Source organism: Diadema antillarum, unplaced genomic scaffold, assembly GCF_040938485.1.
Source record: "Diadema antillarum isolate AM-2024a unplaced genomic scaffold, OU_Dant_1.0 seq00001064_RagTag, whole genome shotgun sequence".
NCBI classification, from domain to species: Eukaryota; Metazoa; Echinodermata; class Echinoidea; order Diadematoida; family Diadematidae; genus Diadema; species Diadema antillarum.
Genome location: NW_027271890.1, coordinates 375,645 through 447,733, shown reverse-complemented (window position 1 = coordinate 447,733; position 72,089 = coordinate 375,645). Strand labels below are relative to the sequence as shown.

General features: G+C 37.7%; 3 protein-coding genes across 3 annotated transcripts; all 3 read left to right on the top strand.

Annotated features, from left to right (window-relative positions):
• The first annotated feature begins 30,838 nt into the window (after nucleotides 1–30,838).
• LOC139743276 (placenta-specific gene 8 protein-like) lies at nucleotides 30,839–36,665 on the top strand. The gene is made up of 3 exons (XM_071653770.1): nucleotides 30,839–30,935; nucleotides 32,126–32,265; nucleotides 34,930–36,665. The coding sequence occupies exons 1-3, from the start codon at nucleotides 30,839–30,841 to the stop codon at nucleotides 35,041–35,043; spliced, it is 351 nt and encodes a 116-aa protein (XP_071509871.1). The 3' UTR covers nucleotides 35,044–36,665.
• Nucleotides 36,666–39,384: 2,719 nt separating this feature from the next.
• LOC139743274 (uncharacterized) lies at nucleotides 39,385–45,753 on the top strand. The gene is made up of 5 exons (XM_071653769.1): nucleotides 39,385–39,582; nucleotides 42,470–42,646; nucleotides 43,409–43,502; nucleotides 44,788–44,924; nucleotides 45,646–45,753. Exons 2-5 carry the CDS (start codon nucleotides 42,506–42,508, stop codon nucleotides 45,751–45,753), a joined length of 480 nt encoding a protein of 159 aa, XP_071509870.1. The 5' UTR covers nucleotides 39,385–39,582; nucleotides 42,470–42,505.
• Nucleotides 45,754–49,825: 4,072 nt separating this feature from the next.
• LOC139743280 (cornifelin homolog) lies at nucleotides 49,826–66,825 on the top strand. The gene is made up of 5 exons (XM_071653773.1): nucleotides 49,826–49,949; nucleotides 54,363–54,485; nucleotides 60,067–60,160; nucleotides 60,852–60,988; nucleotides 66,168–66,825. Exons 2-5 carry the CDS (start codon nucleotides 54,384–54,386, stop codon nucleotides 66,273–66,275), a joined length of 441 nt encoding a protein of 146 aa, XP_071509874.1. The 5' UTR covers nucleotides 49,826–49,949; nucleotides 54,363–54,383; the 3' UTR covers nucleotides 66,276–66,825.
• Nucleotides 66,826–72,089: the final 5,264 nt, after the last annotated feature.

The window sequence follows — 72,089 nt, the reverse complement described above, 5'->3', positions numbered from 1 at the left end:
CAATGATAGTTGATTTGTTTTTTCAAGTTTTTTTATTTTCATAATTTACATTTCCTTTTGTATCTTAGATATTCGTCCTGGAATGGTAATGCCAATGCCATCATCTTTTTTTTTCTTATTACTAATTTAAAGCTCTTACAATTACCTTTCAAAAGAAATTACTGATGTGGTCTATTTATGTCATATTTCAATTTGATAAGGACGATGACCATCCAACACATTACAATACGAAGTAATAGCTACCACAATATGGAGAATACAAGGATTTAAGACAGTTAAAAATTAATGCAAAATTGATGCATGCCATCACTGTTTTCCTGCTTTTACAAAGGAAAATTACGTAATTTGCTATTTCAACTTGTTTGATAATCTTGAATGCCGCTACACTCTCTCCGTTATCAGGGTAGACACGAAAAGCAACCTTTTCACATAAAATAAATACTTACCCATTACGACTTAAAGACTTCTGTCATCTGTTGTCGAGGGACCGAAAACCTTGAAAAGATGATTGCAAAAAGATAAAAGAGCAGTTAATAGGCTACATCTATGCTTTTACGTTTTCGTCCTGCATCTCGACGGACGATTTGCCCAAATTCGACATTTTTTTTTTCACCAAATAGACGCAGCAGTGCAGTCAGTAAAGGTGTCGTAGAAAAAAGAAAAATATTAGCGTTGCTTTCGTTTAACTTCTTCATTGCCTTTGTGACTGCGTATATTTGACACGCTATGAGACATTGTAATGGGCAAATGATACAGTATCTGTCACTGTAATGTGTGTGTGTGTGTGTCTCTCTCTCTCTCTCTCTCTCTCTCTCTCTCTCTCTCTCTCTCAGATTCTCAAGGTTTCGCCCTTCTATCTGCTTCTGGAAAAGATTGCTCGATAATACACAGGCCTACATTGACTGAATGAATAATAGATGAATAGTCGCGCGCATAATCAAGGACAAAGTTATTTTTCAAAATCTCATCAAATTTACGAAATATGATGATTCCGAAGAGGGCGTTACCGAATATTTGCATTCAATCGTATAAAGTACAGCTTATTATTTCAAGCGGCCGACACGAATAAATGCTAAATTTTAATGCCATAATCAAGCGAATCCTGAATTTTTTTGAGCCACCTCCAACGATGTGATTGGAACCGTGGTGTTTTGTCTTGATTTGACTATTTGTCACATGATTTTTGAAGAATTGTCATCGTCACAGCTGAGGTTCTAGTAAGCAATTATGCAAATATATACATGTACAGTCAAATCTGCCGTAGAGGTCACCTGTCTGTAGCCGAACCCTGTCGCATACCCTCACTAAAAACAATTCCCCGGCGAGAAAAGCAACGTTAAAGGACAAGTTCACCTTCATGGACATGTGGCGGGTACAGTAAATGCAGCAATTTCAGTAGAACACATCAGTGATAGTTTGAGGAAAATCAGACAATGTGTTCAAAAGTTATGAATTTTTGAAGTTTCTACTCAGTCAAGGCTGGATGAGAAGACTACTATAGCTTGTGATGTCACATGTGTACAACGATATAAAGAAAGAATAAAGAAAATTCAACATATTTACACTTTTCTGGCATATAACAAAAGAACACTTGACTTTTCTCTTTCAGAAGGCAGGGGGAATAATATTACCCTTAACATTTATGTCGGTAAAAAGTCGAAGAAATTTGCACTTTATTCAAAAATTGAAATTTTGTGAAATTTTCTTTCTATTTTCTTTATATCGTTGTACGCATATGACATAATACACTGTAGTAGTCTTCTCATCCAGCAGTGACTGCGCAAATACCTTAAAAATGCATAACTTTTGAACGGATTGTCCGATTTCCCCCAAACTTTCACACAATCAACATGTATATGAAGGTGGACTTGTCCTTTAACCCTAACTTACCTGGGCTAATTAGCGAGTTTAAATTCCTGGGGGGGGGGGGGGGGGCATTATGCCCCCCTTCAGATCTCGGCCGTTGATCTCGCGATCGCCGCAAAATTTTGCAGGAACATAAAGCCGGATGTAATATACAAGACAGTTCAGTTGAATTTTCCAAAAATGTGCATTTACTATTTTAAATTAATTAATATACAAATATATGCAAAAACCTCATTTTCGTCTGTAATTGGCTTATAAAAGCTTATGTAATGCTGATTTTTGGTGTAAATATTCCTAGTGACATTCCTCACATTTGTGCGTAAAAGAAATCCACTATCAAAATCATTTTCTTATGTTTTTTATTGTTTTATAGATTTTTTATGTATTTCTCTGTTTTTTCGAACTTTTGTTTTGTTGTTTTTTCCAGCAGAATTTGTCATACACATTTTTTGAAGCATAATTATGCTAAAATAAATTGATTTCAGCCATTGAAATTAAAAATATGAATCTTTAAATGAATTAATTGAAAAAACACAATTTATATTGACTTTGTACATAAAATCACGTTTTTGCGCAATTTTTGGGTTGACGAAAATGTTTTGAAGGGGCGTGGCTTTTGAACGGTATGCCTGGGCGCGAAAAATTTGGTCTCAAAAGGTGCTCAAGACTTGAAAGTAAAAAGTCAGCGAGCGGCGCGGTCAAAAAAGTTTTGCCCACCCGAATGGTCGCGGAACCTGTGTATAGCGGTCACGTGTCAACTACTTTTTTTGTCTCTCTTTGATGGCTTCTATAGACAGGTTTGACTATGGTATGGTCCTATATTATGATAATGAAATTTCTTAACGCAAGGCATGAGTGTCTTCTCCTACAGTGCTTTTGACATTACTGTTGCAATGGGATCCAGTGCATGCTTAGGTATTGCGGGGTAGTCGAAACATATCTACCTAGTACAAGGTGTACTATAAAATTATGATGTTAAGAGATGTTAACCTTGACGTTAAGGTAATTGTATTACCCCTCCCCCCCCCCTCCCCCCCCCCCCCCCCCAAAAAAAAGGGGGGGGGGGAGACGGAGTGGATAAGTAAGGAAAGGAAGCGCTTCCGGACCAACTGTCACGGCTGTATTGTTTATCAGCCTGCTCGGCGGATATTGTGCGCGTCGTCCACGATCGAATGAGTTGCGGATATCATACGAAACAGCTTTGATCCAAGGCTAAACTCTTGTTCCGCGAGACTCGAGCGACGGTCAGGGCCATCCCGATCATCCAACAATAGGCGGGCTGTGTGGGCGGAGGATCGCGTGCCTGGGAATCGCTGGCTGACTTTGTAAGGTGCGACCCTATCAAGTCTGCGAATAATGTAGGTTCATATTGGCAAGTCATTTTGACATTTGCCTTTGAGATTTGTAAGATACAATACAATTGAAATGTCGGGTGGGGGTGTAAAACAAAGTAGGAAAAAATTCTTTACGAATGAGAGTACCAGAAACTAAGTGCCTTAATGAATAAACAAAGCAATACATATGTTGATAGATGCAAACGTAGATCAAGAAAAAGATGAATAAATGAATGAATTAATGAAGAAAACATGAATGAATAAGTATAAGGATATGGAAATAAAAAGCAAATACCTATAGAAGCAATTATTCGCATGTACAGGATACCGTCTAAAAGAGCGCAGATACATTTTGCCATTTATGCACCACATTGAATAAACCGATAATGTCCCCTCTCCGGGAAAATTATGCACTTCATGCAAAACTCCTACCAACTGTAGCCAATATAGGCCTACAGCACATATTTATGTCGCCAAAATTCAAATGCAGATTCGTAGAGGGTTTAGAACTCTTTTATTTTTATCTGAGTCAAGAGACCACCCCTAACAAAACAAACACAACAACAACAGCCACAACCACCACCACTACTGAAAACATAACCAACACCACCAACACAATCACCACCACCAACACCAGCACTTCCACCAACACCATCACCACCATCGTCAACAACTTCGCCACCAACAACACCACTACCACTACATCAACACCACCAACACCACCCACAACCACTAACACCATTACCACCAGCAACACCGTCACCACTACCAACACCATGACCATGCACCAACACCAACACCACCAACACCAACATCAACACCATCAACACCACCAACACAAACACAGACACCACCACAGGACACCACCATGAACGACAACACCACCACCACCATCACCACACAATTGCCATCATCATTACCACCGCCACCACCACCACAACAACAACCGAACTGGAAACCAACAATCAGGGACAGCATGATTCCAATGGAACTGACTGGAGGAAGGCTGGATACGATGAGTCGGATCGCATTTAGCTAATTGCCCAGTCTTTGCCCAGCCCAGGCCAGGCGAGAAGTCTCTAATTGTCAAAGCACTCAGTTAATCCGTTTCCTACGAGGACGTGTGGCTTACTGGCACATTTAAAGGCATTATTTACTATTTGCAGATGAAACAAAAACCCAGCTTTAGTGCTTCAAATTAGCTCTAAAATGTGAGTTAGGGATAGAAAAAAACCAATGAAAAAAATTTGAATCAGTATAATCAATGTTTAGTATTGTTAAATATACATAATGTGAACAATAGATAAAAATGTTTCTAGACTAAACCGTCTACAGTTATGGTTTAGCGGGAAAAAATAGTGATATTTCCTTATATTTTAAGATTTATCACAAAATTTCTATATGGCAGGATGTTTTGTGAGACAACTGACCCACACATATGCATCAAATGTGATATCTTAAACATTTTTCATATCACTACTCCCAAAGGTGAACAGGACCTTTAAAGTGAATTTTCATAATCTCGTAAGGAGAGGGTTAAGAGAGAATAGGACGGAGACAGCCGCGTTGAAAAACTGTATATCAAAATTACCAATTTCGTTTATTGCAATTTTATTTTATTGAGGGGTGGTTCAGTGGTTCAGGTAGACAGGCCCATATGTAGAGGTAATGGTGCTGGCACGCTTTTTGCTCATGGGGATGGGGGGGGGGCTTGATATTTCGGACACAATCAACATTTAGGTGGCTCAATGATTATACAGATTGTCACCCAATCCCAACTGAACTGTGGCATCATAAGGAGACGGATACAGCTTAGAAGAAATGATCCCGTTGTTGTAACCATCGATCACTTCAGGAATAGCGACAAACGTGTTTATACGTTGATAATAAAGCGTCAGTATATTGTCAATTCCCCTCTTTTCACCCGGTATTTGTTTCTTCTTCTTCTTTTTCTTTTTCTTCTTCTTCTTTTCCTTCTTCTTCTTCTTCTTCTTCTTCTTCTCTTTCTCTTCTTCTTCTACTCTTCCTCTTTCTCTCTGTCTGTTTGGAATGTTCGCGAGGCACTCTAACATTTATTCATACTTCCTTCTTTCCCGCACCCATGTTGAAGGCGACTTTAGAACCCACTTATTGGCATTCCTAATTCTCAGATAGCAATGCATCGGTTCTTTGACATTTCTATCAAAATATGCTGACTCTCGTTCTGCTCTCTTAAAGGACAAGTTCACCTTCATATACATGTGGATTGAGTGAAGGCAACAATGTTAGTAGAACACATCAGTGAAAGTTTGGGGAAAATCCGACAATCCGTTCAAAAGTCATGAATTTTTAAAATATCTGTACAATCACTGCTGGAGGAGAAGACTACTACAGTGTATGATGTCACATGCGTGCAACGATATAAGGAAAATAAAAAGAGAATTTCACAAAACTTGACTTTTTGAATAAAGTGCACATTTCCTCGACTTGTTACTGACTTATGTTAGGGGTAATATTATTCCCCCTGACTTCCGAAAGAGAGAAGTCGAGGGTTCTGTTATTATGTGAGAAAAATGAGAATATCTTGAATTTTCTTTATACTTTCTTTATATAGTTGTACTCATATGACATCACAAGCTATAGTAGTCTTCTCATCCAGCCGTGACTGAGCAGATACTTCAAAAATTCATAACTTTTGAACGGATTGTCCGATTTTCCTCAAACTCTCATTGATGTGTTCTACTAATATTGCTGCATTCACTCAACTCTCATGTCTATGAAGGTGAACTTGTCCTTTAAGTGAGAATGGTAAAGGTTCTTTCAGTGCGTTCCAGATAATATTTCAAGAGGGCCTCCGTGTTTCTATTTCCACTGTGCGATGAAATGTCAGAGATTCACTAAGTGTAGAAAAGAAGAAAAAAAAAAGCAAAACAAAACAACAACAACAACAACAAAACAACAACAAAACGGCATAAATGCACTTTTAGATTCATTCAATACTCGTCGAAGCCACCTACTTTAATCTCCACACACTACATGTCCCTTCGCCAGCCCACACGTGGCTATGGGGAAAGCTTTCTAATGATCATCTGGATGATATGATGACTTCATTCGGGTTTTTTTTATCAATTAATTTGAAAACTTTGATTGTAATGTGTTTTGTGGGAATCTTGGGGGACATACATTGCCTACGTGTTCGTTTGAAAATTCTCGGCTTTACTCTAATATACATCGGCATCGGTGTCGGTAAAGATGATTCGCCATATACCTAGATTTTAGAGACACAAGTATTGTTAAATCATATGATATATAATGACCGTCTTATCCCTATACGTAAGAGTTGCTGTGTTTGACAGGTAGTCGAAGGTCATTTGAATTCCATTTAAGTTGTAGGCTACAATGCGCACAAACTCTTCCTAATTTAAAGTTTCCTTTAACGTCCGCAATGGTCGTCATGTATGTTTTCCTATTCTGTGCTGATTTTGGCTTTGCCTCTTTTGTTTTCAAGTAACCGATAATTTTGAATCAGTCGTCCAAGTAAATACGCGGGGGTATAAAATGAACCACATTTTAAGTAGCGGCGAACGAGCTTAAATCACACAGCAGGGATATAAAAAGGTTATTAGTGAATACTCGCGTAGACAGTTATGCATCCATGTACTCTGGCTTTAATTAGTGGTAATGTTGTTCCACTATCAGGCCTACTAGCCTATGTCAGTTGCCTATTGGTAGCCATGTTTGCATAGCTTTCAATGCCATTCTATTATAACGCGGGGATTGAACGAGCTCGAGTAATGAATGAATTAATCGATGCACACTGCTGCCCTCGGGTTTTCTCGTTGGAAGTATAATTGTTCCACTTTGCTCTTCATACAGTCATACGGCGGATTTGTGCTGAGGGTCTCGGGTATAATGTTATGCAGAAGGTCACTCTGATATGTTATGTGTGCCTGCGTCCTTTTCCTCTTGTTATTATTTTTTTAAACATTCTCTTTTCACCCATGTAGCTCGTTAACATGTGTCTTTGAGGTTTGTCATTGAGGACTGCCTCTGCAGGTCTGATTTTTCGAGATTTGTCGCTTTAGGAGAACCATATAAAGCAAATGTATATAAAGAGAGCTGAAAAAGTAAAGAGAAGTACACATTCCATCGACTGACATTGTTGATATGTAAAGGGTAATGTTAATTCGCTCTGCCTTCCGAAACAAGTCTGTCGAGTGTAATTTCATTGTGTTTGAAAACGGAAATGTGTTGAGAATTCTGTACATACATGTAAGTAGACTTTCCTTTGACTGTTATTCCAGAATGCTTGAAAAAAAATGGAAATATTACTGTGTTGAGAATTCCTTTTATATCTTAGTTATTCATCACCACATTTAGTACGGTCTGCTATGTCGAAATATTGGATCCCGTGAGATTTTCGTGCCAAAATTGATTTTTTTAGCTAACTTGGTCAATTTTGGGGTGCTGAATCCAAAAAACTTTGGTTCCATTTTTTTCGACCACGTCTTCAGCCGCCATTTTGAATTTCAAAATGGCCGCCATAGCAAACTGTATTTTGACCTAGTTCTGATAATGTGAGCATCATAAAAGGTTCAAATTTGATGCACAAAGCATGTTTATGATGTCAGACATTCTGATACACCATTTCCTGATATTTTCGTTGTTTAAATACAATTTGAGGGCTGCCATCTTGAAATTCAAAATGGCCACCATAGCTAAACGTATTTTTACCTGTATCTCAGGTTGTAAGCATATGTAAGGCATGAATTTGGGGCAAAAAGCATGCTTATGATGCCAGACATGCGAATGTATATATTCTTGTTTTAAATGATGGATCATTTTGATTGGCGGCCATCTTGAAATTCAAAATGGCCACCATAGCAAATGTAATTGGGCCTATATCTCATATCGTATACAATGTGTAAGGTTCTAACTTGGGGCAAAGAACGTGCATATGCTATTATACTTTCTGAAACATCTTTTCCTGCAATGATGGTTCATTTTGATATTAGAGGTGGCCATCTTGAAATTCAAAATGGCCGCCATACCAGAATGTATATTTGACCCATATTTTAAGTTGTAAACAATACAGAAACTTCACATTTCCAGCACAAACCGGGCTCACGGTGTTGAACATTCAGATGCACTTTGATCCCCCCCTAAAATTGCAGATCATTTTTGAGGCTGCCATTTTATCATTCAAAATGGCTGCTTTTCAGCTTATATCTGTGGCTACAAGCATAATTATATACAGTCTGTACTAGTGGATTATTCGCATTGGCTGCCACCCTTGAAATTCAAAATGGATTTCGACCCATAATTGGTGCTGTAAGGTCTTTACCCTGCAAACTCAAGCAAGCTGGAGCACTTTAATGTAGGACCTATGTGTAGGTCAATCATTTCAATAAATAGTATTGTTATTGCGTATAAGGCGTGACTGCTTCCTGTAGGTACACTGCCCCGTTGAAATGCAAAATGGCTGTCATGGGAAACATTCCTTTTAGAGCATTGCATTTGGGTAAAGCTTGTAAATGGGAAATCATGTGATTATGGTGTCAAAGCAAATGACTTTCAAAAGTGCCCCAATATCTGTGTCTGAGTGCCCCCATTTAGACGATTTGGTTATAGAGTTTAAATAAACAATATTAGCCGTCTAGGCCCTGACTAGAAAAATTATCGGAAATTTACTTAGTTTATGTCTTCCAGGCTCATTGCCTGCATGCGTTTTTGAAGTCACAGCACTTGTATAGGGCTGTACACGGGGGAGAATTGGTTCTAAATTCTTCCAGAAACAATAACTTTTGTATGTCTTGCCATATGAACAGGGTAATGAATTCTGTGGCTACCGTTGGTGTAGGAAGCTGAAAGCATTTAATTGCACATTTTATATATATCCGCTGGAAATAATTACAATGTGCCATATCATATTCCCCTGTAAGTAGAGGCACAAATTAGGATGTGAAGGTTTATGAGGTTTGTTCTCTGGATGTGTTGTATCAAGACTCTACGAGAACAACAAAGCGGGAGATTGTCCAGGTTGAAGTCATCCACGCCCCAACTTCTGGAAGGCATGGGCTGTGTCATTGCACATTCTGGATGATTCAAGGCCTAGAGAATTCTTGATCTATCTGCTCTTTGAGACATCCTCAAATTTTCAACTTCAGCCTGCGCCATGAAAGGCATGACCAAGCAGACCTTTGTTTATCACAATTTGCAGAACATAATATCTCAACAATGTCAATTGTACTTTATCATTTCCTTTTCCAGTGATGGAGCAGAAAACATGCGATGCAGAATTAAAAGTAAAGCAAAGATCCATTAGGAGAATGAAAATGTCAGTGCCTATACGTAATAATCATCAATATCTCTGAAATTCTCTGTTGCTTTTGAAATAGCATCTATATGCAATGGAATGAGGATATCTGCGTCCTCGTTGTGACAGGTTACAGCTCCCATGGCATCTTTGACGAACCTTTTGTTTCTTTTTTCCCCCGTTCTGTGGAAGTTGGAATTGACTGATCAGTATTTCAACTTTCAGGCTGATTATTTGACTCAGTTTTGTGGGTTTCTAAGGCATGGATATGAAAAATGAACCTTTGTTGGTGAGAATGAGGAGAATACAGTGTACCATAAAATTGTGAGATGAAGAGTGATTGAGGAATTACTTAGAACAGCAGAACTTACAACTTCCGATAATTCCTATCGTCCAGTAATGACTGAATAATGATAGGTCTACAAGAAAGTTGTACCGGTAGAAGTGTTATAAGATAGTAGTGGTCCTTTTAAGCTGAATGACTTTTGATCCAATCTTACACGGTGTATTTCAATCGTAAGAGCTGAATGTGTGACCTTTCTCATATTATCCCAGACAGATTCTTTGTTTTTTTATTATTAAGTTATATCAGATACAAATTCTTTGCACAGAACGTGAATAACTTCCCTTTACATCTCTTTCTAGAATATCCTCCTTGAATGTTTTCGATACCTGATAGCCAAACACCTAATTCATCAGTTTCAATGCAGCGACAGTTTTTGAGATTACCCTCGTGTGATGGTGTTCTAAATTGTTGGGGAATTCTGATGCATCCAAAGTGCCAAAGAACTGAGCTATTATTGCTCCTTTGTAGTTTTCGAGTCATTACAGCAGTAAGCATCTTGGAAGTCTTGATAATTGAGGATGACCCACACAAGGATAATCAGGAAAAACCTACTCGTTGGCATTCCTTATTCATTCTGTGTTGTTCCAGAAATACATCCAGCAATTATGAGCTCCCTGATGAGTTGTTTCATTTTGTAGTCAACAAACAAGCTTGTGAATGGGATGTCTGGTAGGGTGACCATAGCATTTCTTGCCATTGCGAGACTTTTCCTTGTTTGTCGTCATTCTCTCGAAGCAGCATCAAGTTTTTGAAGATCACCTTTAATCGTATCAATGCTTGCTTTTATACAAATATTCAATAACTAGGATTAAATATAACTATTAACGAGGTTCCACGACACCAAATAATGTCTTATCTGAGAGGCAAAAACAAATCACATGTACGCGAACCACATACCCGCTTGGTTATTATGCGACGTGGGATGTAACGCTTACACGCTCTCCCAAACTTATGGGAAGTGGTTTGGGACCCCTTCCTCCCCCGACAGTTTTTTTTTTTGCTCCTCAGGATGGCTTGATGACGTCATTGGAACTTTGTCCTTACAGTCTTAATTTATGGCAGCCATTTTGAATTAAGAGATGGCTGTCGTTCTGCGTGACCTGAAAATGAATTTGGTCTAACTAGGACATTTTTGGCAAATTCATCTACAGCGCTTACCACAGTATCATATGTTTTTCTATGGCCACCATCTTGAATTTCAAGATGGTGGTCTATCTAATGATCCACAATAGAAAACAGCTGTACTGGAAGGTTGGACACCACAAGTATGTGCATTACTATAAAATTTGATGCTCCTACAATAATTGTAACATGAGATATAGGCACAAAAAAACCCCACTATGGCGGCCATTTTGAATTTCAAGATGGCAACCATTAAATTGTATTAAAACAATCCACAATATCAGAAAATATTATCAGAAAAAAAATATATCAGAGTGTCTGACATCACAACCATGCATTTTGCACCAAATTTGAAGCTTCTACAATGCTCACTGTTTGAGAGATGGTTCAAAATACAGTTTGCTATGGCGGCCATTTTGAAATTCAAGATGGCAGCCTACAAATTGTATCAGAACAATCCACAATATCAGAAAAAGGTATACCAGAGTGTTTGACATCACAACCATGCATTATGCACCAAATCTGAAGCTTCTACAGTGCTCACTTAATGAGATATGGATAAAAATACAGTTTGCTATGGCGGCCATTTTGAAATTCAAAATGGCGGCTGAAGACGTTGTCAGAAAAAATGGAACCAAAGTTTTTTGGATTCAGCACCCCCAAATTGACAAAGTTAGCCAAAAAAATCAATTTTGGCACAAAAATCTCACGGGATTACATAGTAGCCTCTACTAATTGTAATACTTGCAGTTTTCCCAATCAGTGATGTCGGTACAAAACTTTAAAAAGTTATCATTTTTGAGCGGAATTTTTGATTTTCCTAAAACGTCACTGATTTGTACAATTGCTATATCTGCATTCATTATAAATCCCGTCTGATTTGGGTCCAGTTCTCCTCCTCATGGTCTGTTAGTCAAGGAAAGGTTTGATTGACAGGAATGTCTTTAAATGTAGGTGGTAATAAGGTTTCGGTTGAGATGGGGTTTTAGGTTTCCAGCGTTTTTGTGATATAATGAAAAACCACTTAGGAAATATCTATGAAAGATTTATCTATCTATCTGTCTATCTATCTATCTATCTATCTATCTATCTATCCATCTATCTAACTATCTATCCGATCTATCCGTCTATCCATTGAAATCTACATCTATCTATCTATCTATCCATCTATCTAACTATCTATCCGATCTATCCGTCTATCCATTGAAATCTACATTTATCTATCTATCTATCAATCTATCTATCGTTCTATCTATCTATCTATCTATCTATCTATCTATCTATCAATCTATCGTTCTATTTATCTATCTATTAATCAATATATCTATCTATCTATCTATCTATCCATCTATCTAACTATCTATCCGATCTATCCGTCTATCCATTGAAATCTACATCTATCTATCTATCTATCCATCTATCTATCTATCTATCTATCTATCTGTCTATCTATCTATTAATCAATATATCTATCTATCTATCTATCTATCCATCTATCTAACTATCTATCCGATCTATCCGTCTATCCATTGAAATCTACATCTATCTATCTATCTATCCATCTATCTATCTATCTATCTATCTATCTATCTATCTATCTATCTGTCTATCTATCTATCTATCTGTCTATCTATCTATCTATTGCAATCCATATGTATTCTGTCTGTCTATCCATAAGTATCCCTACATGCAATTCGACTTATCTTTCAATCGTTTCTCATCCTGTTTCTTTCATGCTTCCGCTCTGTTTCTTAATATCCCTGGAGTAACAGATGATTTGACTCCTCCCCCCCCCCCCCCGAAAAAAAAAGAGAAGCCGGAACACCTGACATAGGATTTTCGGCATGACATATTTTGCATAGTCTCTCTCTTCGTGTAACAGTCTATCAGTCTTTAGTTCTCTCTCTCTGCTCTTTCTCTTTCTCTCTCTCTCTCTCTCTCTCTCTCTCTCTCTCTCACGTTATACTGTCATATTCATTTGTTGCACATTAAAGGGTTATTATTAGTTTCGGTTGAGATGGGGGATTCAGAGTTTGATTTTTTTTGCATGATAATTAGAAACCACTATTGATATGGTAAATAGCATACAATTCGAAAGAAATTCAAGGTTTGTTTGTTTATTTTTTGATGAAAATTGGTTTTGGAATAAATGAGATATATATATACATATATATATATAAAACTAAAACAAAGTGTTTCCAATAGAAGGTGGCTCCCTTTTGTTTTTGGATACCTAAGTCATTTAATTCGAAACCAATTTTCATCAAATAGATTTTGACTTCCTCTAGAATCATATTGTCTGTCATTTTTTATGAGAGGTTTCTCAATATCTCACAAAATAGTTGGAAACCTGAAGCCCCATCTCAACCAAAACTATATCATCCCTTTAACTTTGATTTTAGTTACTGTATTGTCCTGCCCACGGTATTGACAATCCAAGATTTGCTCGATGTGAACAGAGATATGTAGAATCATGTTCACGGAACATTACTTTACGACAAAAGTACGACAATACAAGAACGTGTGAAATTTCACATGATCGTCTGAGCTCAGAATGGATGTTCCATGGCGCGCTCTGTGCTTTGTTTGTTTTGGACAATACAGCGCAATGTGCTGGGACCAACGCTTGTTCTTGTGATCACGTGGTCTGCATACCCGAGAATAAATGGGGCAGACCCTCATGGATTCGAATCCCACCAAACAAACCACGACACTTTTGTGCTAAGAACCGGGAACATACCCACACCCCCGTTATTCTTGCAGGATGTATAAAAATGTGTCTCTTTTTGAATAGGTGTCACGCTGCGCACCACCAGCTCCTATTAAAGTGTCATGCATGTACGAAAAAAGAAATACTAGAAACGAGCAACTTGATATGCCTATCAACAAAGCTAATTAGTAAGCTCTAAATTTTGTTATTTTGTCTGCCACTCTTACCCTATATGCAGAGTTCTGTGAACATTTTGATAATATATTTTATATGTTTGCGAGGGCGTCTGCCATACATGTCGTAGTTAGGCACTGCTTATGGTAGTTGTCTCCTCTATCATTTTCTCCTCTCTTACTTAATATGATTAATGTATGCAATTTTAAAATACTTTGGGATTGTGAATCACGATAGTCAATAGGCCTAATGTGAAGGAATAGACCACTGCTTTTGTCATCAATTTGTACATTGTACAGTTGACGTATATTTGACTCAACTCACTTTTACTTCTCTACCCTTTTTGTTTCCACTGGTTTGCAAACTTTGCATTTTATAACGTATAAACTCACCTTATTTCTATTCAGCTCAGTGTTACTTTTCTACCCTTTCTCGGGTTTTCTCACCCCCTCCCCCACAGGTCGTCAAACTCTTGCATTTTATAATGTATGTTTGAAATATTGTTTGAGTGATTGTGTATTTCAGTTGGAAAAATAAAAAAAAAAGAGAGAAATAAGCTCAATTCAACTGAACTCAACTCAGTTCAGCTCAGTGTTACATTTCTACCCTTTTCTCGTGTTTTCTTTTTTTTCAACTGGTTGTCAAACTTTAGCATTTTATAATGTATGTTTAGACATATTGTTTCGGAGCTAGCGTATTTCAGTAGGAAAATGAAATGAACATGATGGAAATACCCTCATTTCAACTGAACTGAACATAACTCAACTGAACTCAGTTTTCTCGACGAAGTGGTACTTTCCCATGCTTTCACGTGTTTGTTTTTTTTTTCACAGGTTGGCAAAACTCTTGCATTTTATAATGAATGTTTGACATGATTTTTATCATTTGTGTATATCAATTGAAAAAATGAAATGAAATGAAATGAAAAAAGAAGAATAAATAGGCTCAACTCAACGGAACTCTACTCAGCTCAACTCATCTCAACTCAACTGAGCTCATCTCAACTGAACTCAGTGTTACTTTACTACCCTTTGTAGCATTTTCTTTCTTTCCACAGGTTGTCACACTTTTGCACTTTATAATGTATTTTGACATACTTTTTCATTGATTGTGAATTTTATGTGGAAAAATCAAATTTTCAAAGTTGAAATATTAAAGCTCAACTGAACTGAACATGATTCAACTCGACTCAACTCAACTCAACTCAGCTCAACTCAACTCAATATTACCTTTCTACCTTTTTTTTTTAACCAGACCTCTCTATCCATTGGCTGTCACAAGGCTTGACGTCTCCTGTCCGATTATCAAATATCGCTGATCGATACCGAGAACCATAATGACATCCGCCGGAAAATACGGTGAGTATCGATCAAGACGATACTTATATCGATGACATTCATTCCAATCTGTCGTGGCTAGTAATCTGAGCAATTTGTCAGGATGATCCCAACGGTGAAGAATTACATAGATATACAAACATTTAACACTTTTTTAATACGTTCCTAGTAAAGGACCCCTGAAATCGGCTGTGTCTCAAAGCAGAGGTAGAGCTACTTCTAATGATGTTGCGATTCTTGAGCAAGAAATAACAGGATTATAAAAAGTGATAACAAGTTAGATGTTGATGAGACAGAGTTCTTTTAAAAATAACTTATATCCCTTAAGAAAAAAAAAACATTCGGTTGAGGGGGAAAACAATCTGGATCTTGCTTTGCCGTCTGAAACCATGAGTTTGGACATAATTAGATTGAGACAACATTTCTCCTGGCATAATTACGGAAGCTGAGTCGGAATGTCGACATTCACTTTTTGGGAAGTCGACTTGGCAAGATAGCCTATCTCGCCATGTCGACATGAACGTTCATAATTCGTCGTGGTGGGTTACATAATTATCTTGACATCTCGCCGTAATAAGAATACTAAGTTGACTTGATAAAATGTCGTCAGGTCGGATGACCCTTAGAACCTTCTGGGGTAATCAACACACTGGATCTGTATTCTACGTGCTGTTATACTTTTCCAGTGCGCTATTGTGAGTTAATTACCATGGGAACTTTAGATGAAAGGCTTGCTACAGCAATGCGTCAATAACATGAATGAGGGACGCAGTCACGCGGAAGATAGTTATTGACCATGTCTCTGTGTAGTGGAATATATTTGGGTCAAGGATTTTCGTTTTGACCATCAAGCCTGTCAATGCATTTGTGCCGGCAATATGATGACAAAACTTTAAAGAACTTTAAAAAAAATGACTTAATTGGTCTCGGCAATTATTCATTAGAATATCTCTCTTTGTCTCTTTCTGTATTATGTTATATGATATGTGTTTATTTCTATGTATACATACATAAGCATATATAAACCCTTCATATATATGTATATATATATATATATATATATATATATTATATGAAGAGTTTGTTTGCAAAAACCGATAAGTCTATTTTTGAAGATTTTGAAGTAAGATCTCTGTCATAAAGTACAAAACAATACCTTTTAAATGATATATTGGTCACTACATATAAAGGTACATTTTTGAAGTTATGGTCAAAAGAAGCAAACATTTTCTTATTATTCTCTTTATTTTTCTTGACCTTTAATCGCAAATATCTCCATTTGGCAAATATAGGCTTCTCGGTTTTTGCAAACAAACTCTTCATATTTATAACACTCTATCTGACCCCCACCCCTCCAAAGAAAACAAGAGAAAAATTTACCCGCAGAGTTATTAGAGGTTTTTACCCGGCTTTGACCCGTTACTACTATTTGTTGACCTATCTGTATAAGGGATAGAATATCATCTGCATATTTAGGAGGAAAACAGTCCAAATCAAGCATCAGAGTTATGTTTAAAGAAGCTCATAAACTCCTTTTGCAAAAAGGTGTAGTTAAGCCATTCTAGAATTTCCATGATTGGCCGACGTTAGTGACTTCGTGCATTACACACTGTAATATAGGTAGTGATCCACCAATCAGAAATGCTCTTTAATGCATGAGCAAGATGCTCATGAATAATTCATTTCGAAGCCACGTTAGTTGAACTATTCGAGCAAATCCACTGGTGGACGTTATACTGATTTCACTATTATCTGCTGACCAACCAATCAGCAAGGCTCAGTTCAAAAGAAGCTTGTGCATAATTCATTGACTACCGTATTCTAGTAAGTCCATCTGTCAAAGTTACTGACTGCAGTTCTTAAAGGGTGTGTACAGTTCTGGTTGAGATAAGGATCTAGCTTTTAACGTTTTGCGAGATATTCACAAACCACTCTATGAGATCTCAAAGAGCTTGCATGCAATTCTAAGGGGTATAGATATCCAAAAACAAGGTGAAAAAAAGAGATCCTGAAAAAAGGCGTGGCCTGTCGCCGTTTATTATCATTACTTTTTTTTTGATATCTCAGCCATTTGAAAACTAATTTTCATCAAATAAACGTTGGATCCTTCTCAAAATTACATACTCTTTCATATTTTTACAAGAGGTTCCACATTATCTCAATTAGAAGTATTCAAAACACGAATCCCTACCTCAACCAGTACTGTACAGTCCCTTTAAAGCTGAATTTTTCAGAAGCTGTCTATACAGTGTGTGAGGGTTACGCTTTTTACAGGATGATTGATAATAATCACATTCCCACATCTAACAAGGCCATCAACATGGTGAAACCATCGTTCTGACTCGTGTAACTTCGGCTTGCAGAGAGACTAGCTCTGCGATTGTCATCGTGTTTAGCGCAGCGTGACCATTGAAAACTGGCTAAGCCGCCGTTTGGAAAGAGCGTGCTCGACGGGCCCTGAACAGGGGAGCCACAATGATATGACAATGCATCACCGTTATCAAAAATCATTTGAGTTCCATTCAAGGTCGTTTGACAAATAGACCCGTTGATCTTTAGGCGACAAGTCAGACAGACTTGATACAGTTGCCATCATGACGAAATAATAGCTTTATGTACTCACTGCGAGATAGGCATAACATCGAATTCTTTAAAAAAAAGTAGAAACGACTTGTGAAACAGAAAGAAGAAGAGAAAGAAGAAGAAGAAAAAAAAACTGCTCTAAACCGAGTAATGACAACGCCACTTGTAGCGATTCTTGCCTCATCCAGTTTAATATGGTGGGATTTTATTGATATATACGTATATTATTGTTAATATACATACCACCAGTCCTGAGTGTGGGTGAAGCGCAATGTCACACTTTTTGTTTGTAATTAGAACGTAATTGTATAGATTTAATGTACCTTTTCTGCATCATGAATATACACAAAGCAGGTTGTTAAAACGCACGGAATTATACTGTCGCAGGGAAATAAGAATGCATGTATCAAATGTAAAATGTATCAAAAAAACAAAACAACCCAACAACCTAACTTTTTTCTTCTATTAGATCTCGTCTGCCAAGCACTATGATCATGATCATGCATGGTCAGTGCAATATTGCCCGATTTGTCACTACGAATAAAGCGAGTGTCCCCTCTATAAAATAGTCGATTTGAATACTCAATCATAATATAGAGCAGTAGGATTGCACACACACACACACACACACACACACAAACACACACACACACACACACACACACACACATACACACAAATACATACACACATACGCGTCTTTGCTGGAAACATGTGACCTGTTTTACCCATAAGAATTTTACCACATAACCGAGGACCTGTGTGTGAGTAGGAAGGACTCTCGTCAACCGAGGACTCATTCGTATAGGCCTATTACCATCCAACCGAGGACTTATTACAATATAACACACGCTAATCGAGGACCTACAAACATGTATCCCTACATGCAAAAGCAGACCGTTTGGAATGGTCTGCGTACCGATCGAGGACGTCCTCGGTTCTCTGAAGGGCTTTTTACACTTGTGTTTCTTAACCCCGGACTTTCTCTGACCCAGGACTATCGTTAGTCCCGTACCAATTTTTTCAGCTCTTTACACTCGCTAATTAGTCCCGTACTATCTCTTGTCCGGAGCTAAGGAGAAAACTGACGTTTTTACACTCGTATTTCTTAGCCCCGGACTTTCCAAACCACATGAATATTCATAATTACGTTGTGTACTGTACACGTACACGCACGCACCGGCAGCACTTGATTACCTCGTTTCTGATTGGTCAGTGAGGGTCGGACTTCGTCTCAGTCGCTTAGCCCAGGATTATTTTTTCGTTCTGTTTACACTCACTTGCTTGGCACCGCAATTGCGGTGCTAACCCCTGCTAATTTGCAGGGCCAGATAGTACCGTACTATCGGTGGGGCTAGCCCACTTTGGCAAAAACGAGTGTAAACAGAAAGTGGGCTAAGGATAGTCCCGTACCAACGGTGGGGCTAAGGCCCCCCCCCCCCCCCCCTTAGCCCCACCGTTGGTCCGGGGCTAAGCAAAAATTTACAAGTGTAAAAAGCCCTTTAAGGGCTTTTTACACTTGTGTTTCTTAACCCCGGACTTTCTCTGACCCAGGACTATCGTTAGTCCCGTACCAATTTTTTCAGCTTTTTACACTCGCCAATTAGTCCCGTATACTATCTCTTGTCCGGGGCTAAGGAGAAAACTGACCTTTTTACACTCGTATTTCTTAGCCCCGGACTTTCCAAACCACATGAATATTCACAATTACGCTGTGTACTGTACACGTACACGCACGCACCGGCAGCACTTGATTACCTCGTTTCTGATTGGTCAGTGAGGGTCGGACTTCGTCTCCGTCGCTTAGCCCAGGATTATTTTTTCGTTCTGTTTACACTCACTTGCTTGGCACCGCAATTGCGGTGCTAACCCCTGCTATTTTGCAGGGCCAGATAGTACCGTACTATCGGTGGGGCTAGCCCACTTTGGCAAAAACGAGTGTAAACAGAAAGTGGGCTAAGGATAGTCCCGTACCAACGGTGGGGCTAAGGCCCCCCCTTAGCCCCACCGTTGGTCCGGGGCTAAGCAAAAATTTACAAGTGTAAAAAGCCCTTTAGTGTCCTCGGTTTGATTGTAATGTTTGTATGTGTGTCCTCGTTTTACACCATGGGTAAGTGCATACACACACACACACACACACGCACGCACACATGCACAAACACAAACAAATTAACGAGGAAAACAAAGAAAACTACAAAACAATAACATACGATACACAGTTTCTGTGATTCCCACGTAGTATAAAGATATACCGATGGTGATGAAACTTACGAGCACTCATTTTGATTCAGTGTTAATTATATGTATATATATATATATATATATATATATATACTTGTGAAAAACTAAAATACCCGAAAGAGTTTGAATATAAGATAATATCACATTCTGTTTAAAGGGACTCATCCTGTCATTGAAACCGTCTTACGGTTTTGATATTAGTTTGTTTTTTATTCATTGCTTTTTCGAGAAAGGTAATAAATTTGAAAAAAAAATAGAATATAGAAGTGTTAATCGACACATCGAATACTCAGCAGATGCCTACTATTCGATGAATTTGAAAGGGAAAGTGCCTTGTTGGAACATCATTCCTCCTTAAGAAAAAAAGGTTTGAAAAACAAAAAGATGCAGTTCTGATAAAAGGTAGGCCTATGCAGACTTGGAAGACGAAAGGCAGAGGACTGTTACTAGTTGAAAGTAGGTTTGAAAAGACAAGGTGAGAATCTAGGAAACCCAAGAACGTAACTCTGGACAGGCAAAGAAAATCACATTTGTAAGTAAGTTTGCAAACCAAGTTGCATGGTAAGATAAAGGTTAATCATTACATACATCACAGCCTTTTACAAAACTGAGAGATTATGTGTGTCTGCCGCGAAAAAAAAGAGTAACATGAATTCCTTCTACAGCAATGGCAATGGATTTGCCAACTGCGTGGAGTCAGACACTTTATTGTTTGATTGGGACATCATTTACGTGTTTACATTGCTTATCCTGTGCGAATTTGATGCAGCGGTGGTAAATGTAAAGATATTACAGTTGCATGACTCACTGCCCGGCTCACTTGGCAAGATACAGTTGAATTGCAAACATAATTGAAGTGCCCCTGTGTTGCTTGTGAGGTACTTCGTTACAGGCCTACTAGCAGCAATTTCCAACGATTTTAGTTCATTGATCCGAATCCGCTCAACAAAGGCAAAGAACTTCGTCTTTAGCGTTCCCTCTCCCCTCTCCCTTTCTGTTTAGAAATATGATCGGCGTGGACATATTATTTTTCTCTGCAATCAAGATGGCGCGTTCTCTGCTCTCTTTCTATCTCTCTCAGACGTTCAAACAAACACGCATGCGCGCACATTCACTTGATATTCTTTCGCAGCTACTCTCTCTCTCTCTCTCTCTCTCTCTCAGCGTAATATGCTTTTTATTTGAATTTCACCCCTTAAGTGCTCGCCTATACACGTTGTCTTTCCATTTATTAATCAAAGGGATGTTTTTACGACGCCAGTTGGCTGCCGTTGCCCCTAGCAACGGCGGGCCCCTTGAATATGAGGGGGCTGGAAGCAGCAGCTGTGATGTAGCTGTGATGTAGCTGTGATGAGGGCGTCCTACCGAAGTAATGATGAAGCTGACAGAAGTTAAAGGGATGGTTGAATGAAATGGGGCTTCAGGTTCCCAACTTTTTTTTTTTTTAGATACTGAGGAAACTCATGCGAAATAGTATAGAGCATAAAAATTCTAGGAGAAATTCAAAGGTTATTTAATGAAAATTGGTTTAGAAATGTCTAAGATATCCACAAAGAGGTCGTAATAAAAAGTGGAACACACCTTTTATTAGGACAACTTTGTTTTACTTTGCCGTGAACATCTTAGCCTTTTCATCAAATAAACTTTGGATGCCTCTTAGAAGTGTATACTCTGTCATGAGTGGATTTTAACTATCTCACAAAATATTGAAATCTCAATCCCCGTCTCAACCAAACGATTCCATATCCCTTTAACATGATATCTGAATGTGGTATATTGGCAATATCATTGCCTATAAGGAATAAGTACGTAAGACTTTGATTCAGAAAGAGAGACCATAATCTCGTGTCAGGCAACAGTGTCAGAGCATGGACCTATTACACACTTGGACTATATAGTAACGAAGGTCTTTCTTTGATCCATCATCACCGCCGCCACCTGATTATGTGCATCTTAATCAGTACATTCAGGTGCTTGGATAATGACGATTGTGCAATCGTGCATCGTCAATAACAAAAGAAACATTTCTCTCATTGCGGTCTTATTTTGCGGAGGTGCCTTTTCAGACTCATCTGCCTTTGAATAAACATCGATGAAAGGGATCAGCAAACCCAAAAACATGACAGTTTTCCTGTTACAAAATTGATAATTACTGAAGTGGACACTTGTGGACAAGCATGTATACATGGCTTAATGATAGGACATACACGCAGTGTCATCCACGGTTCCTGTCCATGTTTACCCCGGAACATTGTTCGAAAAACGGTGAAAATTAGATTACAAATCACAAACAACCTGCCAAAATAATTGCTTTTTTTTGTAAAGTATGCACATTTCGTAAATGAAATTACTTGAGCGATAATTTCGCAATCCTGCGCATGCGTTTTTCTTGATTTAGGAGAATTACCATCTTCTGCGCATGTAATTTTTATATTCTCCAAAGCGCCGTCTTGTTTTTATCCGGGCTGCCTGTCGGCGGTGATGATGAGATCAAAGCAGGAAAGCATGTTTAAAATGCTTTTGTGACGCCTTTAACATAAACAGGTGCATGAATTAATTAAGCCGCGATAAATGTCCATGTGTAGTAGGTCCATGGTCAGAGTAACACCAAAATACTTGGGGGGGGGGGGGGAGGAATCCCCTTTTGTATCCGGCCAAACCTATAGGAAGGCGTTTGTTTGTTTTCTTTGTTTGCCTACGTATTCTTCAATCTTTTGTTCAAACCCCGTTATGATTTTAAAATTGAGAAATGGATATATATCCCCCTCTTACTAAAGTTTGAAAATAATAATCACATTAAAAGAAAATACCATCATTGTCAAGGAATTGATATTTGATTCCGATATTGCTTATGTTTATGATATCATTTTAAAGTTGTATCAATGATATGTCTTGTTAAGATGTCCTATACATCATATTACGAATAACTAGATGTTGATTTGGTAACCATAGATGCTACATAGTAAAGGTCTCATTACTTCGAATACTACCTAATGAATACATAATTTTTGTCAAACAAGACGATGTTGCGTTATATTGACTGAAACATTTCTATCATAATACTGCACCCAGTGGCGTATCTAGGGGAAACGGCGCCCGGGGCAAGCGCGAAAATTGCGCCCCTAATTTCTAAAAAAGTGTTCAACCCCAACCCCATCCCGGTAGGGACTTTAAACAAAATCTACATGATATGCTTTTTTCAAGCACTTAAAAGGTGTCTTTTGAGGGTGATTGAAATGTAGCGAATTTTGATAAATTTTGGCGAGCGAGTGCAACGAGCGAGCCGAAAATTTTTGTATTTCAGCTTACAAAACATGGAATTCTTGCCATTTTTTTGCTTATCAAATCTTACAATTCTAATCAAGATATAGTGACGGCCTTATAGATAACGATTTATACCAACAAACTGAGGACTTAAAAAAAAGATACTCTAAATTAGTGCGCGCGAGTGAGCCGAAATTTGTATATTTCTGCGTCATCATCACGTTTTGTTCTTATATCTCTCTTCTTTATATATATATACAAACATTTTGGCGAGCGAGCGCAGCGAGCGAGCCGAAAATTTTTGTATTTCAGCTTACAAAACATGGAATTCTTGTCATTTTTTGCTTATTAAATCTTACAATTCTAATCAAGATATAGTGACGGCCTTATAGATAACGATTTATACCAACAAACTGAAGACTTTAAAAAAATACTCTAAATTAGTGCGCGCGAGTGAGCCGAAATTTGTATATTTCTGCGTCATCATCACGTTTTGTTCTTATCTCTCTTTATATATATATATATATATATATATATATATATATATATAAAGTTTGGCGAGCGAGCGCTGCGAGTGAGCCGAGAATTTTTGTATTTCAGCTTACAAAACATGGAATTCTTGTCATTTTTTGCTTATTAAATCTTACAATTCTAATCAAGATATAGTGACGACCTTATATAGATAACGATTTATACCAACAAACTGAAGCCGAAATTTGTATATTTCCGCGTCATCATTACGTTTTGTTCTTATCTTTTTTTATTTTTTTTGCGCCCCCCCCCCGTATGTTCGAAACCGTTGGTGTCCTCTTTTGATCCAATCGGCGATCGCCTTCAGAACGAAAGAAATTGCAGCCGCTGCTCAATGAACATTTTTCCTGCTAAATATTAAATGACATATGTGAACACAATAGACATTGTCATTTTGTCCGCGTCATCGTCACGTTTTGTTCTTATCTTCTTCTTCCTTTTTTTGATAAATTTTGGCGAATGAGCGCAGCGAGCGAGCCGAAAATTTTTTATGTTTCAGCTTACTAAACATGGAACTCTTGTCATTTTTTGCTTATTAAATCTTACAATTCTAATCAAGATATAGTGACGGCCTTATAGATAACGATTTATACCACCAAACTCTCACCTCACCTGCCCCATGGCGGTTGCCGTTGGGGCGCTACAGATGACCTAGCAACCAGTCCTTTCCATCCTTCCCTGTCCTTCGCATGAGTGACCGCTTCACTCAGCTTCAGTCCTGTCCATTCTGTGATGTTGTCTTCCCATCTCTTTTTCTGTCTTCCTCTCTTCCTTCCTCCTCTGACTGTTCCCTGGAGTACTGTCTTGACAAGCCCATCTCTTCTTGTTACGTGGCCGAACCATTTTAGTTTGCGTCTCTTGATGGTGGTGAGAAGATCTTCATACGGACCAATGGCTTGCCTTATTCTGTTTTTGACTTCCTCATTGGTTATGTGATCTTTGTAAGAGATGCCAAGCAGTCTTCTGAAGCATCTCATTTCTGAGGCCTGAATCCTCTTCTCTAATTCTGCTGTAAGAGTCCATGTTTCCCAAGCATACAGAAAAACTGAGTGTACAAGGGAACGCAAGAGTCTTATTTTTGAGCTGAGCTTGATTGTCTTGTCCTTCCAAATGATGTTCAATTTAGCAAGTGTTGCAGCTGTCATTGCAATTCTGGCTAATACTTCAGGTTTGGACCCCTCATCTGAAACTATTGCTCCAAGGTATTTGAAGTTCTTCACGGTTTCAAGCTTTTCTCCATTGGCAGTGATGTCAGTTTGGATTCCATTGATATTATTTGTCATCAGTTTTGTTTTGTTTGCATTGATTTCCATGCCGTAAGCTGTGGAGGATCTGTCTAGTTGCCTGACCAGGTTCTCCAGTTCTTGTTCCGAGCCTGCGAGTCCATCTATATCATCGGCAAAACGCAGGTTTGTGATTGTTCTGCCACCAATGCTGACTGTTCCTTGATGGTCTTCAAGTGCGTCTGCCATGATTCTTTCAAGGAAAACATTGAAGAGTGTCGGCGATAGCAAACATCCTTGTCTCACTCCAACTGTGGTTCGGAACCAGTCTCCAATGTCTCCATTGAGGCAAACTGCACTGCTGGCCTTATCATAGAGGTTCTGTATGACGCGGATGAGGTTTGCGTTGATGTTGTAGTGGTTCATGGTCGCCCAGAGTGCCGCATGCCACACTCTGTCAAATGCTTTCTTGAAGTCTACGAATACGTGGTAGAGTTCCTGTTGGTGTTGCAGGTATCTCTCGCACAGAATCCTGAGGTTAAAGATCTGCTCAGTTGTGCTGCGTCCAGCCCTGAATCCTGCCTGCTCTTCAGCTATGATTGCTTCAGCCTGAGGTCTTAACCTGTTCAATATGATCCTGATCATCACTTTGCTAGGATGGCATATAAGGCTGATGGTGCGGTAGTTGTTGCACTGTTTTAGGTTGCCTTTCTTGGGTAGGGTGATCACTAGAGATTGGGTCCATTGTGTTGGCCACTCTCCTGTCTCCCAGATCTTCTGGCAGATTGCATGTAGTGCAACGATCATGGCCTCACCCCCTGCTTGCACTAGTTCTCCTGGGATGTTGTCAATGCCTGCTGATTTCCCTTTCTTAAGGGACTTCACTGCTTCCTCCACCTCTTCTCTGAGGATGGGGAAGCTGTCTGTGTCTGTTGCCAGAGGGGTGTTGAGCTTCTCTGTGTCTCCTGTTGCGTGGTATGAGTATAGGTCTGCGGCATACTCTGTCCACCTGTTCAAGATGTCTTTGGGTTCCGTCAGACATTTCCCGTTTTTGTCAAGAATGGTGTTTGGCCGTCCTTGTTTGCTGCTGGTGAGGTCTTTCACTACTTGGTAGGCCTTCTTGGTGTTGTTTGCTTTGAGGTTCTGTTCAATGTCGTTGCACTGATCAGTAATCCAGTCTTCCTTTGCCTTGAGCATGCTCTTCTTGACCCGCTTGTCTGCTTGCCTGTACTTGTCAGCTCCCTCATCACTAACATATTTGGACTGTTTGAGGTCTCTTCTTTCGTCACACAGCTTGAGTAAGTCTGGTGTGACCCAAGGCTTCCTGGTGGTTCGTTTCTTGCCGAGAACTTCACTGGCCGTTTCAGTCACTGCGGTGTTGAATGTGTCAATGAACGTGTCAGCATCTGTGCCATTTGCGTCAAGTAGCAGGAGTGGGGCAAATTTTCCTCCAATCTTGGCCTCAAAGACCTTTGCCACGTCTGGGTCTTTTAATTTCTCTAGATCAAACTTAATTCTGGTGTGGTCATGTTTCTTCTTCATATTTTTGAGGCGTAGGCGGAAGGACGTCATGACGAGCTCATGGTCGCTGCTGATGTCCGCTCCGGGGAAGCTGCGTGTCCTGGCGATGTTTACTGATGAGTAGAAGCGTCGTTTCACTAGGATGTAGTCTATCTGGTGGTGGGATCCATTTGGGCTGTGCCAGGTCCACCGCCTAGATGCTTTGTGGGGGTGAAATGTGTTGGTCACTTTGAGGTCGTTAAGCGTTGCAAATTCAAGTAGTCTCAAGCCTCTGTCATTGGTCTTTGTGTTGCAGTAGGGCCCGCATGTGCCTTTCCAGTCTTTCTGTGCATCTTCTCCAATCTTTGCATTCCAGTCCCCTTGGACAATTAGAATGTCTTTCTTTGGTGTTTCATCAATAACTTCTTGTGCTTGATGGTAAAAATCTTCTATTTCTTCATCAGAGTGTGTTGTGGTTGGCGCGTAGGCTTGCACGATTGTGATGTTGAAGGGTGAAGCCCGTAGACGTATGGTGATGAGTCTGCTGGAAATTGGTCTGCATCCCATCACTGCGCTTGCTGTGTATTTGTGCACAAGGAATCCCACGCCTCCTTCGTGTCTGTCATCTCTTCCACTGAAGTAAAGCTTGTGGCCTTCGTGGGTTGTTGTTTCTCCCATGCCTTTCCATCTCATCTCAAATATCCCTAACACATTCCAGTTGTATCTGTTCATGGTGTGGGTAAGTTCTTCAAGCTTGCCAGGAGTATTCAATGTCCTAACATTCCATGTGCCGATGACTATGTTACTGCGTCTAACACTGATCTTATCTTTGGTGTTATCTACGGTAAAATCTTTGGTGAAATCTTTGGTGGCACCAGTAGCATAATTTCCACTTCCGTCCTGATACCTCAACGTTGTGGCGGTCCTTGGTGATCCGGGCGACGACCGAGCCGGCATGAAATTTGTTCTGTTTGTATTCATCATGTAGCGAAACTCAGGCAAAGCCGCCTGGCGGAGCCCGTCCCTCTCCAGGCCTGGCCACGGCCGATTTCCCCCAACTCGGAGGCTCGCCCTGGCCATGGGCACTTAGCCGTTGAAGTTCTTCTGAACCCCTTCCGTCCTGGCCGGTGATCTACTTCTAGAAGATCTTTCGCCCAGTGGTGCAGTGACAACACTACCCCCTCACGTGGTTTAGCCCGCCAGCTGAGGCGGTGTGCCGGGGTGTGACGCTTGGAGTCAGCACGTGAGAGATTTAGGAGTTGGATGAGGACCAGCGATGCCCGTCCTCCTAGCCAGGTAGTAGCAGCTGCCTAGGTGAAAAAGTACTTGAAAAAGTACTCTAAATTAGTACGAGCGAGTGAGCCGAAATGTGTATATTTCCACGTCATCATTGCGTTTTGTTCTTATCTTGTTTGATTTGGGGGTTTTTTTGCGCCCCCCCCCCCCGTATGTTCGAAACCGTTGGCGCCTTTTGATCCAATTGGCGATCGCTTCAGAACGAAAGAAATTGCAGCCGCTGCTCAATGAAACATTTTGCCTGCTAAATATTAAATGACATGTGGGAACACAATAGACATTGTCATTTTGTCCGCGTCATTATCAAGTTTTGTTCTCACCTTCTTTTTTATATATATTTGGCGAGCGAGCGCAGCGAGCACGCCGAAAATGTTTGTATATCAGCTTACGGAACATGGAATTCTTGTGTGAACACAATAAACATTGTCATTTTGTCCGCGTCATCATCATGTTTTGTTTTCATCTTGTTTGATTTGGTTTTCTGCCCCCCCCCCCACCATTCTCCCTCCCCCCCCCCCCTTCCGGGCGAGTTTTTTTTTTCTTCTTCTTCTTCTTCTTCTCCTTCTTCTTCTTTTTTTTTTCCTTCTTCTTCGTTTTTTTCTTTTTTTTTCTTCTTTTCTTCGCTTTTTTTTTCGTTTTTTGCGCCCCCAAGAAGTGGCGCCTGGGGCACGTGCCCCCCTTGCCCCCCCTAGATACGCCACTGACTGCACCTATTATACACATAATTTTTGTCAAACAAGATGATGTTGCGTTTTATTGACTTACACAATGGAGTTTGCACCCGTTGATATCGGTCGGTGTATTAAACTTTCTTTTGGGCTCGTTTTTGCGAGGTCGAATTAGTCGAGGTTGACATTAGTTGGTATCACACCTTCGCCATAGTTCCCCAGAGGTAGTGGGTTAAATCATCGTAATCTTCATCCTTTCTGTGGCAGGGAAGTAAGACAGTGTGCATCAAAACGTTATGGGGTTTTCTGTTACAATCACTAGGCCCTGCTCACAGCACATAAAGGGTTGCAGATTCTACCAAACAAGTACATAACATACATAATAGTGCACAGTCATAAATATTTGACCTTCCTAAAAACCGATTCAAATTGAAGTAGCACTTTACCACCCGATCTTCGCAATAATGAATGCATCTGTGCATAGCGAACTAACAAGACGCTTGGTGGCTCACAGATCAAACAGAGATAAAGATAGACCGTAAAATAGGCACATCGGCAGAAATCAAATTGACATCCTGGAACAAGATGGCAGTATCCCTGCGACTAGTTGCAGTAATGAATTTCACCAAACGATAAAACGTGTTCGTGCGTGTATACCCATGCACTATCAGTGATTAATACTAGTCCTGATAGTATTCCAACCAGCGGTATTGTAGCTGACTGAACATTGCTACAGCCTCACAATATTCAACATATCTTCTGTGAAAAGAGCTGGGAAAGTCAAGGACATCAGCAACAGCGTTGATAACCCAGCATTTTTATTGTCTATATTGAGCCAATAATATTTATTCAGCAGGGTGTCAGCATGATGAGACTATATATACGCATGCTTCGCAATTCATTATATAATATGAGAACGTTACAGATATTTATTTTATTTTCTTTGAAATTAGCCGATATTTTGTGGCCTTGGATGGTGACATGAACGTCTGTCTCGTTCTTTGTGTCACGTGTGACATTTTTTGGTACATATTATCGAATTATTGTTATTCTGAACTTACGACATGATCTATGTCAAATGTATGTATCTCTTATATATAATTTATGTTCATGGGTAATGTGTAATGTGCAATGCAAGTCTGTATAACCGGAACGATTTGAAGTTGTATGCTATAGCTAATGACTGCATTTTTCTTTCCTTTTTTTTTCAGTTCCTGTTAAGGTGTGACTGTAATTCGTTCTTTGACATTTTTTTTTCTGTGTGCTCTTTTGTCATTATTAAATTGGTGCTCATGCTTGTGGAAAAAAAAATGTAAACGAAACCAATTTAATTCAATTCAATTCAATTCAAACACAGAGAAACACTCACACAAAGATACCTATAAAGGGGGTAATTGTGTGTATGTGTGTGTGTGTGTGTGTGTGTGTGCGTGTGTATGTTTGCGTGGGTGTATACTAAAGCCATGTGTAATGTACAGCTAAATATCATTATACAGCTTAATATCTTATGATCTTTCACTTCTTCCTTTTGGTATTAATTCAGAAAAGTGTGAGTCTACCGAAGTGGTGATCACGCAGCCAGCTACTACTGTGATTCAGGTAACCATGGGTATATAATTCTCTGCATTTATGTAATTCTATGCATCCACTGTTATTATACATTAAAAGATGCTAAAGGGATGGTAGAGTTTCGGCTGAAATGAGTTTTCAGGTTTCCCCCGCTTTTTTTTAATGATGATTTTTTGATGAGCTGAGATATCCAAAAAAACAAAGTAAAACAAAGCAATCCAAATAAAAGGTGGGTAACACCTTCCCTTAGGATCGCCTTGGTTGGATATCTCGACCATTTCAAAACCGATTTTCATCAAATAAGCTTTAAATTCCTCTTGGAATTGCATGCTCTTTCATATTTCATAAGAGGTGTTCCATTATCTAGCAAAAAAGTTGGAAACCTGAAGCCGAAACTATACCATCCCTTTAAGGATATTGACAAAATCCATACCAAAGTACGTTTGCGTATGTGATATTTTCTGTTCTAAAACACAGACTTCAACGCCATATTCACATTTGCGGAGATCCAATAAGCTAAATATACGGATCCTTAAAAAGCAATCTTAAACAATTTTCATATAATGTTGATAAGAATTAGAATAACGAACAAATGACAACAATATGATACTACTGAAGATAATACAAAATTTGATAATGATGATAATGATAGAGATCATAATAATGCTAATAATAACAATCCTGATTACAATTAGAACAATGACATGAAAAATAGCCCTAATAATGATGTTTATAATAAAGATAATAACAGTATTATTATCGATCATATTGTCTCAAACATGCAGGTCACTTCGACCAACAATCCTTTGTACCCGCGCGGTACTCCCAGGGAATGGAGCAGCACACTTTGTTCTTGCTTTGACGATGTTCCCATCTGTAAGTTCACTCCCTTCTTCTCTTCTCCTTCCGCTCCTCCTGCCCTCCACATTATTGTCCGTTTCCCCTGGCATTGTAGTTATCAATGACGCTTGTTATTCCGAAGGTTTGTTATTCTGAAACCTACAAAGTCCGTATAACTTGTTTGTTAGTCCGAATATGAAACAGAGTTCCTTTAATAATCCCAACATTTGTGACATTATTCCGAAGGTTTACTGTAATTCAAAAGGTTCGATCATTTGGAAATGATATAAGGTTCCTTATTCTGAAGGTTCGTATCCGAAAATGAAAAAGATTCGTTATTACGAAGGTCCTTGATCCGAACCCTAAAACAAGGTCCGTAAGTACGCACCGTCTGTACATTTTCGGATTAACGAAGCTTATTTCATTTTCGGAACCTTAAACTACGTTGGGTTAACGAACTTTCATCAAAACAAACAAAACCTTCGGAATAATGCTACAATATTATGTTTGGACTAAGGAAGCCTATTTCTTTTTTTCGTTCTTACGAACATCTAGGTTGTTTGGAATGTATGACGTTTCAGAATATCGAACCTTGAAAATAACAAATCTAATTTCATTTTCGAGTTAATGAACCTTCAAAATAACAGACCTTTGGAATAATTCCACAAATGTTCGGATTAACAAACCCTATTTCATTTTCAGATTAACGAACATCTAGGAATAGGGCATCTATGTGTGTGTGTGTGTGTGTGTGTTTGGGATTAACGAAGCTTCGAAATAAGGAACCTTATCTCATTTTGAGATTAACGAACCGTTGAAATAATGAATCTTCGGAATAATGCCACAAAATGTTCGGACTAAGAAACCCTATTTCACTTTCGGACTACCGTACATCTATGTGGTATGGAATTTATGTGTTTCGGATTAACAAACTTTCAGAATAAGGTAACTTATTTCATTTTCGGATTGATGGACCAACCTTCAAAATAATAAACCTTCGGAATAATGGCACAAATGTTTGGAATAAAGCACCCTATTTCATTATCGGATTAACGAACATCCAGGTATACTGAATTTGTGCGTGTCGGAATAACGAACTTTATTTAATTCATTTTTGGATTAGCGAATATTCGGAATAACGAACGCCACCGGAAGTAAATGCCAACCGACGAATCTCGTTCTTTTTCTCCGTCGGATTGTCTGTTTGTGTTTTCTCTGCCTATCAGGTCTGTGTGGGTTGTTCCTCGCTCCCTGTCATCAGTGTTACATAGCCACGGAGATGAACGAATCTTGCTGTGTACCCTGCTGTGTACCCGGCTCTATGATTGCCATGCGCACACAGGTCCGCGGCCGGCACAATATTCAGGTACGTACACCATTTGTAGAGTTTGAATGCAACAACAGTTACGGTATACGCCATGGACATCTTTGAAGGTTTCCATGGCGGTAGAATGTTTAGTCGTTAGTTTAGTAGTTCTTGCCATTTTCAAGAGAAAAGCAGTAAGAATATGCTTACCGAAATGTCGATAATAGGAATCCACTTTCGGCGTCACATACGTACTGAAAGAATGCACCGTGAAGTTTTCTAATACAGAAAGATACACGCCATTTAACAAAGTTTCTAAATAGAGTCATCATGTAATAAAAAAAAAATCTTTTCTATTCTACTGCACGTGTTACACAAAAGGAAGATACTTTCCAATGTATCATACACACTTCAATTATCTTGGTTTTCAAGCGACTTCAATCACAAATCAACTTGATAAAAACTAGGTATATCGGATTTCGCATTTGAATTTTGTATTAGATCCCTCCCAACAAATCTGTCTTGAAATGCTAATGTAATAACGTTGTACACGAACATGTTGCCAAAAGCACTATAAAGAGCTAATTACGTTCCCATTACATCCTAATATATGCGTTAGCATAACTGTTTGTTTTCGTTTAAGAGTGTACTTCAGTATTTGACTTAGATTACACAGATACAGACAATGCCATTTTCAGACAAACATATTTGTTAAACAATGTATAAATCACTGTTAAAACAGGTAAACAGAAGAGCAGATGAACTCTCTAAAAAAGAAAGAGTGAAAATGTTCACTCTTGAAGGAGTGAATTACAGAAAAGAGTGAATTTTGAGTGAAATTGAGTGAAATTTGAGTGAAAATATCTATTTTCACTCATTTTGGAGTGACCTCAGGGATCACTCGAAAATCTTGGAGTGATCCCTGAGGTCACTTCAAAATGAGTGAAAATGAACATTTTCACTCCAAAATCACTCTAATTTCACTTGAAACTCACTCTTTTCTGTTATTCACTTCTTCAAGAGTGAACATTTTCACTCTTTCTTTTTTAGAGAGAAAAGAAATAGTGTATAAAAAATCACTGAGAGGAAATTCAATTCAAATTCAATTCAATTCAATTCAAGTGAATTTATCAGGAATTTTCTGCATCGATTATTACAAATGAAATACAGTCATTTCTTTTTGCTTACAAGACAATAGAACGTACAGTGTGTTCATCCGAATATAAAACTGAGATATACGTGTACAGATTGAAGAGAAGAATAAGAGAACGCGTCAATTGGGAACCACTCGGGATATAGTGAATCAAAATGATCTGAGTGAATTATGGCACATGTATTGGGAGTTCTGAATGCAGAAGACTGTCGTCAAATAAGCATATAGCTTGAAGATACGACAGCCTTGAAAGAGAAGAAAAAAAAAGAAAATGGGCGAAACATACATCTTGTATACTAATCGAAAAGAAAAGAAAAAACATTGCAACAACAAAAAATGTATAGGCACTATATATACAGAGAATGAGGTGAGTGAGGTGAGTGCTGGTGCAAGTGGAAGAGCCCAGCAGTCGCGCGATACTAGGTGTCTTTTTGAGATAGGAAACTTGAATATGTTTATTGAATAGTTTGATGTATACGTGGAGGGGGGGGGGGGGTATCAAAACATTACAAATCAATCTATTTAATTTTTGGTTACAAAGATCGGATATCGGCTAATTCCCATAACTTGATATAATGTACTTTTTCATGTTTGCTTTAAAAGAAAAAAGTGATGTGCATGCTTTAATTTGTTCTGGCAGAGAATTCCATATATCTGGTCCATGGTGTCGGATAGATCTATGAGACAAGTAGCTTGGGGTTATTTAGATGGATGTCATTGCAATGACAAGTAGGATATGAGTGTACTTTGCTATTGCTGAAAAAAAGTATAGAATATGAAAATATACGTAGGAACCTGAGAAAAAAAAATATGTTCACATTGCTTGTTTATTGCTGGAATCCCCATTACCATGTGTTTACCGTAGAGAATACATCTAGCATATGGATATACGAAATAACTAGAGGGCAACAGTAAAAGGAATAGAGGATGATAATCGTTAAGCTTTCGATAAAAATCCAACGAAAGTTCAGTGAAAATGACAAGGACACCATTATGTGGTACTAAATGCAGACAAGATTTCATGGAGTGTATACAGGGCACACACACGTTGACAAAAGCTCGTGCCTAACGCCTGACAGTTATTTCGTTTCTCCTAATATTACTATCCACATTTCAACAGTCTTCAAATATTATTCTAGTCAATCTAGATATGTATGGACATCACTAACACTCGTTAAGCAATTCATCTACGTCCCTAAATGAGTTCTTGCTTCATTTTCTTAATAATTATTTCTTGAAGTATCGGAGTGCGTATTCACGAAAGCTCACTTTTCGAGTGTATCGAACTTTAAAAGTTTGAATGCCTGAAACAATCACATTTTATTGTTTAAAGAGTTCATACGTGGTAATATGAAAAGATGTGAAGCCCTTTTTAGCTGTGTAAAATGAAAGCACTGTCTTTCAAAACTGTAACAACTCTGATAACAAACCTCAATTCCACATCCAGAACAAAATTCCATGCTCAGTTCCTTCTGCCGACTATTCATTGTGACAGGGCCCCTTTTGCCGGCCAGGTCACGAGGACTGATCTTCTTATTTTGTTTTTGACTTCTTTTGCTTCCGGGTTACAGGGATCTATCATGGGCGACTGCGTCGTGACAGTTTGTCCCTGCGTTGAGCCGTTCAGCCAATGCCAGCTTGCACGTGAGGTGAAGAACATCAAAGCCGGCAAGGTGCAGGCCTAGGCCGCTGGAGTCGGGCTGGCACAGGCTGAGCTTACGGCGTAGGAGCATCGAGGGATCGCACTTGTCAACTAGGCAAAATCGTAATAGTTATAACAATGACCACTCTGACCCTTATTGAGTATCACAATAAGTTTGCCAGTGTTCATGTCGAATATTAATGGGTAGAGTAAAATTGACCGGATAGAATGATAGAGTTTTCACTCAAAGTGCAGATAAAACTAGGAAGTTGTTGACAATTTTGCTGTTCGGTCATCCCCATCGTGAGTATCAATGTCGCACTGGTAGTGGGGTATAAATGCAATTGTAATCTGAAGGACAATTCTTTGGGGATGAGTTTTAGCTAATAGTCATTTAAATTTTCTGACATTGATTGTCGCTTCTTACTCTTCTGGCAAGCCAGATTTCACAAATTTTGTTCCATCTTCAGGCTTGTAATAGAATTATTCAAACCAGACTGGGAAGAACGCGCATGCTGGTTGGAATTTAAAGTATCCCCTCTAGATTATTATCAAACTGTACTATGATTAGACACGATGAAAATTCTGACGAAACGATGCAGTCCCTGAAGGGATGACGTCATGATGTGAAGCCATGACGTCATCCCTCTTTCTCATGAATTGAATACATGCGTGACCCCTCGGCGCGATTCGTATGGTAGATGGCCGTTGGTGGCAGTGTTCTGTCTTACTGCAGATTCGATATAGGCCTAGTACGTAGCACTTGGATGTCTTTCTTTCATAGCAAATCCTTGCAGAATTGTATTTTTCCAGTTTATCTGAATAATGTTGACAGGGGTACAGTTACGACATAATACTGGTAGTGAAACAAGTTTGTAAATTATAGCCATATTCCGTGTTGTGAGTATGTTTTTAATCACATTAGTCTCAATTAGCAGTCACTGAGGAGTACAACTAGTATAGGGTTTGCTGTTAAGCTTCAAGCATCTTGGTTAGTCGTCTAGTCGCTGAAAACCTTGATATTCAGATTGAGTCTAAACAGATTCACACAGCGCTGGAGCGATCGGCACTGAAATAATTGAATGCATATGAATTAGATTGTAGCCATCTTTTAATTGGCGTAGATGTTTAAAAAATTTTTCATGTATAGAGAGCAGATAGTAAACGATCATACACAACGAATGGGTAAATTTCGATGTAATAGGAATAGCTGAAGAAGAGCATTGCTGCTACAATAATGCTATTACTTAGCAAAGGTGCAGCGCATTGTCGTATGAGGGCGCCATTCTATTACCAAAGGCTCATCCGCAAAATGGGCACTTGCAAATGAAGTGATGGTTTTGGATCATCATGGATTACTCATTGTATAGTAGTATGTAGTTTTAGATGGTTGCTTTGTTCACCTCAACATTGTTTCCTTTAGTAAACCTGAGCATTCCTACTCTCTTCTTTAATCTCATGTCAGCCTGTGATCTCACAAATACAAAATTTATTTGATGTCTATTTGAAGGATTGAAAACAAAAAGAAACAAGAAAATCATATTGCAATGTATTTGATTCCCCGAAAAAACACACAACAGAACACACGAATTTGTGTTGTTACAGGATTAGCGTGATAATGAAACTTGGATAGCGAAGTGCACAATAATAGCAAGATAGAGTAAAATAAAGGAAGGACATAATATACGTTCCAGGCTGTAGGGAACAAAAGGCTGAATTTGTTATAACCTTATGGACCAATACCTTGAGTTAACACTTCGGTAGTACTGAAATAGAAATTACAAAGTATACGCAGAATCGTCACTTATTTCTTACACACTGCATAAGTCACTCCAGCGTATTGTCTGTTGATCAGGTGATAGGACTGGATTTTTGCAACACTTGTTTAGCTAGGAAAAGCCTCATGGATTTTCTAAATGTTGTATTTTCCGTGTATTTCGATGAGAGTGCGAAAATTGGGTATTTTTTCTGTTGAGTGATTTTTTTTTTTTCCTCGGACACAGTGTGAAATTGTGATGATGCTTATAAATGATATTACTGAAATGAATATGTGAACACTTGTTTAAATCTATTGAGCGCTAACAAATCTGGTGTAAGAAAACAGTAGGGTTCAGGTATGATTGACTTAAAAAATATGATGCTTCGGAACATTGAAATATACATTTTTTTTTTTGGTCATATAACATAATAGTTCTCTAAATAAGAGAATAATAAAAGAGAAGAAGAAGAGAAACACAATAGTTCTTCATTGTCAAAGACTATGAAAACGCACACAGTTAGACTTAGTTATCTGCATAGGCCTGATTGTCACTACACAATCCATTACAACGCAGGAAGTCTTGGTATAGACCAGAAATAGATTTAGTCAGAAATTTCAACTTCATTGTATTCATAGCATTTCCTCGACTTTCAATGGCTTTTAGAGAAACCATTTTCAATTCATCAAAAGAAAGTGTATGCTGCTTATTGACGTCAAAAACACAAAAGAGTTACATTCAGAATGAGACTCAGTGCCTTTGATTTCTACATTGTGTGTGTGTTCAACCTACTTCATTGGTGTGTTTGGATATTGCGTCATTACAACAATCGCTTGCTTACCGTATAAATGTTCACAATATCATGATGTTAAGTCTTCTTAGATTAGATTTAGCATTAAAAAAAAAATTCTGCATGACATTGTAAAGTGATTATTTGTGATTCTTAATGTTTTTGTCTCGTTTACATTTTTCTGAAGTTTTCTATTCACCTGCATTTTCTATTGTATTTCTGTCTTAATAAAGTTAAGGAAGTAATGAACTAACGTCTTTTTTGTTCATTTATTCGTGTTTTCTTTCATTCTTGCGCCAGAGAACTTGACAAAATCCTTTTAACTAGTAATTTCATACCCATGTCATATCCGCATTTTCTGTCTGTAACACATTCGACGATGATTTATCAAGCAGGTTATCATATCATAATGATGAATGTCATTAGTAGATCCAGTTACGACACGGGGGCTAGATGTTATTAATAACTCTCTGCCCTAAAAAGGAATGCAAACATAAAGAGTCGGCTGGGTAATCGAGCTTCGTTCTGCCTGAACCGCCAGAAAGTTTCCGTGGCCGAGCGGTTGTGAACTATGATAGGACTTGGCGTTCCATGCCAAACTTAAGGACCCGGGTTCGATTCCTGGGGGAGACGTATTTTTCAAGTTGTGCTCTTTTTCCAAAAAGTAGGAACAGTGAGAGGAATAATAATTCCGAGTTAAGCATCGTTTTTTCTTTCGACGCATATATATATATATATATATATATATATATAATTATATATATATATATATATATGATTATATATATATATATATATATATATATATAATTATATATATATATAATTATATATATATAATTATATATATATAATTATATATATATATAATTATATATATATATATATAATTATATATATATATATATATATATATATATATATATATATTGAGATAGAAGAAAAAGAAAGAAATAAAGAGAGAGAGAGAGAGAGAGAGAGAGAGATAACTCTGTATTCAGCTTTAGGAAGACAGTGTATAAATTAAGTACAAAAAATATCAGCTGTAAAGCATGGATTAAATTTTAGAAACGTTATAAGGAGACACAAACTTCGAGTATCTCATTCTATTACAGTAATTGTGATTGCCCTGTATATCATTGTCTCCTTAAGGTGCAATCCGAAGGTATCATTATATCAAAGATGTAATTAACTTCACAGTACCAAATCGAATTCATTACAAAATTTTCAGTCAACAAGGATTTCGTCGTCTACGTCAGCATACAAATAACAAAATGCACAAAAACTGTAGTCCATATAACAGACAATGTGGATACTCTATGTTCTCAACGAAGTGATGAGAAATAGCTCCCTCTTTGTCGAGGAAACGCACCAAAAAGAAAAAAAAAAACCACACGTTTTTTATACACCCCCCACCCCCGACACCGAAAGAATTGTGTAGGGTACAATATGCACATCTACCCAACTGTCAAAGCTTTGATAACTGTATTACTTCGTACGTATACATGATAAATCATACAATCACGAATCATGGCGCATTATTACTTTTAAAGTAAGAATAGATGTTCAACATTATCTAACGAAGCATAAAAACAAACTGATAACAGAGTAAACGTGTACATCAAACACGTGTACATCAAACAGTGAGGTCTTGTGCAGCAACACCACTCCACAAAGAATACAGGATATGATGATCTAGCATACTTATTTTACCAATACCTAACAAAACACCTGTACTTCCTGACCATTTTAGGATCCTTGCATTATTTGCATCGTACTGAACTTTGCTCTCATTTATTTTGCAGGGCCAATTGATTTGGTTTTGCAGGTGGGAGAATATCACATGCCCAAACGCAATGCGTCTTAATCTATTGTGATAAGCGTATGACGCGTTAATAGGTTATAAAAATTTATGTTTAACTCAACGAGGTGATAACATAGGATTAGCGTACAGCACTCTGATCTATATCGACAGTCGAATAGATACATTTGATTCAGTTTGACGGAGGGAAAAGAAGCCGACTGGTGTTTGCAGGTAAGTGCTGCAAAATTTCTACTCCTGTGCAAGTATAGTTCTAATTCTGAGGAGTACGAAGCTTAAAATTCAAGAGGGTTGTTCATTTGTAGTCGTATTATCATTGTCCAAGGTGTAACACGCACGTGAAACATTGTGAATAACTCGCAGTAAAGAATAAAAAAAAAAAAAAAAACAAACTTAACCCAAAACAGATAATTGAGTATTCATAGCAGTGGCTTCTCTTTCAGTAGAATATGACCTCAGGGGCGGATCCAGGAATTCCGTAAAGGGGAGGCGCCGTTGGAAAATTAAAGGGGGCGCGTGCCCGGTGAGACGCCCTCTGGATCCCCCACTGTGACCTTGACTAATAAATCATATTGAATGCTACACAAGTCATGGTTACATTAATGTATAGCTGAATAGCCAACTAGCATGACAAGTTTATGGATTACGTTTTCTATGTTATAAGGTTGACCAGGGAGGTGTCACCTCCCTGGGTTGACGGAATGGTTATGCTGATCGAATATTCGTACACTGCAAAAACATCGGTGTTAGATTTAACACCATGGGTGTTAAATCTAACACCAATCAAGTGTCAATAGAGGACCACACCCACAGGTGTAGGAAGTATGTTGTGATGGTGTTGAAAACTGTTCACCTGGCACTTCGTGGTGTTAATGTGACACTGTAGCTGGTGATATTTTGGACACTGCACTGGTGTTAATTCAACAATGACACCGCATGGTGTTGATTTGATATTGCTGGTGTTAATGTCAATGGTATAATACTCGTCCAGCTTCAATATGAGACCACACCAACTGGTGTTGCTATGGTGTAAATGTGTTAACACCTTTTTTTTTCTTAAATCAATTACTTTATCGGAAAACTCTTGATCGTCTTGTTGAAGTTCAAAATCAACAAGAAGAATAGTAACTAAGAAACTATTCATTCACTATTCATAAAACAATTTTATATTCTAAAATGACACCAGGAGGTGTTAATCTAACACCCTAAATGAGCACCTGAAATTTAACACCAGCTCGGTATTTCATATTTTACATCGGACTTTTTGCAGTGTATGCTGATTGGTCAAACGATATCGTCAGCTGAGATTCAGATGGGCACTATCGTATTTTAAGATTTGATCACTGATAAAAACAAAACAATCAATTTTCATTACATAAAAAGGGGTAGCTTTAAAGCATTGTTCCAAACATCAGCTAAAATAGTGCCCTTGTGATTTCGATTTTTAGAATTTTACTGAAAATGGAAAAATGTGAAATTGACACTGTAATGTTGAGGAGATTAAGCTTTATGATAATAATGATACAAATAACTCATTTTACGCTAAAAATTATGATAACACCGTTTTGGTTCTCAGCAAACATGATATTATAGATTACCTGCCAAACACTATAGGATATTTAATGAACGCTATTATGCTATAATGCACCACGCTCGCACGCCCGACTCAGCCGACTGCATGTCAAGTTTGCATATTCTGCTCAAACGCACAAACCCGCACAAACCAATCGATAAATCGCCAAATGCTAAAGTCCAATGAAAGTGAAGAGTTTGTTTGCAAAAACCGATAAGTCCATATTTGCCAAATGGAGATATTTGCAATTAAAGGGATGGTACAGTATTGGTGGAGATGAGAATTGGGCTTTTAACTTTTTGCGAGATACCAAGAAAACATGATATAGTACAGAGCATACCATTTTAAGAGGAATTCAAAGTTTATTTGATGAAAATCGGGTTTGGAATGACTGAAACATCCAAAAACAAAGTAAAACAAAGCGATCGTAATAAAGTGTGGGTCCCACACTTTATTAGAATTGCACTTTTTTTGGATATATCGGCCATTTCAAAACCGATTTTCATTAGATAAACATTGAATTCCTCATGGAATTACATGCTCTTCCATATTTCATAAGAGGTTCCTCATTATCTCACCAAAAATGTTAGAAACCTGAAATTAGGTCTCAACCAAAACTATACAATTCCTTTAAAGGTCAAGAAAAACAAATAGAATAATAGGAAAATTTGTGCTTCTTTTGACCATATCTTAAAAATGTACCTTTATTTGTAGTGACCAATATATCATTTAAAAGGTATCATTTTGTGCTTTATGACAGAGAGCGTACTCAAAAATCTTCAAAAATGGACTTATCGGTTTTTGCAAACAAACTCTTCAAGTATTCCTAGCGATTCCATTCCTGTCAAATGAACTGCTTGTATTTTTACGTGGTGATTGACTATCAAGCCGTGTTTCCTACTGGATCTGCGAGTAAACTCTACGTTTCTGTCACTGTTTTGTGTGCCAAAAATCATGCCCCTAAAATGTACCAACTCATTACTTGAAAGAAAAACAATCATAGATTTTTCATACAATTTACATCAATACATCAAAGTTTGGCATCTTCTCTACAACTTTGTTTACAACATTTCGAGGGTAATAAGAATCTAGAAAAGTTAAATTGATTTGGAAACAACAACAACAATGTTTTCCCAAAGCATGACCATGTTGCTGTATCAGAATATTGTGGTACACCGAGTGGTTATACCTATATGGAACATAGAGAGTTCCTTGTTCCTGTCATTCGCAGGAATTATAGGAAGCACAATTCGCAGTGGCAGATAAAGAGAGGATGCAACTCGGCGCGCGCCCTTCCTTATTTGTTGTTAAAACAGAAGAAATAAAAAAAAATGAATGAAACCCGGAAGTAGCACCAGAAATATTGTTTGCGCCCCCGCCCCCCTTTACGGAATTCTTGGATCCGCCCCTAATTCGTAAGGATTGTATGAAAGAAAAGTGCATCAATTATGCTTATTTCAGTGATTTTAAATCATCGTGCTATTTCTCACCAATGAGATTTGTTGTTGATTTTTTTTTCATCCACAGAGTGAAATTACGAACTGGTTTATTTCAGGCCTGACAATGAACGTGGATCCCGAGAAAATGCCGATTAACAGCGCGGTGGAAAGGGGCTACCCACCTTACAGTGGGCAACCCCAAGCTCCACCTTTATACCAGCAACCACCTCCAGTGCAATCGCAGCCTCAACCCCAGCATCGACAGGTGAGACTAAACCACTGATATCTATGGAAGTAATGTGGATACGTCCTTCACCCATTCGCGCTGTACAAACAATTGAAGAAAAATTGGAAATCCAAAAATGAGAAAACTTTTTTTTTTTCGAAGATTCGGTAAACCGAAAATGAATAGAATTTCGTTATTCTGAAGGTTCGGTTATCCGTAAATGCACATAAAGTTTCGTTATTTCGAAGATTCGTTATAAAATCCAAATTTGAAAAAAAAAAAATCGTTATTTCGAAGATTCATTTATCCAAAAATGCAAAAGCCCCGATATCCCGAAGATTCGTTAATCTGAAAATGAAGGAAGGGTTCGTTATTCCGAGGATTCGTTAATCAAACATATGAGAAAGAAGATTCATTACTTATAAGATTTGATAATGCGAAGATGAATTACTCCGAAACATACAAATTCCGAATACCTAGATGTTTGTTCACGCAAAAATTAATGATGAAAAAGATTGTCTTGATCCGTACTTTTTAGCATTAATTTCAAGGTTCGTTCCCGAAGATTTCGATGATTTGATTGGCAGCGTATGATATTTCAAAAGATTGGAGGGGTTGTTCTTGCCTTGGCATGTTCTTGCCTTGGCAATATTTCTCGTTTTATGGCAGATTTCAAGCGTACTACAAAATAACCCATTACTTGTTTTGTGGTTGCTTGAACTGATACGTGACATTGTCCTCTTCTTGATTTACTTTTATATTCATTCATTATCATTCTTTTTTCATTTTTCATCTTTTTAGATAGTGCTTCATGTAATTGACCCTATGAAACCACGTGGCATTCCGCGACCATGGACAAGCCCCGCTACTGGCTGCTGTGACGACATGCAAATATGTAAGTCTTAATTCAATTTCAATTCAATTTATTTCACATCTTTCACCCCCCCCCCCCCAACAAAAATAGACATATGTATAAAATGTACAGAACAGAACACAGAAATATACACAAAACAAAACACAAGCAGTGCAATGACAGTTACAGTAAAATATAAACACAGTAAAAACAGTAAAAACTGCAGCAGATGTGTGGGAATGACAAAAGGACGTTGGCCTGTCAAAGGTCAAACCCTTGATGGACTGCATCTTACAAATTTACATTTTAAAAATTGTGTTTCTTAAGTTACAGAACATAAACGGAGACAAGGAGAAAGACAGTAAAGAACATGGCAAGAATAAGATAAAAAAGAACTGACAGGATTTACAGGTAACAAACTCAGAAGACAAAGACAAACAAGCTAATGAGCAGCCGCTACAACAACATAATGAGATAATGTTTGGTGTTGCATTGTATCTTTACATTTGTTTCTTTGTTTCGATGTCTAGTTACTCATTGTTATAAATACTTTCCTTTGTTACTATGATTATCTAATTAGTTACTCATTTGATTATCCATATTTTATCTATCAATGTATTAATGAATTTATTCAGTTATTCATTTACTTATTTATCTATTCATTTATCCATCCATGTATCTAATATCCTTCTATCTATCTATCTATCTACTATCCTTCTATCTATCTATCTATCTATCTATCTATGTTTATGCTTAAACGTTTGGCAGCCTGCCTCTCTTCCGGGGAATCTTTGGAACTAACAGAGAATTAGTCTCAAAGAGTCTCAAAGTCTCAAAGAATGCTGCTAAAAAGTGTAAGATATTCAGAGGATCCGACATAACTTACATCGGAGCGTTGATCGTAATTATAATATCAAAAATGATTTAATAACTCTGTTTCATTTATGAATTTAGGTGTCCGTATAGGTAATCCAGTTAAAACACTAAAAGGGATGATAATTATTGTTTTAATGTGAGATGGGGCTTCATTTTTTTTTTTGGTGAGATAACGAGAAACTACTTCTGAAATACGAAATACGATACAATTTTAAAAGGAAATCAAAAGTCATTTAATGAAAATCAGTTTGAAACAGAAAGGTTCGTCAAACCTTAAGCAAAACAAGGTTCGTCAATCCGAAGAGTAAACGAGTTACGTACCTAACGAAACTTCGGAATAACGAACCTCATTTCGTATTCGGATACACGAACATTCGGAATAACGAATCTTCAGATTGATGAACTACAACCGTCAGTGAATGGGAAACAATGTGTGTTCAATGTCTCACAGGCCTGATGTCAACATTCGTGCCTTGTTACTCGTGTTGTGTGGCGGCTGAGATGGGCGAAAACATGTGCGTGCCATGCTGTGTGCCTGCCTCCTCCATAGCTATGAGGGCGCTAGTCAGAGCGCGACACAACATTGAGGTATGTATAGTTTGCTACCGATCATTGCACGTAAGAGAGTCTTGTAGATTTCTTTCGACACAAACGTGAATAGAAAAGAAAATGGAGACTAAAAGCAAAGAAACATACGTACACACAATAAAGAGGATGTGATGCATGCAATATTACTAAATGAGCAAGATATTTCACAACTTAACTTGTTCTATAACAGAGGCACGCATTATATTTTGACATGGATGATTCACATCATGTTGACGATGAATGAACAAAATGGTAAGTATACTAGAAGAGGAAGAAATACTACAAAACAGATATAACGCATTCAAAATAGAACATTAATGTTTTATTGCTTCTAAATTCTTATTAACCCTACCTGTATCAAGGAATTCGGACCATGCATGTATACAGCACTTGTGTACAACACTATGGGCTCTTCTTAGCCTTACGACACTCAACGCGCATTTAGGCCCGAATTCACGAAGTTGGTACTTATTGAAACCATGGTTTGAACCATGGGCAATTTCTATGGAGCGCCAAGTGTCGCATGGCCTATTTTGTTACGAAATCAGTCATTTCTTAACTAAATAGGCCATGCGACACTTGGCGCTCCATAGAAATTGTCCATGGTTTAAACCATGGTTTCAATTGCACCATCTTCGTGAATTCGCGCCAAAGGGTTTAAATAAATGTTTTGACAATCTTCCTCCCTTCTTTCTTTTTCTAAATCTGTTTTGTCTGTCAGGGAAATTTGATGAACGACTGCGCCATGACGTGTTGTATGCCATGCTGTTCGGAATGCCAGCTCGCCCGAGAGATAAAGTACATCAAAGAAGGAAGAGCCTTGCCATGAAAAAATCCTATATGATCTTTAAATTGGCAACTTGAGCTACGAGGTCATTGAAAGGCGTACTGTACTCAAGACATCTTTATGTTTTTCCACGCCTCTGCTTTGAATTATGCTGCATACTGTAAACGAAGCCCAGCACAGATTTACTATCGAAGGATTCTCGATATATTCGTAGTAGAAACATTGCGTGATAATAGATATTCTTGAAGAATAATTTGTAAGACTTTAATAGGTAACTTTATAGGATGAATTATGTGTTTTGTTTTGTTTTTTTTTTCGCCCAACATAATAGATTCATCCCACAAGCTAAGAGCTTGGAGGTTTCATTAGCTAGACAGGATTCATTTATGATTATAAATAAGTAATCACTTATGTTCTCCAAATTCAATAAAGGGATTTAAAAGTATATACGATTCAATACTAAATTAGGGGTCCGATTACCTATGAAACCACAACGAAGTATTTTTCGGTAGGTTATCATTTTATGAAAATGAGTGTAGACCTACATCCTTGTTTGTCTGTATGTGTGCGTGTGTAGGATTTATGTATATTTGTTTTCATTAGCGCTTAATTTCAATTGTCCTATAATACACTCATGAAACTACCGTTGTTGGAGTGATATGTTAGTTGTTGAATTTTAGATAAAGCGTCCTTTCCAGTGGAGGGATTGGGAATAAATTATTTTGTATTTTCGTGTGTTGCTACACATAGTCCCTATCAAATAGATTTGTAGATGTGCCCAACCACGCAATCAAGCTAGATCGAAGGACACTAACTTGCTTAATAACAACACACTGGGCAGGCGACATCGTCCCCGTGCTGGTGTTTGTTTCATTCAACAGCGTTGTTGAATCGGTGCTAGAATAAAGAAAGAAAGACCGACAGAAAAAAATAGAAATGCATTTTACTATGTGTGTGCACTGAATTTCCAGACAGCGCTGCGGCACTTTTTACCATATCAATATGGACAAGTACAATGAATGATTAATATTGACTCAGGAAACATGCAAACAATTGAAAAAAAAAATGGGGGGGGGGATCAGACATGCATGCAGAATAAGAGGGTTGTAGATTCGGTGTCTGCTATTGTGCCATAAGGTCTTAATTGGTGAAAGAACTTCTGATCTCCTTGCAGAAAGACATATTTGAGCTTAGTTCCTGAGTGGTCACGTTTTTGAATTTCAGTTGATTTCATTTTGTGACTGTGCTTTCAACAGGGAATAAAAAGGTCAAAGGTTAAAGGCATACAGCTTGAGTAGACTGTCAAACATTGGTTGGGAAGTGAACGGGAAATAGATAAATTGACCCATAAAGTTTTTAAGGCAACTTTGCTGCCAATATCATCATGTTCTCATTTAATTAGATACTATGAAGAATCTTGTATAGTGGTTATCAAATAACCTGGAAGTGAATGCATTCATTAAATCTTGACGAAACAAACAGAAAAAAAATAAACTTGTTGCAATGAGATAATACAATATTCTTTACACTCCACTAAATCATAAAGTTTTTTTTTTTGACATTCAAGGATAAGTTAAAAAAACAATTTAGAGGCATCGAATTTTTCTCTAATAAAAAAACAAAACTTTACGACCAGGATGCAGTTGAAATAATTGCTTTTTTCTTGTTCAATCCAGTTTTATTTTTGCATGCCATTATAAATACAGACACACTAGAACTAACAAAGTGCCAATATCATTGTACATTATTATAACGTGTATTATCTTGCTATATGAGAAAGACATTTAAAGTAGAGAAACAATTATGTACTAGAAAGAATAATAATGATAAAAAATAACCTATCATGTATGAAGGCACAAAAATATGATATCTGGGACACAAAGTCATAGTGTGTTCCGCCTGCATCGTTGGTACAGGGACGGCCAATTAGTCACAAATAATTCAATGTTCATTATTCGCTACTAATACTAAGAACAGGTACAAGGGCATTAGCATGACAGTATAAATATCCTTATTTGATATTAAAAAGAGAGTTTGTCGTTTTGTTTTAGATAGTCAGTAATAGTTATGGGCTTCTTGAGAACTGTTTAGTAATACACAATCTTCAATTTGAAGAAGAATAATGAAAAATACAGGTCTCCAGACAACTTAGGTCGGGTTATTAATGTTTCTGGATCAAGTTCATAAACACTGCGCAATATTGAAAACAAAAAAGAACTGCTTGTGTAAGGTAATTCCGAATGGTTCCCAATTTGATACCTTGATTACTTGTGCTTGATTGTATGTTTTATATTTTTCTAAATATGGAAATAAAGTTTTCAATTGATTCGAATCTAGAATAGTGTTGATTAGTTTCTTTCCTTTGAGTTTTGTAACATGTAGATAAATGGCAACAATACTATAAAGCGGCATGCCTTTTTCTTTCTCTCTCATTCAAGATCAATAACAGGAGGGAGGTTTGATACACGGGGTATTTACATTCTGTAATAATGACTAGTTGTATACGATTGCAGATCAAACGAAAAGAACAAGAACAACAGCAACAGCAACAGCAACAGCTAGAACAAGACTGAGTGCACACTCTGGGTTTTACAGATAAAGGTTTGATTTCGTTTTCTGTATAGAACTACGCAGAACAGCACAACATTCCTAATGACGGCCTCTTGAATTCGAGCTGTTGCGTTATTGAAACAGGAGTTATTTCACCATTTGGCAAACCAGACCCGAACTTTGAGCTTTACCAAATTTGTCTTTTGTCGGTGACTGCTGGCTCAATAGTACTGTGACAGTGCCAGTATGGACAATTCATCATAACCTTATGAAGTATTGATTTCATTGTCATGTTTCTGCTGCCCGCATTGGCTAAATGCACTGTGTCACCCTTTATTCTATGTGGGGTAAATGGGCTTTGATCCCCCATGGTAAAACGTGTACAGAGATTGGTAGATTTATTTATAACTTCACTCAAGCTAAATCTCCACTCATGCACAACATCTCAAACGGCATGAATATTAAGTTCAAAGAATGAAAGCCCTATATACTGTTTACTATCACTATGACAACGGTGCATGGGGTTGGCACGAACGGGTGACGAAGAACAATGTTAAATATCTATCGGAGATAAAAAGGCAAACAATGAAAAAAAAATCAGATGAAACAGTACTTTCCCAGACAACAATAACAGCAGCAACAGCAATATTGTCAAATAACACTATGGTTATCACTAATTTTCGTACGCAGTATAACCACAAAAAGATTATTGCGTTCCGTATTAGCGTATTACAAGTTGAATCTATAATATGCGTGCACGAGTAAGCACTAGCAAAGCCCCCTCTCCATTGATATCATGACATATTCCGCACGCATCATCCTATAGACCCCTGGTACCAAACAATAAAACTTATGTTGGCTACAACTGGGGTCTTCCAAAATAAGATGAGAAAGTATTCAACGGGTTACACGATGAGTCAGGTGCATCGCTACTTGTCAGCATAGAGGCATACCATGAATTAACTACAGTGTATTCTGTGTATAAACCACGATTGACAAACTGGAGCCCTCTTGATCCTCCCCCCCCCATTTTAGCTGAAATAGACATTCATTTTGTCACGTCTATACAAAGAACTATACAGCGCCAATGCCGAACAGGTCTATTGAGTATTGATAACAAGGGGTTTGTATAAACTCCCTTTCCATGCAGCTCTCTCCTTTCCCCTTCTTCACATAATAGCCAAAAGAGGCAACATTACATTTCGGCTTCAAAGGTATAAATATAAAACCTGAAAAAGAAAACTACTATTAGATACCCAGTCATTTCCACGGGATCCGCCCATAGTCATTATCTGGTCTTGTTATACCCCAGTCGAGACATTATACTTTCATTATGTTTCTCATTTTACAATTTGATTTTCTGACGTCAACTGGGCAAAGTCCAAATTTCTCCCTTTCTCACAATTGCATCTGCCTATTGGAGCAATGCAGTGGAGCTCTCCTATAAAATTTGATCACACTGCTTGAATATATTTGTCGACAAACAATATATTACTCCCCCACCCCCATCACCAAACGTTCCGCCATAAATAAGAACTATAGGGGTTGTCGATTGCATAGAAATATCACTTCGAATATATCACACCGCCATATTTCGCCGGGAGTACGACCATCAACGCTGCGTCACACCAAGGCGGAAACAGTACATGGGAATCAGCAGTGGAAACTCGTAAGATCACATTGTTAAAGTAAGTGAAACTTGAAACAAATTTGAATTTATTTGGTTCCTCCCTATACATGTAACAAAGGCACTTTATTCTGGATATTAAGTCGCGAAAGCTTCAGGTTTTCTTATATCTATACATTCCTCAAGTAATTTCCATTACAGTAACTGTTCTGTGTTGGTTATCCATAGATTTAGTTTTCTTCTTTTTTTTGGTTTGGATTTGATCATGTATAAAAAACATCATCTACTATGTATTCATAACACGTATTTATTTTATCCATACATCATTAATATATGACTGTTATTTGTTGTGTCTTTACTCACGTTTGATAATCTACGTCACGAACTAAAAAAAGATAATCCTTCACGTGAACATGGTGAATGTTTGAAATGCAAATCGATGTAAACTTCTTATGACGACTTTCTTGACTGTAGCGAATGCAGAATTAAAATCGCGCTTGCTCTTATAAATAGAATATAATTATCGTGTATTGATGAGAAATACAGTAGGACCTTGATTATCCGGCCACGTCAAGGACCGGTGGGCGTCCGGAAAATCAATTTTGCAGGTATGCTCAATTACAGCACTTTCTGTATAGGGGTATACACATGTTGTTACCAATTAAAAAATTATAATTATGATTATGTCTCGGCGTGTATTCGCACGATAATGGTTGAAAGTGTGCTAGTTTTGAGTGAGATTTGGCCATGCTGCTCCCACCTTATGGAATAACTTACCTTCAGCCATAAAAAATTGTTCTTCATCAGACTCCTTTAAAAGCAGTCTAAAAACTCACCTGTTTAAGGCCTCAATTTGATTACTCATTACATGTATTTGATATTTGTGTGTCCTTTATCTCCTTCACTTTCTCTTCCTTCCGCGCCTAGAGCACTCTGCAGAGTGGATTTGGCGCTTTATAAATCATACCAATTATCATTATTATCATTATTTTTTTGAATACACAAAAACGTAAAAAAAAATGTAAACCAGTCGACGTCCGGATAATCGAGGTCCTACTGCATGATTCAATAAAAATACAAAGTTCTATATATCTACTTGAAAAATAACAACGTGCCTAATGTTAGACAACACTGAAACTTTTTCGCGTTGCCTGAAATTCACAGCATGCACGGAAATGTAAATTACATCATGCTTTGTACTAAGAAGGTGAACCACAAATTAAAACGGTTTGAATATATGAAGAGTTTGTTTGCAAAAACCGATAAGTCCATATTTGTCAAATGGAGATATTTGCCATTAAGGTCAAGAAAAATAAAGACAATAATAAGAAAAATTTTGCTTCTTTTGACCTTAACTTAAAAAAATGTACCTTTATATGTAGTGACCAATATATCATTTAAAAGGTATTATTTTGTACTTTATGACAGAGACCGTACTTCAAAATCGTCAAAAATGGATTTATCGGTGTTTGCAAACAAACTCTTCGTATAATAGAACTTTAATTCTGTACAATCGAAGTCTTTATCACAATTGCGGAAGGCACGTTAAGGCAAGCTTTTTACCCTAAGATTTAGATTTTGCAGGAAATAATTCAATAAAAGATAATTTTAGATTTGGGTAAAAGAAAATTATGATGAATTTTACAAAGATTCCCGTTTGCATCGATTTGCCCTTCCCTTATGCACACTATATTCTTAAGAGAGTCACCTTTGATTTTAATAGTTTAGAATCGGTAGGGGTTATTCCTCCCCCCCCCCCCCCCCCATCTAAGAGGGATCGTATAGTTTTGGTTGAGACCTGATTTCAGGTTTCTAACATTTTTTGGTGAGATGATGAGAAATCTCTTGATAATAGTATGAAAGAGCATGTAATTTCATGAGGAATTCAACGTTTATTTGATGAAAATCAGTTTTGAAATGACTGATATAGCCAAAAAAGATCGATTCTATTTAAGTTTGGGACCCACACTTTTCACGATTGCTTTGTTTTACTTTGTTTTTGGATGTTTCAGTCATTCCAAACCAGATTTTGATCAAATAAACTTTGATTTTCTCTTAGAATGATATGCTCTGTACTATTTTGTAAGTGTTTTTTTTTTGTAGCAAAAAGTCAAAAAAGCCCAATTCTCATCCCTACCAATTTTGTTTTTCGTCGTCGTGGTCGTCGTCGTGGTCGTTGTCGTGGTCATCTACCTCTTCTTTTGTTTTTATGTCCACCACCATCCCACTCAACCACAGCTACCCTCATCCCCTTAGTCCCACGGTGAATTGGCCTAGTCGGTAGCGCGTCTGCCTCACGATCCTAAAGGCCCGGGTTCGAACCCGAGTCTGGACTGAGCAATGTTGTGTGTAATCATACCATCCCCTCTAGCAAGAGGCAAAACACTCTGTCCCTCGGATAGGACATAAAATGGAGGTCCCGTGTATGAGAGAGTAACAACTCATGCACGTAAAAAAATTCCCTCTTCATTCACTCATCGCAAAGAGCAGGGTGCCCATTTTCCCGGTGAAGTGGTCCCACCTCACATCCAGCTGGACCCCATGGAAGACCAATAGCTGAATATGGGCTATCCATCCATCTTCTCAGATCAAAGAAGGAAATGAACAAACATGCAAACCCCCTTCGTTCAATACAATTTCTGAAATTGCCTTGCCACGCGTTTGTCGAATGATCGAAAGCCATTCATATGACAAACATCAGACAATCCCTGAGCGTGACAATGATGAAAAAATGAACTCACCGAGATAATGAATAGATTCAAAATAATCATGGAAGCGTGACAGTATTTCATGCATTACCAGCGTTTCTTTTTCTGGGAGACGTATATCCCACAGTGAAGGGATCACCTATTCGAATTACGATCTTTTTTTTTTTATAGGATGTATGCAAGTTCAATTATTCCTGGCTATTCATAGACCGGTTCCCTGCTTGCAAAAATGTATAAGTATTATGTTTTTTACTGTTAACGTATAATCAGACGCAACCGCCAATGAAAATAACAAAAACCAATTGGACAGTAATATTGCAACGCCTATTCACTGTATTATGAATACAAAAAGGGCCGTGGTGTGCAATCATAAGCGACAGAGAAAAAGGAAATAAGGGCCATTACAGTAATTCCTTATGCGAATGTAGTTTTTGTTATTTCTGAAAGCGCAGTCTTGTTATATCGGGCCGGCTGCCAACAGTAAATGAAACCAAAGCAGGAAACCATGATTAAGATGTTATTATAACGCTTTTGACAAAAACAGAACTTTAAAGTAGACCTCCGGATGATTTTAGACTTTTACATTTGAACAACTATTTTAGTTATAGTGAGTATAGTGTTTCAAAATCTATAGTGGTTGTAGTGATAAAGTGATTGGGATGAGGAATAAGAATGTTTTCAAAATTTGTAACAAATTGCAATGAAAAATGATGACATGGCAGCCCTACCATAAGAACGCATAATCTGAGGCTCAAGGAAGCAGGACAAAAGAAGAAGGCATGCATTAGATTTTATACACAGGTGAACTTGTTAAGCCAGCGGTATTATAATGACATTACACTGCTACATTTCTGAAATATGTGAGGCTCCAAAGTCATTAGCACTGTTCAGTGTATAATTTGTGTAAGATTTTCAGAGTTATTGGTTTCTTGCACATAAAGGACCACAATAAATTCCACAATTCTATACATGGAGTAGTCGATTTATGTAGACCTATACATGATGTGAAATTATGGAAATCGTCTGGGAATGCCCCTTTAATGAATTAACGAGCGATGGACGCCCTACAGAAGAACGCTTCAGGTATCCCCACCTGTTCATATTTAACAAGCCCCACAATGATTCTCCTTTGTTATTTGTAGGCCTAACAATATAATTATCATGCATGGTTGGACGTACACCTATCCATATTCAGGCATACACGTGAAGTGTATACCTCACTGTAAATGGCCATCTTGCAAAGATAACAAAAGAGTCAACTGCAGGGATGCCAAGTTCAAAAAAAAAATTATGAGTGAGATTTTCATGACTCGGCATCTCGGCGCGCGAATGTGCGCTCGAGCGAGGGTGTGGGAGAGGTTTCCCCCCTCCCACCTCCCGTTAGGGAGCTTTTTCTATTTTTAGCTCTTAATGGTGCGATCAGATGCACACTCTTGTCTTAAGTGACTATATTTTTCACTTATTTTGAAAGACAAAAGGGAAATATATACCTTCAATTGCCACTATCACTTTAATCCTTTGAGCTATGCTCATTATAGGCCGAAGTTGCAGACATCGCCCGATGCGTGAGAATAATGGGCGCCATGCTTGAGATCGTGAGACGGACCCTAAATGTTTGAGTCTCACGCAGAATGCGTGAGACTTGGTAGCTCTGCAACTGTATGAATGAACACATGACAGTATAGAACGCCAACGAATTCACACCTGTAACTACTCCATGTCACAGCTTTTACTCTCAAAATCGTCTTTTTTATCATTCGTGCAAGGGAGAACAAGGAAGTTTCATCATGCAGAAGTACCAGGAACAGCCACCAAATTACGGGGATCCTACCCAACCGGTAATGGTCCAGCCCGCTCCACTTGTGGCTCCCGGACAGACCGTTATCCAGGTGAGTCGCTGGTTCTATAGCTGCTACCCACGATAGCTCACTCACTTAATCAATGCCAATCACAGATGGTGATGATAATGGTGGTGATGATGACAATGGTGATGATGACGATGGCGATAATGATGACAATGACGATGGTCACAATTATGTCAACACTATTATTCCTGCTGTGCTGGTTGCCGGTAGCTCCATATTAGTGTAGGCACTTAATGGAGGTTCTAGAGAAGGGAGTCACAACCGTCGTATTTCCTTTGCTAGATGTTCGAAGCCGCCGCTCAAAAATAGTTGAAGCATGTACCAAGCAGGATCTGCCGCGCAGATACAAAGACAATTGACTCGTGTCTCATTACATAAGCACCTGCCACTTTCAAAGCAAGATGTGATGGTAATTACTTTTCGCTATCCCTTCTTATAAAAGGTATGTGGTACAGACACGAGGATGCGCGAATAGAAATTGAGCAAGAAATGCTGAAACAAAGATGAAAATTACTCGACTGGGCATACCCGGGCACTAATCTGATATATCTATCAATAAAGAATTCTACTTTAAGATTATTCCAAATTAGTTTCATTTGTGAAAATTAAGCGGAAAAGTGATAGAACCAACTTTCCAGGATGGTGCACTTTTAAACATTTTCACATGATACAGCTCTGATTTGCACTTTTGCACAAATTTCTGGACGGGATTGACTTTTGTTTTACATGCTTTATCAGTAAGTGAAATTTCATTTCATTTAATAAAGAAATAAGCAAAATATGGCTATCATTATGATAGCGTTCAATTTGAATCTTCAGATTGCTCAGCAAGACGGCGGCGTCGAACATCGATCTTCAAAGGCACAAATACACATGTGGGACTCTTTTGTACATCAATAGAAATTTGACAACTGTTTGAATAATTACAGCCAGTTGGAACTCCATGTATAAAACCTCCTTGATTCTTCCAAGCTCTTCCAAAAGACAATTTAATTAATTCTCAATGAAGGGCTTTCATTGACAAATTGCAATGTACCCATCAGTATAAAATAGGTACAGAGACAGGTGGTAAACATCTCGTCAAAATTCCTTCTTAAGTATTACAATTGATATAAAGTTACGTATTTTACATTTTAAAATTTTGAACAATCTTATTCCTCTGAACACTTGGTTAGTTCAGATTGGTAGAAAGACTGATAATAGCTGTACATTTTGTCATAAGGATCCAGAGACCAGGGAGGTGCTAGAGAAGGAGAGACAAATTTGTAACTGCTCTCCTTTGAAGTCATGCGTGGCACCGCCGAAAGGTTATGCGTTCAACAACAGGTGTTACCCATGTGCTTTGACAAAAGAGAGCATCAATAATCGGGACTAGCGCTCTCACATCTAGAAATACTTGCCCCTACTGCAATTCGCTCTCTCTTTCAATGTGATGGCAACAATATATTTGTGTACCTTGAATTGGAGCAGCGAATCAAAGTGCAGCGTAAAACTGACAATTTTAAGAGCAAATAGTTTAAAAGCACGCTGGAACACGCTTTAGCGGAGTACTCTATTTGAAAGATCAAAATATCCCAGATTAAAAGATAGAAAACTAACATGCCGAAATGTGCGCATTATAGAAAAATACTAGGTTTTTAAGAGGGCCTAATTTTCATTTCATTTCGATTTACGCATTACGAGGAAACTAGAAATACATGTTTATAATATTGAATTCTTTCCTAAACTATTTGAAATCAATTCGAGTATTTCATTTAAAATTTTACGGTGAAATAAAGCTTGTAATTCAATGAAAGGTGAAATGCGTTCTTCGTCTCCGAACTTCGTCTTGCAACTAGAGCAATGCCGAGCATGACTTAAAAGCGTAGTGGAATGCTAGACATCCCATTGTAACGCCTTGAACCCAAACATGTGTTTGCATGAATTACGAAGAGTTGCCACTCCATCTCTGTAACACCTCCCTGGATCAACTTTGTTGATGCATCAATTTGTTGAGTCTCTGGTTTTGGTATTAGGTAGGGGTTATTTTCAGAGAACTGTATTTGTGACCGTGCATCACAAAACAAACAAAAAAGTCGCAACCATTGACTTTATGTGAGGACTCACAGAAAGGTGAAACGGGTCAACCGAGTCAGTGTTGAGTTTTCCATATTTTCTGAACGAGATCTTCTTCTTCTACATTATCCCTAAGTTTGGAATCATAAATTGAATGGGAAAGTGGGTTTTCAGCAGTTTTTCTACAACCTTTTTTGGTAGAATAGTGTGATCAGGTTTTTCTTAGAGGCCCCTTTTAATTTCTTGAAAATCCTTTGCACACTTTTCACTTTGAACTCTAATAACTTTTGAAAGGATGATGCTACTGCTTTGAAAGTTCACATTTATTATGGACAGAATGTGTTAATTAAAGGGGATGGCTAGTAACTGATCAGTGGGAATCAGTGGGAATGCTGGAGGATGATTGTTCCAATCCTTATGGGATTCATTTAAGAGTACATTATATATCTATTGTTGTGTGAAAATGATTTGCTTCAGAATGGTCTCATATTCAAGTAATGTGCAGTTTAATGTTTCCAGGTTAGCGTCCCTGGTCAGTGACGGGGCATTATTAAATCTGCACATTACTTGAATGTGAGACCGTTCTGAAGCAAATAATTTTCACACAACAGTAGATATATAATGTACTCTTGAATGAATCCCACAAGGATTGCAACAATCATCCCTCAGCATCCTCACCGATTCCCATTGATCGGTTACTAGCCATCCCCTTTAAGCATGTTTGATTTCAGCTTAATCTGATAATCTCTTCATTGTTGTTGCTGCAGTGGTTTACATAGAGTATTTTTGTCCCATTCATGGCACGGGTAGCACGGCTTAGTAGAGATTAGGTACAGTTGAACCTCTCGTATCCGGACAAGTCGGGACCGGGGCTCATCCGGATAAGGGATTTGGCCGGATACGGGAGACTCAATGCTTTATACATGTACATAATATACATACACATGTACAGTAGCCCATTGTAGTACCACATGTAGTAATGTGTATACTGCAACCTTTTCATTGTTACACTCAGTAACAGACCTTAAAATAGATGTTCGTGTTTGCAAGAATGAAATCATTTTCTTTTATAAATTCTTGGGATTATTTACCTAAATAACTATTAAGAAATGTATCAAGTATATGTAATTCATGTGTGTTTGTGTAGGAGTTCTCAAGGAGTTGGGAATCCCCCTTTCCTCCCGTAATTGTAAAAAAAAAAAATCACGGCGAGATTGCGTCCGTATAATAGAGAGATCCGGATAAAGGGAGGCCGGATAAGAGAGGTTCAACTGTACTTGAATAGACCATGTACTTCACAGCCTCTTTCCTCAGTTCAAACTTTTCCAGAGTGTGCGCTTTCTTTCCAATATTTTTATAGGTTAGGAGAATCCATTTAAATTGAGTTATACATCGTTTTAAAGCTTAAAATCTGCTATTTTAGAATCTGCCCTTAACTAAAAATCTATGTCTGGCGACTTTTTGTGTGTTTTGTGGTGCAGGGTCACATTTAGAAAAGTTATCAGCAGATAGAATAGTATACGGAAGTGCTGACAAAACGGAACACGGTAATATGTGGATTGTTAATTTTCTGGCGCTGCTTGGGAAACAGCATATTTTGGTATGTAAATATAAAGATACCAAGCCAAGCGGTAAGCATTTCATTAACTGTGTGCTCTACATTGGGAAAGTTGAGAAGTTTATTGCCTGTAGGAAAAATAAATTAAATGTGCACCAAGCTAAATGGACCAAATTACACAGGTTTATGAATATGTAAGTTGACTTTCAGTTTTGATGGCACCCAGGATTTTGGCAATGCCCACCAGTTTGTTTGTTAATCTGGGTGTTTGGTTTTGTGGGGGGGGGGGGGGATTATATGTGATGTGTAGGTTTGATGGTTGTTAGTCTGTTTTCTTTGTCTGCTTTCACCAAAATTTTATTTCAAGTTAACAATTGCACATACGGGTGCACATCGTTATCAAGTGTATACTGAAAAATGATCCACATTGGAGTTCTCCTTTGCCACACGTATAGGTAAAGACTTATGATTGAGAGCCGGTGACACTAATATGCGTATACACTGTACATGACTGTATAGGCAGTCTGTAGACGTATCTAAATGTTCAGCTGTGTACCTTAAGGCCCGGTCCCACTGGCCGATGGACACAAAACGTATGCAGAAAGGACACAGCGGACGAGCAAAATTTCGGGGGTGGCTCCATCCGCTTTCATCCGCTCCAGAAATTGGCGAAAATTTGCGAAAACAGAACGGAAAAGAACGGACGTGGGTAGCATGTAGCGGGGATGTTAAACGTATGTTCATCGGAAGCCTAGCGGATAAAAGCGGATGGAAGTGGATGACAGCTCCGAAGGGGTTACCGGGGATAATTGCGAAGCGGATGCATAGCGGAAAGAGCGGATGCAGAGCGGATGAAGCGGATGCATCACGTACGCGTAACGGAAACAAACGCTTTGTCCGTTTTAAATACTTTATATACGAGATGCATACGCTTATATCCTTTCTATTTCCGTGCTACTAACGATGTACAGACGTTCCATGTACCTTATCTTTCCTCCCTTTTTCCGTTTTCAGCTGCAGCAGTTGTGAGTTGCGAGGACGCCCAGAGGATGCAAAGAGGATACAGCGGACGTTTAAGGGATGATAACGGACATACAACGTTTGTTGCTTGTACATATCGCGGATTTACATCGTACACGGCGGAAAGTTCATCCGTTCTAAAAGTTTTAAGCAGCTTAAAACTTTTTGCGCGGATGAAATCACCATGGACGGATGCTCGATGGATAGAGCGTATGAAACACGTATGCGATGAGTACACAGCGGATGCGTAGCGTTTTCCAACGGATGGCAAGATTTTTTTACGTTTTACATCCTCTTTGCATCCGTAAGTGCAGTGGGACTGGGCCTTTAGTCTTGGTGACGCGCATTCCAACAGTGGTAGTTACTATAGTGTTCGAGGAATGTCAGTACATCTAGCGATCAAAGAACAATTGTTCAGCCGGCAGAAAATCGAAGCAGGCATCAGACATGATATTGTCACACGTTCCTTTTATTGAGTTTATGCAGAAATATTGTAATCTAGCTAGATCTATTCGAGATTCACTGATTTTCCTTTGTTATGCTGAAATCAATCTTCATTTATATGTGATTTAGTCTGGATTGTCTGATTGTGTCAGTCATGTGGACAGTGAATTATGTCATAATGTTTGAGTTATGGATCAATAAAAGAACTGTATTACAAAAAAAAGAAAAGAATCCTTCTTATCTATAGCAGGATTCGAATAAGGAACCCTCAGGTACGAATAGACCGTTTCTGTGATGTTTTACAATATTATAGATATGTTTCATTTTTCTAGATGAAGCATTTCATCCACCCGCTCCCTCCCATTAAGCTCAATAGGGAAGAATTCACTCAGCTGTTGCAAGGCAGGGTAAGCCGTCATCAAACGTTGTTTGAACATGATGGCTTATGATAAAAATGTCATTTATGTTTAAGCCATGTATGCTTCCCTTCCTTGTATATGTTTGTTCTGTGTATCTTCCAATTCCAAGGTGACCAGCCAAACCATGAATCCACTGATGCCGAGGGGAGTTCCCCGACCCTGGTCCACTGACCTCTTTGCCTGTTGTGACGACATGACAATCTGTGAGTTGTCATGGTGACACTGATTCTACTTCTTCATGTTAATGATGATATTGCATGTATGGAAATTCGGCCTTACAACGTACATACAGTCATTCCTATCTTAGCGGCCATCTGTTGTTGTTGTTGTTGTTTTTTTTTTTCGTCTCCCTTTTGGTAGCCGCTATAGACAGGTTTGAGTTCACTTGATAAATTGAAATCCGGATCGGTGTAGTAAACAAACATCACTCTACTAGATTAACGTTATGTCTTATGTCATGCAAATCATTATCGCCAACACGAGAACACTGGATTTCTAATGTCACAACGTTGTGTCTATTCCAGTAAAGTTATAATGATGTTTGAAGCTGTTGTCAGGATCAACGGAAAATGCCACAAAGCTTTTTTATTTTTCAGTATTATTCTTAGTGACATTCAGTTGCTTTGAATATATATTTAGATGTAAACTACTATAGTACTATAATGGTTATGAAACATTGAAGTAAGGGGTACAGGCCTATATTTCACATACAAGAATTATAATGAAAGTTGTTGAAAATGTTTTGCCCACAACCTTATTCTTTAGAAATGTGAGTATAATGTTTCTGTATTAGCTTTTTAATTGTACCTTACTTCTTATATTTTTTTTATATGCTTTTATAATAGTTATCATTTCTTTCATTTTTTTTCTTCAATTTTTTCTTTTTTCCCCAAGGTCTGTGTTCAACGTTCGTGCCATGCTACGAATGCATGCTGGCCACTGAAATGAACGAGTCCTGCTGCGTACCCTTCTGCATTCCTGGCGCGCCAATCGCCATGCGCGCACAAATACGGGCGCGCCATAACATCGAGGTAAGTCCGAAAATATCGAGTAAACCATCTAAAAGATCCCTTTCATACACTCAGCCCAAATGAAGAGTTTGTTCGCAAAAACCGATAAGTCCATATTTGCCAAATGGAGATATTTGCGATTAGATGTCAAGAAAAATAAAGAGAATAATAAGAAAATATTTGCTTCTTTTGACCATAACTTCAAAAATGTACCTTTATATGTAGTGACCAATATATCATTTAAAAGGTATTATTTTGTACTTTATGACAGCGACCGTACTTCAAAATCTTCAAAAATGGACTTATCGGTTTTTGCGAACAAACTCTTCAAATATTTCCGTAATATTAATCCGGAATTCATTCACACGTTATGAAATTAATAATAATTCTTTATTTGTGAGCGTATATGGAAATGTTACATAATCGTCATGATAATTGCATACGCCTATACTAGCTCTTCGATAATGAAAGAAAAAAATATACTACTCATATGGTGTATAATTCAATTAGACATAGGCGCCTATAAGGATTAAAGCAATTTTAAACAAGGGCAACGGTAGATGCTTCGTGTTTCAACAATATTTTCATATAGCTATTATTTTGAGCTCCAACATTTCGTTTGTTTGATTACGTTACCCTGTGATCTTTATCCATTTTGAATACTATAAATATAACCATAAGTAAATACTTATCAACTTGAAAATTCTCTATGATATAAATGCGTCATCTTTACAAATAAAGATATATGAAACGAAACTGTATAGGATAGGAAGGAGATTAAAAAGCATTGTTTTGTTCCTCCCCCCCCCATTAAAAAAAAAATGATGCCCTTTCGTTTCAAAAGGGGACCTAGGGTGTTCAATGTAGCCCTTTTTGTGTTGAGAGGTACCGCTACACTCCATCATGCTTTGCAAATCATTTGATACTGTTCTTCACCGTGAGTTCCCTTCATGTTCTGTCAACATTCACTTACCCCAATCCGAGCATGGTACAATAAAAGCTTTGTCAATAGATATCAAAGTATTTACTCTGTTCAGGTACACAAATATTACCTCTAAACTCCCTCCCCCCCCTCCCCCCAAAAAAAAAACAAAGCAAAAAAAAAAAAAAAACCAACAACAACAACAACAAACCAAACAAAGCAAAAAAAAAAAAAGGTCCGCAAAACGAAAATATAATTATGACGTCAATTCTTTGCCACTGTGGCACAGTGTTCCTGTAAGTGACGTATAATGGAACGTGCACGTATTTTAGTGGGCGGTAACTTGCTTCACAGTGAAGTGCAGGGTCATCGCAGAATGGCGTACCAGGTTTTTCATCTTAGATCACGATCCGGGGTGTAATCTACATAGATCTCCTCGCAACGAGGAGTTAACATCACGTGGGTAAGAGGAATGCAACGAAGGGAAAAATTGAACATTATGTGTAGACGCAAGTTGATACTTAAGTAAAATGACAGCAGCAAATAAAGAGAGAGTAAACAGAAAAAAAAACTATATGGCCAGCAAAATTGTTAAAGGGACTGTACAGTACAGGTAGAGGTGGGGATTCATGTTTTGAACATTCCTAAGTGAGATAATGAGAAATCTCTTATGAAATATGAAAGAGCATGTAATTTTATGAAGGATTCAACGTTTATTTGATGAAAATTGGTTTTCAAATGGCTGAGATATCCAAAAAAGTTATAATGATAAAAGGCGACAGGTCACGCCTTTTATTAGGGTCTCTTTGTTTCACCTTGAAGTTTAGGATATCTCAGCCATTTCAAAACGATTTTCATCAAATAAACTTTTGATACCTCTTAGAATTGCATGCTCTTTGACATCTCAAAAAGTGGTTTCTGAATATCTCGCAAAAAGTTAAAAGCTAAATCCTCACCTCAACCAGAACTGTACACACCCTTTAAGCGTGCACGAGATATTTTTTTTTTCATTTCTATATGTTTTAAACAAGACTCCTGTAGAGCCTGTATGTTCACTTAATTGCGCAGAGCATTCAAACTCATACAAATATCATGATCGTTGACATGCACAGTGAAGGTTATTTAACCTTTTTTTGTGATACTAATAAAACTTGTTTATGATAATTTCCATTTTGATTGTTATTTCGATTATTGTTTTTACCATTATTACCATTTCTACTATAATTGATAATTATTGTTTGTTTGTTATATTAAATTCATGAAATCGTGTTATAATCATTCTCATCTGTCACCCAGAACCGTCTCTTTTTTGCTCTCTCACTTTAAATTGTAATCCTTGTGCACATTATTTTATGGTTTCTTTGTTCGTCAGAGCAATATTCCACGTCAATGTCATTACCAAATTTATGTGGTTATTAACGGGCAAAATACTGTATATTCTTTGGCGATAAAAAAGTACAGGGTAATAACACTATATAAATATAGAGGTAAAATCAAGCAAAGGAAACTTCAGCTAGGAAAAGTTCGGCATGGATATTGCCATTAATATCATTATATAGCTGGACGAATGACGTATAAAGACTGGAAGATAAACACTCGTGATATGATAAGCAAACGAAGCCATTATTGACTTTTGTCCGACCGATATTGTCTGACATTATAATCATTGCCTATAAATATCGCCATCAGATATAACCATGAACGCATGCTTTGCTGGTGCAATAGGGAATATTAAAGATAAATCACATCGCATTCTGTATGATGATGCATGTAGAGGTCAAAGGATTGTTTTTCAGACCATATCAGCATATCAATCTTGATTCTATTTATCTTCTTGTTGCCCGAATATAATGAGTGAAGCCTGCGTATCAAATCTGTAACACTTACGTATGGGCATGGTCTTTGTATAAACCTCGCCTTTGACTATCAATGGTTGTATTTTAGCCGACGTGTAAACAAATTATCTGTACTCTTTGCCATATTACGCATCATTCGTATGGTTATAACTTTTAACCAACTTGGGTTGCGTTTTTAAGCTTGGCATTGTTTTCTTTTATGAGAAAATTTTGTTTCGTACTGATTATTGTATTTGTTTTGTACTGATTATATCAAAGTATATTTCATCTCATGTTATGCTACATGAAATGCTGTATATAATTTCAATTTTTGCCGGTACTCTCAAAGGGGGTCACCAGAGTAAATAACTCAACTCAACTCAATTCAACTCAACTCAACTCATTGCAATTCCAACATTTATCATGGCCACTTCTAAAACACTTATCAATTCCGTGCTTATTTACGTCGATGTAGGGCAATTGTCAATTATTTGCAATGAAAACATCTCGACAGAAGAATTTCATTAACTTGAATCAACTCAACTCATTCAAACTTCTAGATTAAATCTCCATTTGAAATGGAGCAAGCAAAGACACATTTGGTTTGATCAGTTTTCATACGTATAGTTCTGTATGGCTAGATTATAAAACTAAGGGCCATTATTGGATATCAAATTTGTATTTCCTGGATATAACATTCAGATATTTGAGGAGTTGCCACTGCTATGTTGACTTTTGGCCACTGGTAAATCTTGACAGGAACGAAACTTGCTGGTTTATTTCGTTTTATTTACGGGACCATGAGTGAAATCGTCATTGGTCTTGCATTTTCCTATCCATGGGTAAAATTTAAGATGTGATCTATAGACAGGTCTACCAGCTATTTGTACAGTGACAAAAGCTACAAGTAAGTTAAGAAAACAAAGGGAAAATTACAGCTTATCAATTAAAGAGAAGACGACATAAACGACAAAGTACTGTCAACTTCAGTGTTTTTTAACAACAGCTCCGTCTTAAAGTGGATTAGAAGAGGAAAAACAAAATCAGCGATAATTTTTTTCTTTCTTCTTTTTGACGGCCTTGGATAACCCTGTGAAGAATTTAAAGCGGCTAGCCCGAAAGAAAATGTTTATCTATATATTTTTACAGTGACATATCTATACACCTAGTTACACTAATGGGACAATACTGTCAACTTCGGTGTTTAACACCTGTTTAATGCAAGAAATTATTATGTTTACGGAATTCATCGAAAGCATCATAATATCAGTGTGCAATTTTCGTTTACATATCATGCGTTAATGATACGCATACGTTCAATGCTTATAAAGACTGCCTCTTATTTATTCATCGCACCCATTTCAATAAACAATAGTGAGCATTGACGTGTAGACTAGATATAAAGAACGCGTGTAGTCGTGACGTCATGAAGGAAGTTTTGAGCAATGCCTATATCAGTGCTTCTTTATTATCGATGACGCTAATTCAGTGGTACATGTACCAAGCATCGAACCAACATACAGATCGACTAGCTAATATAATAGCTATCAATATATATGTACGCGCAGTAATTGTGACGTAGGCCTATGTCATGTAGGCATTTTTGAGATAGAAATACATGTAGTTGTAATAATTCTGTATAAATGGGGGATGTATCTGGCATGTAGTCCTTAATTGCCCGGCAGCGTCCGTTTATAATGTTTGCGATACCAACTAAGCTTATATAGCTGAACCCTCTAGAAGCCATAATATCCTCACGTGGGGAAGCGTGTGACGAAGTTCAAGTTTTATGGGTCGGTTTGTATGTGTTTTTCTGCTGCATCTTTCAAGTTGTTTTTGTATGCGCGGCATAATATGCAATACTCCTTGTTTATAATTACATAAAATAAAGGTATGTGTATATTATTGACACACATTAGGTAGCAAAGATCTTCGAGCCCTCTGCCTAAAAGATATGGTATAATTAAAAAAAAAGGTAATACAAGATTGCTCAAGCTCTCTTTCCCTCTCCGTTCGCCTGCACTGAAACAAAAAGAAGAAGAAGAAGAACAACAACAACAACGACAACAGCAACATCAGCAACAACAGCAACAACAATTTCCGTTACATGCAGGGTCTACATGCACACGGAACGATCTAGATACAAATAAATGTTAGGCCTATGTATCATCTTATGTTATGTAAACACCAGTCCATGAGTTTATGAAAAATTATGTATGATTCCATGTATCTACATCAGCTTTAATGTCTTAGTCAGCCATTCGATACGGTATCTCAACTAATCTGTCTTTTCGTGTACCAGGTCAGGTGAAAGTAGGGTGGCTGTGCTGCCTAGTAACATGCTTAACGTTTAGACAATATATGTTAAGTAGGCTTAGAGGCCAGACTTGTTATTATGATTGACATAATTTCTTGTATGTCACCTTTTATATCCCGTTTCCAGGGTAACTTGATGAGTGACTGCATGACTATGATGTGCTGCGGACGATGCGCAGTGTGTCAGCTGGGCCGTGAGGTACAGGGCATCAAGGCGGGAAAATACGTGCCATAAGGACCACGCCCCCGTTTCTTTTTCCACTCATATAAACCACGCCCCTTTTACCAAAACAGCAGCGACAACTCTTCTTATACTAGCAGTAGGAAGGCCGATTCTGAAGTATTCACATCAACAGCATTATAGTTCCCATGAAGACCACGAAAATCACTTCTTACCGACACGGGGTAACTACTGCGCCCCCCTTTCCCCATCCCTTTACAGTTTGTGCGGTGCATGATATTAAAGAGAACGCCCTCTTTGTCCAAACAATAACAGTCAACCCAGTAAATTTTGTACCTTGTGTTTAACTCCTTCTACACCCTGACTGATGTCTACCCCCGTTCCATTACCCACCTGGTGACCCGGAGTCCAGTGTCGGCTGTTTAATCAGTCGACAGGTACAACGATCAGAACGTCCAAAACACCTCCGTCTGTTTAAGATCACCGGCGTAGCATGTTAGAACAGTCAGTGCCAAATTCCTTTCATACTACACCAGATGCAAAGACATATAGCAGTTGATTAATAAGTACATATTACTATGCATACGCGCAAACAAATGAAACAACTTACAACAACTCGACTAATATTGATACTTTTTAAATAATAAAGATGAATCGTACTTAACTTCAACTGCTGGCATTTTAAAAGATTTTTGATTCAAAGGCCCGCCAGTGAGTGTGCGTTTCTTGTGATTTTCTGAAGTTTTGTTTTTAGGTGTTCTGAGCGTTGCGATTAAAACTTTCACGTAACGTGATAAGATATTGTGCTAGATCACAGATAAGGCTGCCTTAAGAAATTTCCTTTGCAACGAACGTGTTTAAAGTATGGCTTACTATCTTACTTGATTAATGCACTTGGAAAAAAGAGAGAGGATATTTTAATGGTTGATATTATAAAGAGAGCTTAATACCGAGGCTGAATCTCTTTTTACCAAATCGTGACCAGTTGAACTTTGAAAATCTTCTGTTTTATAGAATCAAAACGGACGATCAAAGCAGCTTTCGGTTTGAATGTGTCGACTTATGATTGCAGATGGTTTAATGCACTTGTCCATCACTAGTTGCATATGGCTGTTAGATGAACATGTTCAAGAGGCTTCATTCAATTTCTTTAGAAGTACTAAGAAATATCCAACTGGAATACTGCGAGATAGATGCATTAGATATTATATTCATAGGTATGCACACATGTAGCAATACAGATGTTATCCATGTTCATCAAGTAGGAAGAAAATAATTAAGATAGCGTAAAATCATGTGATGATTTCAGTAATAACTTAAAGATATTTCTTGTTATGCAACGAGTACAGTGTCCGTGAAAAGATTTTGTTATCTCTATTTTACGATTACCTTACTTACAAAAATATGAAAATGGCGTTTATTAGCTTTTAATTAGCATTCAGACTTTTCAAACACATACTCTAGTTGTAACAAAAATAATGACATGCTTGTCTAGTGACAGTGTGTAAAATCTAATATTATTCGTAAATCTGTAACGTCGACTTTTTTCTGGTAGAATGCTGTAAACACAAATAAAAAAAACAAAAAACAAACAAACAAACAAACAAGTCTTTCGTCATTGATTGCCGTGAAATCGTACACCATGATAAAGGGATTGTGTGGTTTTGGCCGAGAAAGGGGATTCAGATCTTAACTTTTTGCGATACTTCTAAGAGGAATTCAAAGTTTATTTTATGAAAACCTGCTGGAAATGATTGAGATGTCAAAAAAAAAAAGTGAAAAAAGAAAAAAGAAAAAAAAGAAGCTGTCCTGATAAAAGATCGGTCCAATCTTTCATGAGGACATTGTTTTTGATATCCAAGCCACTTCAAAACCAATTTCAATCAATTAAACTTTGGATTCTTCTGAGAATAATTGTATGCTCTTTCACATTTCATAAGAGGTTTCTGATTACCCGTGGAAGCCCCCATCTCAACCAAACTATACTATCCCTTTAACGGATTAATGATTTCTTGTTCTACGGAATGATGGGTTTAATTATAGCTTAGAATAAAAAAAGAAATCATTGTTTAATAGGTAATGTGAAGGGACAACAGAGGCTTTCGGTTCATAAAGAGGACAGTGTTAGAGTAGAATGTTGTGTTTCGTTTTGCTTCGATTTGACTTGCATTCGGTACCTTACAAAGTATGGTGTAATGATAACTTTCATGTTTTTGTTTTGTAAGTAAAAATGATTTATTAATTTTTGATCGTGCCTGTTAAGCTTCACTTCACATACACATTCTATTCAATTATTATATTATTCTAATATCACAATGTTTGATGAGTTGTATTTAGGTGGAAGGTCAGCTACTTTTTTCCTTCAATTAGTCTGAAATAAAAGGTCTGATCAATAATTTGACTCTCTCAGTGTTTTTTATTCATGGGCCCGTTTCATAAAACTTGTCATCAGTGACAACTGCCACATTTCCATGACAAATTTGCTCTCAGCCAATCAGATGCAAGGATTTCAGTAGCTTGTCACATCTATGACAACTTATCACTAATGACAAGTTTTATGAAACGGGTCCGTTTGATTTTTATTTTTTCTGTTGTCACATTGGCAGTATTTTTTCCATATGATGTATGTGGATTACATCCAATATGTTTTGACCAATGTAAAATAACACGCTCAAGTACACATGGATATTCCTGTGCATAAAACAACAACAACAACAACAACAACAACAACAACAAGAACAACAACAACAACAACAAGAACAAGAACAAGAACAACAAGAACAACAAGAACAACAACCCCCACAACATACACCGTAACACACAGGTTGGACTTTGAGATCTAGCTACTAAACAGATTTCAACGTTCAGTAATGCAGGACTTTAACATCAGAGAATAGGACAAGAAATGAAATACGTTTCATACAGGTATGTATTGTGTTCATGTATTATTTACAACAACATGCATCATACTTCTATACAGTGTGCACAGGTTCATACTACAAAAAATGAACCAAACCTGAATGATATTAATTTCATATACAAAATAATCCCCATGATATATTTTCAGTACAATTTAACATGACTTTCAAGTTGAAAACAATTAGACAAACAATGATAGGATTTTTGTTCAAAGACAGAAAAGAAGAAGTATGGAGTTTTACATTTACATGGATACATGTTAGCTGGCCAAAATTATAATGTGATCAACTCATGGCTCTCCCATTGGACTGTACACAAAGGGATCTCAAAATCATATTGACAGTGCTAAAGGTTTGGACCTGCAATGTCCTCAGACACTACAAAGTAATCAATACTAGTATATTGATTTAAAGACTACGATAATTTTGATGTAAAGGAAACTCTTTTCACTAGTAATACAAAAGAAGAAGAAGAAGAAGAAGAAGAAGAAGAAGAAGAAGAAGAAGAAGAAGAAGAAGAAGAAAATAGGCATATAATTCTTGTACGGGACTGACATAATCATAAAGCCAATTTGTGTATGTCGTTTCTACTAATATAACAGACTTCACAAAACATTTTTAAGTTCAAAATTTCATAACTTTTTAGGTTTTGGGCAAATTCTCATTAAACTGCTACCATTCTGTTATTCTGTTTTTTCCTCTTTTTTTTTTTTTTTTTAAATCAACCCGACATCAGCATACAGGGTAGCACAGTACATACAGCAAAGTATATGATTTTATGTATACAGATATACTGCAGTTATTTCTGCACAAACTGTTGTACACAGGTGCAGTTCGACCCTACAATGAAATACATTACCAGTCCTGAAAAGTGGCATACCAAACCTAGAATAGTTTGGAGATTGTCACACACTACAGCATTCTTTTGGATGGGCCATTTTGTGGGAGAATACACGTACTCAATGACTCACTTTCATATAAATCCAGTGCATGATAACAACAACACCTAACTATACAAAGACAAATCATTACTAAAATTGTGGTTGGCTGTTTAGAAAAGATTAAAATCTCTCTCTGTGATTGCATTGGGCTCTGGAATCCTGGAAAGATGCCCCGAACTTTACTACTTGGCCCTGAAATACCCAGAAAATCTAAAATTTTAAAGGCTCCAAAATCATATAATATTCACAATGGGATTTTGTTATACATAATACAGTGTAAGTGGTGCACAGACATCCAATAATGTAACAACATCTGGATTTATCAGACAAAATGACAGAGCATAGAAACTAGATGCATCAATAAACTCTTTGTTCTGTATTGTTTCTTTGTTCAGTCATAACGAAATTTCGATATAACGAAGGAAAACTGCCAGTCCTGAGGACTTTGTTACAACGAGAGTCCATTATAATATTCATTATGCTACTTTAGTATCAGTGTTGCACAGAAATTCCATCACGTAACAACATCTGGATTTATCAGACAAAATGACAGAGCATAGAAACTAGATGCATCAATACACTCAGCAAATTGACATAATGTGACTGATATGATTCCATGTACAAAGCTATTTCTCACATATGCACATTGGCACACATAGTGTGTACTCCTGTTTTACTGAACATGGTTATAACAAAATTCTGGTTACAACGAAGTAAAAATGCAGGCCGCAAAATTATCCGCTCTTTGGTCTTTACACAGAAATTTGCTGGTCCCAAGGACTTCATCATAACGGGAGTCCACTGTACACTATTAAAGGATATAATTTACATGGTGCGATCACAGCAATGTACAAAATTCACTAATGCCACTGCCATGCTTAATCATCTCACAGATAGCGTTTAACCCTTCAGCCCCACAGGCGACATGTTTATCATACAATGTCCACAGGATTTCAAGGCTATGGTGGTGAGCAAGTTAAACACTTACATTTCAGCAGTTGACGTCGACATAACTTTCCAAATACAGTACATGACAACATCAAGCCAATAAGTTGCCCAAATCAAAATATAATGCTTGTGATCAGAGTTCCCTGCTATTAAACTTTCAAGACAATATCGCCACACATGGTGAATGTGCATTTTACAATTTGGCTTTGACCTGAGACCTTTTTCGAAATCATATACAAACTTTGCAGTTCAAGAATCTTACATGTACATGTTGAGTCTGGCTGGGAAAAGTCAATCAAAGCCATATAAAGAAAAATTAATGGTATCCCTATCTATTTCTGGTACATGTACTGAGTAATATTGTATCTTTAAACAAATGAATTGGAAGTTTTCTAGTTCACTTGGTCAAGGGGAAGCTTTGGTAAATACACATCTATTAGCGGTGCGACATTGATTGAAATACATATAAGAGAAAGTATTTGAAAAGAATTTCCATCCCTTTTCAATCCTTACTGTTCGTTGTTTGCTAATTGACACAGGCATCTGTAAAGTACTGTAAAATGAGGAATGTTTGCATACATTTTAATTTTGCGAATTTTTGCGAGAGCCAGATTCGCGAAAATAAAATGCATGTGAAAGTTCTTGTCAACACTATATGCATGGAATGTTAGAGGTAACTTGAGAAAATTTCATGCCGTGAAAATATCATGCTTTACAGTAATTCACAATGAATAAAGATTACCTATTCAAATCCCCTTAATCCTCAGTGTCCAAACGACCTTCCTGCAAACACAAACCAAGGCACATTGCCACACCTGAGTGGGCTAGCTAATTTACAACTAGGTCTACACGTAGTCAAGATGAAGTACGAAATAAACGCAGATGGAAATGCTTGCCAAGTGAAATTAAGTATCTGGGGAAATAAAGTGTTAATGAAACTTACAAATACTTCTTGACCTGTTGCCGCAATTTTCTTCCAGCACGCATACTTGAGCGTGCTACAGGACCTATGTCAAATCATCTTTTTGTGTACAAGGAAGTCAGAACTATTGTAGAATTCC

Bases quoted from the DNA above. Each gene is read 5' to 3' on its own strand.
- LOC139743276 (XM_071653770.1), top strand. From the start codon at position 30,839: ATGCAGGTCACTTCGACCAACAATCCTTTGTACCCGCGCGGTACTCCC. The intron at 30,936-32,125 runs GTAAGTTCACTC...TCTGCCTATCAG, and splicing joins CTTTGACGATGTTCCCATCT to GTCTGTGTGGGTTGTTCCTC. The intron at 32,266-34,929 runs GTACGTACACCA...TCCGGGTTACAG, and splicing joins GCGGCCGGCACAATATTCAG to GGATCTATCATGGGCGACTG.
- LOC139743274 (XM_071653769.1), top strand. From the start codon at position 42,506: ATGAACGTGGATCCCGAGAAAATGCCGATTAACAGCGCGGTGGAAAGG. The intron at 42,647-43,408 runs GTGAGACTAAAC...TCATCTTTTTAG, and splicing joins CTCAACCCCAGCATCGACAG to ATAGTGCTTCATGTAATTGA. The intron at 44,925-45,645 runs GTATGTATAGTT...TTTGTCTGTCAG, and splicing joins GAGCGCGACACAACATTGAG to GGAAATTTGATGAACGACTG.
- LOC139743280 (XM_071653773.1), top strand. From the start codon at position 54,384: ATGCAGAAGTACCAGGAACAGCCACCAAATTACGGGGATCCTACCCAA. The intron at 54,486-60,066 runs GTGAGTCGCTGG...TCCAATTCCAAG, and splicing joins CCGGACAGACCGTTATCCAG to GTGACCAGCCAAACCATGAA. The intron at 60,989-66,167 runs GTAAGTCCGAAA...TCCCGTTTCCAG, and splicing joins GGGCGCGCCATAACATCGAG to GGTAACTTGATGAGTGACTG.